The sequence below is a fragment of the Neoarius graeffei genome, chromosome 12, assembly GCF_027579695.1.
Source record: "Neoarius graeffei isolate fNeoGra1 chromosome 12, fNeoGra1.pri, whole genome shotgun sequence".
NCBI lineage: Eukaryota > Metazoa > Chordata > Actinopteri > Siluriformes > Ariidae > Neoarius > Neoarius graeffei.
Genome location: NC_083580.1, coordinates 73399526 through 73471614, shown reverse-complemented (window position 1 = coordinate 73471614; position 72089 = coordinate 73399526). Strand labels below are relative to the sequence as shown.

The 72089-nt window shown below is 41.8% G+C and overlaps 1 protein-coding gene across 2 annotated transcripts; it reads left to right on the top strand.

Annotated features, from left to right (window-relative positions):
• Positions 1 to 37657: 37657 nt before the first annotated feature.
• cnot6a (CCR4-NOT transcription complex, subunit 6a) lies at positions 37658 to 70991 on the top strand. Of its 2 annotated transcripts, none has more exons than XM_060936385.1 (12): positions 37658 to 37730; positions 39055 to 39176; positions 40571 to 40757; positions 41240 to 41325; positions 41406 to 41507; positions 41692 to 41760; positions 49632 to 49789; positions 49959 to 50113; positions 50224 to 50378; positions 51153 to 51383; positions 51466 to 51668; positions 67113 to 70991. In XM_060936385.1, the coding sequence occupies exons 2-12, from the start codon at positions 39065 to 39067 to the stop codon at positions 67323 to 67325; spliced, it is 1671 nt and encodes a 556-aa protein (XP_060792368.1). In that variant the 5' UTR covers positions 37658 to 37730; positions 39055 to 39064; the 3' UTR covers positions 67326 to 70991. The 2 variants fall into 2 exon arrangements, with proteins under 2 accessions (XP_060792368.1, XP_060792367.1); XM_060936384.1 differs by having other exon boundaries at positions 51150 to 51383.
• The last annotated feature ends 1098 nt before the right edge of the window (positions 70992 to 72089 follow it).

Below are 72089 nucleotides of genomic sequence, written 5' to 3'. Positions count from 1 at the left end.
TTTAAAATGTTTATGCTGAGTATATTATATTGGAATATATATTTCTCTGGATATGAATTAAACACAGCTACAATTTGGAAAACATTTTTAAACAAAAACACAGCCGAGAACATTTCACACTACAGACCTGGATTAAAAGTGAAGGGTTATCAAAATTGTCAATAAAACATTTCTCAGTCAAAATAAGTAAAATATAGGGAAAGTGTCATTGAATGAAATGTGTGGCACCCAGCTCTATGTTTGGCTCCCCAAGGTCAGTGCTTGTGCCTATTCCAGAACACTCTGCTGTTACTGCTGAGGTTCCTGACAAAGAGCTGCTTTCAATAATGATCAATTTTTAAACAACATGCCACAATTTTTAAATATAAAATGTTAAAATAGATACCCCCCCAACACCACCATCATGTATATTGGACAGTAGGCTAATGGGGCAAAAGAACCTGTTATTTCACAGTTTGTGACCCTGCCAACAATCAGCCAGATCAGAGGCAAGAGTATGGGCAAAATTGATGTGTTTTTTCTTTTAAAATCTGGAAATATCGTAACTGACCAGCCTCCCCTGTTTGAAAGACTACCAGCCGCCACTGGGAACAATGCATGTCTCCTTGTGTTATACAAAGTTAATTTTTTTATTGTCAGGGTGGCATGGTGGTGTAGTGGTTAGCACTGTCACCTCACACCAAGAAGGTTCTGGGTTTGAGCCCCATTGGCTGACGGGGGCATTTCTGTGCAGAGTTTGCATGTTCTCCCCGTGTCTGTGTGGGTTTCCTCCGGGTGCTCCGGTTTCCCCCACAGTCCAAAGACATGCAGGTTAGGCTAATTGGTGGCTCTAAATTGACCGTAGGTGTGAGTGTGAGTGTGAATGGTTGTTTGTCTCTGTGTATCAGCCTTGCGATAACCTGGTGACTTGTCCAGGGTGTACCCCGCCTCTCGCCCATAGTCAGCTGGGATAGGCTCCAGTTTGCCCGCTACCCTGCACAGGATAAGGGGCTACAAATAATGGATGGATGGATGGATGGATGGATGCTTTGTAGCATTGCCCAGAACATGCCTAGTAAGCTTGGAGGTATTATTTTGAAAATGGATTATCTGGGAGCAGTTTGAAAAATTTCCCATTCAAAGTCTATGGGAAAAGGATGGATAGAGTGATAAAAAAGAGAGATGGGGGTTGAATATTTAAAAAAAAATGTCCTAGCCATTGTTCTAGTCACAAGACCTAATTTTGAACAAATTTTCTATATTAAACAGTACTTGAGTTATTGATCCTGGGTGAAGAAGAAGCAGAAGAGATAACAGTGTAGTGCTTTGCAGTTCAAGCGCCATAATAACCATTCTTTACAACTGTTGAGCAGAAAAGCATCTCAAAATGCACAACACATCAAACCATGAAGAAGCCCTGATCAGGTTCCAGGCCAATCAGCCAAGAACAGCAATCTGAGTCTACAGTGGGCACAGATTCACCCAAACTTGAGAGCTGAAGATTGGAAAAAGACAAAGCGACAATTTATGGACAGTTAATATACTGTATAGACATGTAATGGTAAGAAAGAGTTTTCTCAGAGCTTAAAGCTAGACGGCCTTTCGATTTCATAAAATCTGTGAAATATAGTTCCCTCTAAAATGTGGTCATTGTGATATATGTTTATTTCTGTAATATCTCACAAAATATCAGACCATTCTGTGGCTGGGAAGTTATTTAATTTGAGGAGATTCCCGAGCAAATAATCTGCATGAAAATGCTTGCTTTGCGCAGTCAAGCAGACAGAGGAAGTCCGTGCACTAACAGTTACATCATTCTGTCGCTAAACGAACAGCTGATCACACCGAGGTGCTCTCTGACCGCCGATATTTATTAGTTTGACATTTCCTGCATTTCCTTTTCTTCATATATAACATAGCATCTTTTCTTCTCACTTTCCGCTACTGTAGTCGGTCTTTCACACATAAGCGGTTTTAAACGGGGGCCAGGGGGGGCCAGTGCCCCTGTATAATTGCTCCTGGCCCCTGTTGTGGCCCCTGTGCTGAACAAATAATAAGCTTTATTCATTTCGACATGCGCTGGCTCAAAGATCAGAACTGACATGACGGAGTGTTCTACACAGACTCCTTAAAGCGCTACACGCACACTGTTACCTGCAGCAGAAAGACCAGCAGCAGCACGAATTGTAAACTTTGGACGTGAGAGATAATAGCTGCAGCCCTGCAAGAACTAGGCTACTGCAAAGAGGCGAAGGTAAGGAAAATTATTCAATTTTGTAACGTCAGTGTTTGCACATATCCGTGTTTTACTGTTGTTGTTCACTACAATAATAAATCCGTTTTATTGCGCTTTCTTAAAAGTGCGTTTCAAAGCAATAAGTAGCCTAACTTAATATTTTTGGGAAATGGGTAAAATAACCGACAGTGTTTAACCTTCTTGTAAAACTTGAATGGCCTTGTGATATGTAGAGGCTACATTCCTCTCCGTTTACTTTTTAGTATAGGCCTACTGTAGGCTATCATCATGAGAAGGAGCAAGAAGGACATTATGTCCTTTTTTGCCCCTGTTGGCAAAAAGCAACATAAAGAGAGTAAGGAAGATGAAGATTATGAAAGAGGAGAGAGAGCCAGAGGTGGTGGTTGGAGAGGTGGAAAGTGAGGCATTTGAAAGGCAATCTGAGAGTGAGGATGAAGACATTCAGGATCAGATTGAGGGACAGAATGAGGGACAACCCAACGAGTCACTGGGACAACCAGATTCACCATGCATATCAAGTACAGCACCATCAGGTTTGTGATGTTGAACAAATGTGTGTGTGTGTGTGTGAGCGGTGTCGGCCTACAATTCATATAGCCTACCCTGAAAGTGTGAAGTCTGAATAATAATTAATAAATATAACATAAAAATAATAGATATAATAATAGGGCGGCACGGTGGTGTAGTGGTTAGCGCTGTCGCCTCACAGCAAGAAGGTCTGGGTTCGAGCCCCGTGCCCGGCGAGGGCCTTTCTGTGCGGAGTTTGCATGTTCTCCCCGTGTCCGCGTGGGTTTCCTCCGGGTGCTCCAGTTTCCCCCACAGTCCACAGACATGCAGGTTAGGTTAACTGGTGACTCTAAATTGACCGTAGGTGTGAATGTGAGTGTGAATGGTTGTCTGTGTCTATGTGTCAGCCCTGTGATGACCTGGCGACTTGTCCAGGGTGTACCCCGCCTTTCACCCGTAGTCAGCTGGGATAGGCTCCAGCTTGCCTGCGACCCTGTAGAAGGATAAAGCGGCTAGAGATAATGAGATGAGATGAGATATAATAATAAATGAATAATGATAAATAAATGAATAATGATAAATAAATGTTGTTCTCAGTCGCACTCTCATATTTACTGTATTCATCTTTCTCCAGATATTAGCAAGTGCTTGGACGACACTCCAGTGCAGCCACATCTGAAGAAAAGGTTCATTGTATGCAAAAATAGAAATCTTATTTTACAAAAAAGAGAAACATGGTTTTAAGATTTATTGAGCACAATTTATTTTATGTTTAGGCTATTGAGACAGAATGTTTATCTCATTGTATTTATGCTCAATGTATGTTGTTTTGGTTTTAAATAAACTAAACAAAACATTTTGAACACTTAAATATTGCCATGTTTTGTCCATATGTGCCCCCGTGAAAAAACACTGGCCCCACCTCGGCCCCCCTAGTAATTTTGGTCTAGAACCGCCACTGCTTTCACATTTCATTCGCACACTCACGTCCTCTATTTTTCTCTCCTGTTTAAATTTGTATCCCATAATGCCTTGTGTGAACAGGGAAAGCCCACCATGTGGTGCATGATGTAGTATCTTGAATTGGGTCATGGTGAAGCAGGAAAAAATAGCGGAGAATTTAGGTTCATGTGGCCCTAAATTCATTAATTGTTCTATTAAAAAATAATAATAAAATAAAATTGGAAGACTGTGATTCAAATTCAGTAGCTTTTGATCCACTAAGCAAAAATAACTGGGTATCGGGGAAAATTCTTTCTGTGACCTAAATTTGAAAAATTTGAAAGGCAGTCTACTTTTAAGACATATTTGTGCTGCACTACTTGTTCACCATCATCAGAATATCCATTTGAAAATCTGTACTTTTACTTTTTTTTCTATTTCTTTATTAAATAATGGAAAAGACAGATCTGAGGGATTTGAATTACAAATGAGGCCTAACATCACTGTGAATATGGAATGCATCATATTTCTGATCATTAATGCCATGAGCTCTGGCAGGATCTCCTTCAAATGGCTTTTCCCTCTCTATTTATTGCAAATCACTCTTAATAAGACTGTCTGGTAAACAACTAAATATCACTATGAATGTAAATCAGTTTGAATTATACATAAACACAAATAGGGTATTATATGAACAGGCTCCGAAAGTAATATTCATTAGGAGTTGTAATGAACACAGTAGAAGTGAGCTTATGTAATTGTGTTTTGGAGTGGTTTGAAGTGCTTGCTGCAGGAACAACCAGTGATTTCATAGCAGTTGGCTGAAGAGCTGGTGGAGATTGTTGTGCTTGTTCACTGTCCTATAGAATCCACTCAGAGCTGTTTACTTTAAAAGCAAATTCCACTCAATTCCACTAGGGTGAGGCACCTGGAAAGAGTTAAATGGGGTCTGGAGAGAGAGAGAGAGAGAGAACAAGGAAGAAGGTGCACACACAGTAGACTTTATTTATCAAGCTGGGAATTAATGAATTTGTTTGTAAATCATTCACAGGAGAATTTACACAAGAATTGTGGTGTTCAGGAAAATCCGATTAGTTTGGCAAAAAAATAAAAAATACTACAAGGTCTCAAGAATTAAGTGAAGAATTAAAAGAAGATTCCCTCATGTGAAACTCCATTAATTGGCGATGAGAGACAATGATTTTATATCCAGATTTATGATCTGAAGATTAAACCACTCATTTATTTCCATCACATACAAATTCATGCAATTGTCATTTTGATAGTAAAAAAAAAAAATTCCCCTTGGTGCCCCATAGTTGAAAAACTGCAGCAAAAGTGCCCTCTAGGGTGCCTTTACAGTAGATCAAAAGTGACAAAGTATGACTTTTACAGTGGAGAAAACATGATGAAGTGCCCTTTAGAGTGCTCTGCAGTAGATAAAAAGTGATAAAGTAGGGTTTTTACAGTGGAGAAGATGTAATGAAGTGCCCTCTAGGGTGCCTCTACATTAGATAAAAAGTGATAAAGTAGGGCTTTTACTGTGAGAAAAACATAATGAAGTGCCAATCCAGGGTGCCTTTATAGAAGATAAAAAGTGATAAAGTATGGCTTTTACAGTGCAGAAAATGTGATGAAGTGCCCTCTAGGATGCCTTTACAGGACATAAAAAGTGATAAAGTGGGGCTTTTACAGTGGCAAAAACAATACAAAGTGCCCTCTAGGATGCCTTTACAGTAGATACAAAGTGATAAAGTATGACTTTTACAGTGCAGAAAACATGATGAAGTGCCCTTTAGGGTGCTCTACATTAGATAAAAAGTAATAAAGTAGGTCTTTTACTGTGGAGAAAACATAATGAAGTGCTCTCTAAGGTGCCTCTACATTAGATAAAAAGTGATAAAGTAGGGCTTTTACTGTGGAGAAAATGTGATGAAGTGCCCTCTAGGATGCCTTTACTGGAGATAAAAAGTGATAGGGATTTTACAGTGGAGAAAACAGAATGAAGTGCTCTTTAGGATGCCTCTACAGATGATAAAAATTGATAAAGTAGTGCTTTTACAATGGAGAAAACATGATGAAGTGCCCTCTAGGATGCTTCTACATTAGATAAAAAGTGATAATCTAGGGTTTTTACAGTGGAGAAAACATGATGAAATGCCCTCTAGGGTGCCTCTACAGAAAATAAAAAGTAATAAAATCTGTCTTTTACAGAAGAGAAAACATGATGAAGTGCCCTCTAGGATGTCTTTACAGTATATAAAAAGTAATAAAGCTGGGTTTTTACAGTGGAGATGTAATGATGTGCTCTCTAAGGTGCCTCTACAGAAGATAAAAAGTGATAATATAGGGTTTTTACAGTGGTGAAAACATGATGAATTGCCCTGCAGGCTGCCACTACAGTAGCAAAAATGTGATCAAGTAGGGTTTTTACAGTGGAGAAAATGTGATGAAGTGCCCTCTAGGGTGCCTCTACAGTATATAAAAAGTAATAAAGTTGGGCTTTTGCAGCAAAGAAAACGTGATGAAGTGCCCTCTAGGATGCCTCTACAGCAGATAACAAGTGATAATGTAAGGCTTTTACAGTGGAGAAAACACGATGAAGTGTCCTCTAGGGTGTCCTTTTAGATTAAAATATGTGATGCAGTGCCCACAGGGTTCCCTTACAAGCAAGGAAACATGATGAAATGCCTTAATAGATGCCATTCCATCAGAGAAAGGAGATGCAGTACCTTGTAAGTTTCCCTACATGCAAATAAGCGAGATGAAGTGCCTTCTACATGCAGAGAAATGTGCCGTCTCAGGGCCACACTATATATAAAAGGTGTTGTTTTTATTTTTAGTTTTTTGCCCCTGCCCCTCAGGCAGCCTGTGTCCACTGTTGTTTGCATGTTGCTCAGTGACACTATTAAAATGTCTGCAGTTTTGTTTTTTTGTTTTTTGAAGCGATGCCTACATACCATATATGGCTAATTGTGGGTGTGTCTATATTTAAACGAGCAGTGAAACGCATGTGCATGGTGCCTATGAAGTATTTATTTATTTATTTATTTATTGTGCTCATTAGGGTGCATCAGTTGCCCCCTAAAAATGAAAAGTTCCTCCGATCATGAAGCATTTTTGTTTTTATGTTCCTTTTGGTAAGAAAACGCACCGGGTGAAATATTTTGACAAAATTCAAAAGTTTAATGGTGGAACCAGGAGCTCAAAGTTATGGGAAAAGCTGCTATTTTATGACTTTTATGACAAAATTTTGATCACTTTTCATGAAACATTATGGCACTTTATAGAGTATACCAAATATCTTAGATACACATTTTTAGTACATATTCTAAATATATTATCAAGCACAGTTTGAGTTTTAGCTGTTCATTGAATCACTGTTCAACTACTTTTAAACAATACAAATGTATTATGAATCACATTAATGCTTCTCAATCCCTCGCAAAGGTTCTTAACATGATCTCTGGGTCACAAGAAATCAATAAATGGAGTCCAACATTGTGATTCAAACCTTACGCGAAAACATAAAATAAGCGTTTTTTGGCAAAAAATGAACCTCATGGTGACACTTGAATATGGTCAAAAAATTTTACAGGATGTCTTTATTGGTGAAAAGGAACACCCAAACAAAAACGCATCAGATTTTATGAAAGTGAGGGCAACTGATGCACCCTAGTGCTCATTTACTGAATCCTAATTTTGTTGTTCTTTTGAGAATACTATTTTTTAAATGCATAAGAAATCATTTAAAACTAGGGCTGTCAAGCGATTAAAATATTTAATCGCGATTAATGTCGCGACTGTCATAGTTAACTCGCGATTAATCGCAATTTAATCGCACATTTTTGTCACATGAAAAACCATGTAATTCTCTTATCAGCATAAAAACGTGAATGGGCTTGCTTTGTATTACAAAGCATAACACGTCTTGACACAGCCACTGCAAAGTGAAACCTAAGCCGAACACCGGGGCTAGCAAAAGAACCATGAGTGAAGTGATCTACTGCTTGAGTTAGTCTACAACTCAGAGAGATAGGTTACACAGTGACGGTAGGCTTGACATGCTTGATTATAATATAAAGTACACTATTATATTAACTTTAAGTTGTTTGTTGATAAATATTGCATTGAATCTGATCTTTACTGTTTCAGCTCACTTAACACATTTTGTACTTTTACACTTTCTGCCTGTTGATGCGTCGTGCTGTCCAATCAGAGGCGGCCAAATTTGCATATTACAGGAAGGATTTCTGGGATAGCATTGAGTTTACAGTTCAGAGGGATCTGGCTTCTTTAGACGCTGTCTTCTTAAAACTGAATAAATATTTAAAAAGAGCCAAATGAGCCAGTCTTTTGAACGGCTCTTTTCAAAGAACGGATCACAAAGATGCGGATCCCATCAAAGAGCCATAAATCCCATCTCTACTAGTGTGCCCTGCCCGCGCTGGTTCTTGGGGGGGGGGGGGAAGGAGGGCAGAGGACTCTGGCTGTGCGGGGCGCGGCATTACAGTCTAGCTGCTATCGGTTTTCTAAGCAAAGTCTCTGTTGCAAGTTCCTGGCAGTTTCAAAAGCTTATGAAAAACCTACATCATGTCACAGAGCGTTAATCTCGCGATAAAAAAAATTATCGCCGTTAAAATTGAGTCAAGTTAACGCATTAATAACGCGACATTTTTGACAGCACTATTTAAAACATTTTCAAGAAATGCTGATATGTGACGGTCCTGTTCTTTTTGTGTGTACTGCCGTACAGAGCATCCTGACAGGCCTGAAGTGACTCATCCCTGAGATCTGTTCAAATGTGATCGATTCCCTTTTGTGTTGTGTTTTTTACCTTTTATCTTTCAGGTAATTTTTTTTTTACCACATTTAATGTATTTATTTATTCATATATTTTTCTTTTGAACTATACTGCGTATCTGTATGCTTGTATTGTAAGTCACTCTCTGGTGAATCCTTTCTCTTGAAAGGGATGTTTATGTCTTGGTTTGTGTATGAGCCTTTCAGACTATTTCTGTACGTGTGTAGGAGTTCATATGTAGCAAAATCTAAATAAAAGTGACACATACTAGTGTCTTCATTTCTTTTTAAGGGATGACTGCAATGCTGCTATTTTCTTTCAGTTTTGACCCTGATACAGAATCTGAAGCCGCCATCTACATCTTTCTCAACCTTCAACTGCGATCTGATTGCAAATTCATGTTAGTAAGAGCACAGGGTTTCAGAGACCATCAGGGGTTTGTGGTCTTACGATCTGGTGATCGATACAGGACACTAAATGCCTAAATCACTAAATGTTGATATTACAAGCTGGACACACACACACAGAGATTTGTTATTTTATGTGATTCTGATTACGTTACATGAAATAAATCTGAAATCATTTTGCCACTGATTGCTACCGAGCATGTCAACTTTCCAAAAATAACCTGCACGTTGGTCATTTTGTTATGCAAAGAGGTAAATGCAATTACAAATAGGCTCTTAGTACCAGAGAATTGCATGTGAAGGTGATAATGTGGGGGAGGAAATGTGAAACTTGGACAGAGAGGAACAACGAGAGAGAGAGAGAGAGAGAGAGAGAGTTGGGACAAGCAGCTTCTTTGTTCAGTGAACTGCGTTTCTGCTCACTTGAGGCGTGTGATGTTGGAGAAGACAGCAAGTTATTCAGCTATAAACAAATTCAAGGATGGATGGTAGGTTGAAAAGATCTTAGGCTTTACCTTGGTGAGTGGCAACAATCTAGCTGCACAAAATAAAAATAAAAAAACATGGAGCAGTTAGTTGGATAGTTTTTAAACAAAGCAAAGATTTTGCCAGTTATCAATTTCTATATTTTCTTTGATCATTCATTACTTTGGGCAGCATAGTGGTGTAGTGGTTAGCACTATTGCCTCACAGCAAGAAGGTCCAGGGTTCGAGCCCAATGGCCGATGAGGGCCTTTCTGTGTGGAATTTGCATGTTGCATGTGTCCGCGTGGGTTTCCTCTGGGTGCTCTGGTTTCCCCCGCAGTCCAAAGACATGCAGGTTAGGCTAATTGGTGGCTCTAAGGCCAAGTTTACATTAGACCGTATCTGTCTCATTTTCTTCGCGGATGCACTTTCCGTTTACATTAAACCGCCTGGAAACGCCGGGAAACGGGAATCCGCCAGCGTCCACGTATTCAATCCAGATCATGTCTGGTCCGGTGCTGTGTAAACATTGAGAATACGCGATTACGCGGATACGCTGTGCTGAGCTCTAGCTGGCGTCGTCATTGGACAACGTCACTGTGACATCCACCTTCCTGATTCGCTGGCGTTGGTCATGTGACGCGACTGCTGAAAAACGGCGCGGACTTCCGCCTTGTATCACCTTTCATTAAAGAGTATAAAAGTATGAAAATACTGCAAATACTGATGCAAATACTGCCCATTGTGTAGTTATGATTGTCTTTAGGCTTGCCATCCTTCCACTTGCAAGTAGTAAGTGATATGCGCTGGGATCACACACACAGCGGCTCAGTCCCGAATCACAGCTTGTGCACTTCACTCGCGTGCTCCGTGAGCTGCGCAAGGCCGGAGTGCGCACCCTCCAGAGGGCACTCGCTGTTCAGGGCGGAGTGATTTGGAGCGCAGGATGCCTGCGGAGCCGAGCGTATCCATGTATTGGTGTTGCTGTGTGCACGCGAATCATCTATTGGTGTTGCTGTGTGCACACTAATCGTTTTAAAAACGTTAATCTGATGATCCGCTGATACGGTCTAATGTAAACATGGGCTAAATTGTCCGTGAGTGTGAATGGTTGTATGTGTCAGCCCTGTGATGGCCTGGCGACTTGTCCAGGGTGTACCCCGCCTCTCGCCCGTAGTCAGTTGGGATACGCTCCAGCTTGCCTGCGATCCTGTAGAACAGGATAAGCGGCTACAGATAATGGATGGATGGATGGATTCATTACTTCCACCAACCATGTTGGAGAAGGTTATGTTTTTCTCCTCCATTTGTTACTTGCGAAAATCGGAGATTTTCGCAAGTATGTTGATCTGTCCACTTGTCCGTTTGTTTGTTTGTTTGTTTGTTTGTTGGTGCTCTAGCGTTGTCATTTCTTGACCAAAATGCACAGGACAACTCATTCAGGTCACACAAAGACATCATTAGTTTTTAGTGGGTCAAGGTCACCAAGGCCAAATCTTGTAAAAACGCCTACTCGGCCATAACTTCCGTTTCTTTGTGAGTTTTGCAAGTATCGTGCTCTGCACGACTTTTCATTTGTTTGTTTGTCTGTTCCCAATGTAAATCAAAAAGTAGTGAACAGATTTTGATGAAATTTGGAGGAAAGGTGAGCCATGGGCCAAGAAACAACTGATTAGATTTCGATGCAAATCCGGATATGTATGTGGATCCAGGATCCAGATATGTATGTGGATCCAGGATTTTTTTGTCTGTTCCCAACATAACTCAAAAAGTAGTGAACGGATTTGGATAAAATTCAGTGGACAGCTTTAACATTATCCTAGATTCAAGTGATTTGATTTTGATCTGGATAATATGTAGCTTGGTGGAAATATACACTCTACCGAGTGCCCTTTTACAGGGACTGATCCAAGAAAATGGGGGCGGGGGGGCGGCGTCAACCCAGTAAACTCGGGGGTCCGGGGGCCATCAGAGGCCCCCAGAAACTCTGCAGTTTTTAAATGCCTGGAGATGCATTTTGAGCTGTTAGAGACATGTTGTAAATGAAATCTCTTAAAGAAAATTACCATATCAAAAATACGCTCTAAAAGTAGGAAATTTCAAAACCATTGTATTCTCATCTCATTATCTCATCTCATCTCATTATCTCTAACCGCTTTATCCTGTTCTACAGGGTCGCAGGCAAGCTGGAGCCTATCCCAGCTGACTATGGGCGAAAGGCGGGGTACACCCTGGACAAGTCGCCAGGTCATCACAGGGCTGACACATAGACACAGACAACCATTCACACTCACATTCACACCTACGGTCAATTTAGAGTCACCAGTTAACCTAACCTGCATGTCTTTGGGCTGTGGGGGAAACCGGAGCACCCGGAGGAAACCCACGCAGACACAGGGAGAACATGCAAACTCCGCACAGAAAGGCCCTCACCGGCCATGAACCCGGACCTTCTTGCTGTGAGGCGACAGCGCTAACCACTATACCACCGTGCCGCCCACCATTGTATTAGTCACTGAAAATGATATTGTCAGAGTTGCATCATAATTACAACTGATATATGGTAATATTTATGAAAGTTGCATTGTCATATAATGCCTTACCCCATGACACAGTACAGTGTAGTACACTGACCACAAAACACCTTATATCAATAATTACTATTTTAGCAATTGCAATCTGAGCTCCTGCTCAGGACAGTCAATATACATATAAGACAGTGAATATACCCAGGTAAACTGAGGAAAAGTAAGTGCCCACATAAGACAGAGCTTAATACTGAGATAACTATAAACAAAGACTGCAAGAGTTGCGTGTCTCTAATGCAAAATCAGTAACTGCAATCTGAGCTCCTGGGTCTAATAGACTGAGAGAACTATACAATGATTGTGTGAGTTGCATGTGAACAAGTCCTCTAATAAGTCTTAGTTCCCAAGACTCAGGGGATTTCAAGCAGATTTTCTTCAAAGCCGTTGCAAAAATCAACTTCTCTCACAGATCTATCCAGCCTCTGTTGTAAAAATCAAAGTGAGGCTTGTCCCCAAAACGGCACGTGTACCATGTACATACACAGGGTATAGTGAGTACAGGGATACCCTATTAATGAATACGAGCAGTAGCCGAACAGCCGATATGTGTGTGTATGCAGTAAGCCTGCTGCAGCATTTTATCATTTCGGCTTGTGAACATGCTTTTTAACAATACCATAAGCATAAAAGGATGGCGCATACCCTTTACATGTAGTCTATCATGCAGTCCAGGAATACAGGATGTTATTATGTCAATGCCTGATGTTCCGGTGCCCTGTTAAAATCCAACAGGCCTCGCCCAGCTTGTTTTTCACTGCATTCGTGTCACGAGCGAAAAAACCTAAGCTAGGACCTACTATTAAATATAAATTTATACCATAAACTCTTCAGCTCAATCCCACAAAATGATTTATTTTGTTAATTTTTTAAAACCTTATTAATGAAATAAAAACAGCGGGCATATCTCAGTATCTGCAATACTAAAACTTTTTTTTTTGAAGGGGATGTGTGCGCCGGGTGCCCCCCCAAAAAAAAAAAAAAATCCGCACCAGTTCTAGTTCATGCCTTCATTCACAGTAACCACTTGATCCTGGTCTGGGTGGATAAAGATGGAAATTATGCATGACCGTTTTACAAGAGAGGGATCCTATTGTCTTTCCATTCCAGTGAAATGTCATTCCTTTGCATTCCCCTTCCAACAGAGTCCTACATACAGAATTCTCCACTGGATCCTTCATTTCTGGAGGAGGAAGAGGCCAGTGTGACCATAAACAGATGATTATTGGAGAATAATGTATGAAATGAACATGAATGAATATGAACATATTCTTCTAAAAATGCTCTGTTGTAGCGTATCACACAGAGACAAGCCAAATAACTCATTAAGAGCCTACATTTACGATGACAATTACGATTACAAATCCTTTGGGTTGTCGGGGCACCACAGCAGTTGCGGGCACTTTCACACCAAAGGTTGCCTTAAAAGTCCCAAAAACAGTTGAAAATGAACTTCAATGTAATGCAAAAATCCATCCTGAATTCCATAGAATACATATTGGGTAACATGTACCTCAAGTATCAAGGCTACAAGTCATTTCAAATTCAAAAATTTATTAGTTTTAACATAGCAGGAAGGTAAAATTCACAAATTTGGATTTTTTTTACATTATCATTCAGATTTAAGCCTAATTGGTGGATTGGGTCCCCTACATTCCACCTAATTATTGCAGAGATGTTAATGGAACAAAGAGACACCAAAATATCCATCAATGGTGGACATATTTTGGAAAATCTAGTTTTTGGTGAATTTTTTCAGTCTATTTTAGGAGTCACTTCACATATCAATAGAGCTAGAAATGAGAAATAGGTCCAGGAAATCAGCTAAAATGCCTTTTTAGAAAGATACACCAATCTGGTAGGTGACTAGAAAATTTCAACTTCATACTGTATCTACTTTCCGGTCACCGCACATCTCTGCAATAATTAGGTGGAATGTAGGGGACCCAATCCACCAATTAGAGATGTTAATGGAACAAAGAGACACCAAAATATCCACTTTCCGGTCACCGCGCAAATCAAATCAGGTCACAAAATCCATATTTCTGTTCAGGAGAGGACAGAATGTTTAACATCACTTTTCAAATGAAAAATTACTCAGGAAAACTATGGCAACAATTTTGAATATGTTTTCTGATTGAAAAAAGAACCTTTTGCACAGTTTCTTGGACCATTATATTATTTCTTGGACCTTTACAATAATGAAGGTTTATTTATCCTTATTATCCTAAAAGTACTTAACATATAAGTTAGCAATTTACATCCAAAACACCTGGAGCCACAAATTTCATATGTTAAACTATGCATTTGATGAGAGCAAACATTTAACATCTAGTCAGTGAGAGAGAATTAATAGTGTTGGGAGTCTTGGGCATTTGTTCAGGACATTCATTTACACATGAATGTACTAGTAGTACTAGTAGGCATGTGGAAACAAATGCATGATAAAACTATTCCAAGTTGACATTTTCTGGTAACTTGAAGTAGTATTGATCCCGCTTATTAACTGAAGGCTGTCCAAGTTTGGTTACAATACATTCTATGCCAACTGTATCTGTGTCCTTTTCATCCACAATGAAGTATGGTTTGCCCCTAGATTTCAGATAAACTACATCATACTGTCTATTTAGGAAAAACATTGCTCCCATCCCATCCCGCCCAAAGAAGGTTATACTAGTACATAGAAAACAGAAACAGAAACATTTTTCTTTAACGCTTAATTTTCTCAGAAAATTAACCAATATTGAAACCTGGGCACATTTACATCCAAATTATTTGACTTGTCTGACCGACAGGTCTTTGTTTGTACTAGTACTAGTCCCCAGATGGTAACTTTGAGGTGAAAGTTCTTTCTCAAATTGCCACCTAGTTCAATCTCAGAAGTTCCTCATCTGTCTATTCTCGCTTTCTTACACATCAGTAGAAAAACCTGTCAAGAAGGCCTAATGCTACAAAAACTTAACTTTTTATCAAATAACAATGAACAACACATAACAGTGAAACACAACAATACCAAAACTATGCCTACTTATTTTCCAGTGGCCATAATTGAACATGAAATTCCCATGAACACAGAATGTCTGATCTGAAAGTCCTGGTCGTCTACGAAATCTATTCATTTCATACACGCTATGCCTCTTTAGCATTGGACCGACATTATCAACATCAACTTTCACTTAACATGGCTAAACAAGAACCAAAATGCTAACAGTAAAACTATGAAACAACAACAATACATTGGTCCTACCAATGACTACATTCAAACAGATCATTTACACATGAATGTACTAGTAGTACTAGTAGGCATGTGGAAACAAATGCATGATAAAACTATTCCAAGTTGACATTTTCTGGTAACTTGAAGTAGTATTGATCCCGCTTATTAACTGAAGGCTGTCCAAGTTTGGTTACAATACATTCTATGCCAACTGTATCTGTGTCCTTTTCATCCACAATGAAGTATGGTTTGCCCCTAGATTTCAGATAAACTACATCATACTGTCTATTTCGGAAAAACATTGCCCCCATCCCATCCCGCCCAAAGAAGGTTATACTAGTACATAGAAAACAGAAACAGACCTAAAATACACCATCATGACCATAGACATTTAAGTATAACATGAGCACAATTAAGTATGGGACAGGACATCAAATATGGTGAAAAATGCACATTAACTTACCACGTTAAAAAATTATGTCCTCTCCTGAATAGTGGACTGTGTACAACCTTGACAGCTGCACCTGTCCTATGGTAATGACAGGCTAGCTCTAAAGACCTGGAAATGTGAACTGGGCATTCTCTCTATAATTCTAAACCAATCAAATCATTCAAAACAACAAAATGATACAATGTATCAATTTTGGTCTTCTACCTGTTTAGTGTTTACACTTAAACTGTACCAATGCACCCAATGACCTTAGAATGAACCCATAAAGCACTTTTTTGCAGGGCCAGGTTTGCTGCCTGAGTTGTTTGGTGCATGAAGTGCATTGTGTAACGCAGTACAAAATATGCCTATTATGATATTAAATAAGGCGGCACGGTGGTGTAGTGGTTAGCGCTGTCGCCTCACAGCAAGAAGGTCCTGGGTTTGAGCCCCGGGGCCGGCGAGGGCCTTTCTGTGTGGAGTTTGCATGTTCTCCCCGTGTCCGCGTGGGTTTCCTCCGGGTGCTCCGGTTTCCCCCACAGTCCAAAGACATGCAGGTTAGGTTAACTGGTGACTCTAAACTGACCGTAGGTTTGAGTGTGAATGGTTGTCTATGTGTCAGCCCTGTGATGACCTGGCGACTTGTCCAGGGTGTACCCCGCCTTTCGCCTGTAGTCAGCTGGGATAGGCTCCAGCTTGCCTGCGACCCTGTAGAAGGATAAAGCGGCTAGAGATAATGAGATGAGATGATATTAAATATCCTGTTCTGGAGAGGACATCCCCTTTAACAACATTTTTATGTATGTATCTCAACCATGCATTTGAATGCGATAGTTTCTCATTGGTTTTATATTGTTGGGCCCTAATTAATCCAGTAAGAATATTTCTCCATAAAACTGAGGTAAGTTTTACAGATTATCCTAAGTTCTGGAGAGGACAGATTTTTAACGCAGATTCTACATCAGGATTTCGAATAGCTGAAAAACTCACTACCTGCTTAATAACAGTTCAAATTGAAAATGAGGTGAAAACAGTGATGAAAAACAATTTCTTAAATGTTATTCTAGACTGATAATGCACAACACATTATCAGTTACTCATGTTGTTCAGGAAAGGACAATCACTAAATGTTTTAACACGGAATGCCATGATTCAGTTAAATCACCATAGCGGCCAAACGAATTTACCGATTTTCATGAAATTTGGAATGGACATTTCTTGACTCACCCCCTATATAAGGAAGCAGCATGCTCAGCCATGCATGGGACAGAAATTATTTAATACTCAATGCAATATTTTAAAATTTAATTTGGGACTGCAGATTCTGTCAAAAACGTGTTAAAAATGGCTAATATTTCCACAATAATGATAGGATGGAAGAACCACTGACTGTGTAGCTTCTTTCCGACCCTCAGACAAAAACAGTGAACAAAAGTGATACATTATGTCACATTTAGTTTACTTTTATGACCCTAGAAGCTAAACTTGAAAAAGGCAACCTTTGGTGTGAAAGTGCCCTTGCACATCTGGACAGCTCTCTTCATTTCTTATGGTTCTTAGCCTGGACTCGGACTTGTGTTGAGGTGACATCGATCCCAGTCCATTCTTTGATGTTATCCACCCATTTCTTCTTTTGTCTGCTTCTTCTTCTTGTTTCTTCCACTTTGCTCCAGTGGAAGGTCTTTGCCAACCCTGATGATCTTGTGATGTGGCCATACCACTGTAAACAACATTGTAAACACCCTAAGAAGCCAACTTTTGAAATGAATCATCAGCATCATGCTGGAACCATTATAACCCCTGCTATAGTTGCATAAGAGATGTATATTGATTGCAGTGACATTTAGATGACAAAAAAAAGACCACACATAATATTTTGTCAGTGCAAGAAAACTATGCAGACAATGTCTCCTCTGAGAAGTTCTGTATTTTTATATAACCAATGAAATGTATGAATGTCTAAAGAGACAAATTCGCATTGATATATATACAGATTATATATATTATAATGTAGGTATGTGGCCCATTCTATAATTGCAAGTCCATTTCAAGTGTCAACGCTGTTAGTCATCGTCAACTCTGTTATCGTTAAACTGGGCAATTCATTACCAGAATTGACGACAAAAGAGTTGACATTTTTCCACCATTTTGTGCTTTAACTCCGCATGCTAACCTCAAACTAGCTCCCGTACGGCATGCACAAAAACAGAATTGTATGGATTTTAATCATGTTATTATTATTATTTTTTAAATGAGTGAGAGATTCACTCCAATATCACAATAACAGAGTTAACGAATCATTAATCTACTGCTCAACATTTTGTTCAAATTAATGAGAGAAGAAACAGAACATACTTCACTGCCTTTCTGAAGTTTCCCGCCAGAGGAAGTGACATCACTCGGTGCAGATGTCATGCTTATTCTTCTTATTCTTATTCTTCTGTCGATTTATTGGTGGTTAACAATCGATGTGTATTCCCGCCATCTACCGGGCTGAGGTGTGATCTCAAGGGATATTAATCGTTGCAAATGCTTACATGAGAATAAATCAAAACTGAGCCTGTAGTCAGACCTTGAGCAGGTCACGTCCTGATAGAATGTTCAAAAAGATATCAATATTATGTCTCGAGCAATGTGTTATTATAACAGTACAATACACAGTGAGACACAAGGTCACAGAAGAATTCTAGCCTTCTCGCTGAAATAGTAAAATAGAATGGAGTAGAATATTAACAATATTAAGAGCTGTATGTTTGAGTTAATCTTTGCTCTTCTTGACGTCTATTGGTGCTCAGAGGGCGGGCATGCCCTATCAGCCCTCATCCCACCTCACCGGAGCTTAGAGAAACTTCGGCCAAATTGTCCCATGAACCAAACAAAATCTTCCTGCAAACCAATTACGAGGATAACCAAACAAAAATCTTTCCGTAAACCAATTACGAGGATAACCAAACAAAAATCTTCCTGTAAACCAATTATGAGGATAACCAAACAAAAATCTTCCCGTAAACCAATTACGAGGATAACTAAACAAAAATCTTCCCGTAAACCAATTACGAGCATAACCAAACAAAAATCTTCCCATAAACCAATTACGAGCATAACCAAACAAAATCTTCCCATAAACCAATTACGAGCATAACCAAATAAAATCTTCCCATAAACCAATTACGAGGATAACCAAACAAAATCTTCCCATAAACCAATTACGAGGATAACCAAACAAAAATCTTCCCGTAAACCAATTACGAGGATAACCAAACAATATCTTCCCGTAAACCAATTACGAGGATAACCAAACAAAAATCTTCCCGTAAACCAATTACGAGGATAACCAAACAATATCTTCCCATAAACCAATTACGAGGATAACCAAACAAAATCTTCCCGTAAACCAATTACGAGGAATGCTTATTATTAAAAGTCTTTGTGGATTTTATGCAGTTTTATAACAGAGTTAATAACAGAGTTAACAGGAACATTGTGATGGATAAAAAATATATTTTTTAATGGCTGAAATTTCACTTGATACAGAAAATAGACTTTCTATGCAATTGATTTGATAACAGTTAATAGAATAAGCCCCAAAAAACTGATTGTTAGGCTGAATCATTTCATGTTTATTCGAGTTGAATGTATGAATCAGGAGTCAAACACAGCCAATAATGTAGGGGGAGGGGTGGGAGTAATTTGGTTAATGTTTTATGGATAAATTGCGTCTAAAATGTACATCAAGCATTGCTGTTGGTGAAAGTTTGTCATAATTTGCGTTATTGTTCAAAACTGATTCCATAAAGATTTCTTTTGTGGAAAATAACAAAAGGTTTATCTCCGAGATGCGAAATGTACCCCAAATTCTAGAATGACCCATATATCAATAAGATTTGTATTATTTTAATCTTCAGAAATATTGTGTCCTAAAAATGCACCTGTATTTGTAAATGGTATTCAAATGAAACTGATAAAATCAAACCCATCCTCTGTTTAACCCTGTAACTCACTCCTTATAATCCACCAGCAATGGCAAATACAAAGCTCATGCGAAGATGAATCATAATTGGCAGAAAAAAGCTCAGAGCTGAGTGGTATTGTGAGTGGTATTAGCTCTAGCATTGGGAAATCAAAATTTATTATTAATCATTCACTCATTTAGATGGGCAGGCATGCACGCGGTGAAAGTTTATTTCATTTTCTGCTCCATTTTCCTCCTCTTCCATTCGCTGTCAGTCATCAACCTTCAAGGACATGAGTAACAGAATGTTCTCACCAAAACTTTCCCCACGCTACAGAGATAATTACACAGTTTAAGAGTTATAAAATATGCCAAGATTTGTATCATATAGTGAAGACTGAAAGATCTTTAATGCCATTCACGAGGCCCGACTCTGATAAGTGTCCCTCTTGCTGAACTATTTAAGTACAACTCCAAGCCCTTCTTTTGGCAGCTCAATAGCATGCATCTGTAGCATGAGCGGAAGCACCATGCTCACCAAATGACAAAGATGATGGGTTCTTGAGTTTCACAGCTATATGATGCTTAGACGAAGCGAAAATGAAGCAGATGCATTTCTGTGGAATTGAAATAGATGTCAGTGTGTGTGTGTGTGGGGGGGGGGGGGGGGGGGGTTAATTGAAAAGTGAAAATGGTAAAGATTTCTAAATAAAAACAAAAAGACCCCCGGTTGAATTTAAGCCCTTTTAGCTGATGTAGGTAATGTCTAAGACTTTTTTTTCCTATTAATACTCCACATCACCGGCGCAGTTCACTGAAAAAGCAAAGTGACTCTTTAAATGTCACATCAAATCAATGATGTGATTTACTGATTTTTGTTACAATATTAAAGCTTTATGAGGGACACATTACAGTCCTGTCCAAAAGTCTTACACGTGTAAAGAAATTCTGTAGACCAAAAATGGCTTTAAAATTCTCATCTCGTTATCTGTAGCCGCTTTATCCTGTTCTACAGGGTCGCAGGCAAGCTGGAGCCTATCCCAGCTGACTACAGGCGAAAGGCGGGGTACACCCTGGACAAGTCGCCAGGTCATCACAGGGCTGACACATAGACACAGACAACCATTCACACTCACATTCACACCTACGGTCAATTTAGAGTCACCAGTTAACCTAACCTGCATGTCTTTGGACTGTGGGGGAAACCAGAGCACCTGGAGGAAATCCACGTGGACAACATGCAAACTCCGCATAGAAAGGCCCTTGCCAGCCACGGGGCTCGAACCCAGACCTTCTTGCTGTGAGGCGACAGTGCTAACCACTACACCACCGTGCCGCCCTGGCTTTAAAATTATGAAATAAAATGTTTCAACGCTAAAAAAAATACTATAAACAGTAAGCAGTAAGCCGTAATAAATGAAACAAAGTCAATATATATACAGAACCAGCCCCAGTTCTTCTGGACACTTTGACTGTCACACTCGCGTCTTCATTTTGCACCAAAACCCAGTAGCCTTCATTACGTTATATACACTCAATATTTTTGATCTTGTATGTTGTTTTACCCTCATCCTACCGACTGGGGTCTGTGGTATATTTTTTGTCATATCTCACAGGTGCTTTTTTTTTTAATCATTCCATTTTTTATGACTTGGTCAATTAATTTGTTTCTAATGATGTCACATCATCATTTTCTATTTCTGCTTTGATTCATGCTTTTTTAAAAATACAAATGTTTTGGGGTCCCAAGGGACCCCAGTCAAAACCACCCATTTCCGCCTGTGCAGTTTTAATAAGCGGAACTATTTATTCAGTTAACGCTTGTCATGGGTTCTAATTTAAAGTATTACACAGTGTCAAGGGGGTTAGGCGCACACTGTCAGTCATTTTGAAGAAGACAGACACAGATGCAGCAGCCACAGATTTCCACGTGTTCTGTCGACAACTTGAGATACCGCTGTTCCTTAGATATGATGATGTTCAAAGTCAGAAATACAATGCATAACTTCATAATGAAATGTTATATAACTATCAAATGTAATGTTTATGTTCTGTTATAGTGTATAGAGCTTGTGGGGCCTTGTGGCAGAAATGTCACAGCCGACAATTTCTTCACATCTGTTCCCTTCGCTGAAGCCTTTCTAGATTAGATTAGATTAGATTAGATTAGATTAGATTAGATTAGATTAGATTAGATTAGATTAGATTAGATTAGATTAGATTAGATTAGATTAGATCAGGGCTTTGAACCGGTTCAAGGAACGAAAACGAAAACCGGGAACTTTTTCTATTTCACATGGAACAGAAACGAAACCAGAAACTTTATTATTTTTTATGTTCCGGAACAGAAACGCTTATTAAAAATAATGGTAACCGGTTAATACCGGTTTTTATTTTGTTCCTCAAAGTTTCCGTAGCCTACAAATAAAAAAGTCATTCTTCTCCTGCGCAAGTTTCTATGACCCGCTGGGGTTCACTTCCTGTGTGACGTTCGCTGACTGAATGGAGAGAGCGGGAGGGTGGACTACTATCACGTCTCCACATCTTAAATAAGAGGTAAATATTGCAGTCTATCGTTATTCAAAAACGTCAATTTCAAACACGATATCAATATATTTGTCCACGTTAATGAGAGGCTCGCGAACATTAAATGACGTTAACCTCTGTTAGCCTATCAATGCATAGGGCCTGACTAGCCTTTGGTAACACAGTAAACGAATTATCTTTCATTTTTGGCACTTTTTCTGTTTGTGTAGATGGGAAGACATACTGAGAATCCAAATCACCAACATTTGAAATAATAATTGTTTTGAATTATTTCTTGTCTTCTTTAATGAAGGTTGTAATAGAATTAGCCTACATTTGGCTTAAGCTGGATGAGACAGAGACATAATTTTATAGCCATTTGTTAAACAGCTGACAGGGAACGTAATTAACCGTTCCGGGAACAAAATTTTTTTTGTTCTAACCGGTTCGGGAACGTCTATTTAATGGTGGAACCCAAAACCGGAAACGTTAAAATTCCGTTTCTGTTCGGAACGAACCAATAGGAAAAAAATTCTGGTTCAAAGCCCTGGATTAGATTAGATTAGATTAGATAAAACTTTATCGATCCCTTTGGGAGGGTTCCCTCAGGGAAATTAAGATTCCAGCAGCATCGTTACAGATAAACAGAGAAAAGAAATAGAGGAAAACTTCTAAATAAATTAAAATAAATTAAGTATTTACATATACAAATATAAAGGAATAAGATATGGGGAAGAGAGGAAGGGGGGAGAGAGGGGGGAAGGAGGGAGGAGAAGGGGAGGCGGCGGCAGGAGAGATATCGCACTTTATATTGCACGTTATCCGGTATTGCTTATTGTCAGGCTAGGCTACTGCTCCTTCCCGTCCTCTGTCCTCCTGTTACCCCTCCTCCCCCCCAGAGAGGAGTTGTACAGTCTGATGGCGTGAGGGACAAAGGAGTTTTTAAGTCTGTTTGTCCTGCACTTGGGAAGGAGCATTCTGTCACTGAACAGGCTCCTCTAGTTGCTGATGACGGTGTGCAGAGGGTGACTGGCATCAATCAAATCAAACAAGCCACATATCCCAGAGGAGACGAAGGCTAACAATGACAGAGAGCTCAACAGTTCAAGTTTTGGCTTTCGTGGGCAGATGACCATAGTGTCATGTTCTGGCAAAAGGAAAAGTGGTACTGGTGCTGTTGTCCATGCAGCCTTATGTCAAGATAGAAGGTGAGAAGCAGAAACCAGAGATAATCCTACACTATAATGCAATCAAAAGTGGTGTGGATAATCTGGATCATCTCGTCAAAATGTTCACAACCAGAAGAAAGATGGCCATTTGCACTGTTTATCAACATGGTGGATGTTGCGGCCATCGCTGCCGTCATCATCTGGATGGGGAAATTCCCAGACTGAAAGTTATCAGAATGTGGTAGACGTCACCAGATCTACCTGAGACAGCTGGAGCATGCTCTGGCCATGCCACACATGAAAAGGAGAGTTGATACTGCTAAATTGCAAGCCCCAATCCGAGCAGCAATGATCCTCCTGGGGGTAAGGAAAACTCCACCTGCTAACGTGACTGTCCAACGTTCGGCTGGAAAATCTACTCAAAAAAGGTGTTATCTTTGCTCCTGAAACACAGACAGGAAGGTATCGACTTTTTGCTCCTCTTGTCATGTGCCAGCATGCCCTGAGCATAGCATGAGCCAAATTTTGTGCTATAACTGCATGTAGCACGTGTTTGGTTTTAGTTGTTTTTGCACTGAAAGACAAACTTAAAAAGTGCTGAAGATTTAATGACTTCAGGTGTAGCTGGTCCTGTATTGAAAGACAAAATAAGGCATAATAAAATTTAAAATTGTATGTTTGAATTACAGTACTGTTGCCTCACAACAAGAAGGTCCTGGGTTCGAGCCCAGCAGCCAGTGAGGGCCTTTCTGTGTGGAGTTTGCATGTTCTCCAAGTGGGTTTCCTCCGGGTGCTCCGGTTTCCCCCACAGTCCAAAGACATGCAGGTTAGGTTAACTGGTGACTCTAAATTGACCGTAGGTGTGAATGTGAGTGTGAATGGTTGTCTGTGTCTATGTGTCAGCCCTGTGATGACCTGGCGACTTGTCCAGGGTGTACCCCGCCTTTCGCCCGTAGTCAGCTGGGATAGGCTCCAGCTTGCCTGCGACCCTGTAGAACAGGATAAAGCGGCTAGAGATAATGAGATGAGAAGTTTGAAAGACTGTGGGCTGAGTTGCTTTTGTACTGAAAGACAAAACGAAATTAAAAACTGTTGAAGTTTGAATGATTGTGTATTTATTTCAATTATTTGATACTGGCGTCAAAATGACCCTGACTGGTTTCATCATATGAATAGAAGATAAATAATGTTTACTTGAAATTACTGAAAACTAAGTGATACTAGAATCACCCATCCATCCATCCATTTATCCTATGCAGGGTCGCAGGCAAGCTGGAGCCTATCCCAGCTGACTACGTGCGAGAGGCGGGGTACACCCTGGACAAGTCACCAGGTCATCGCAGGGCTGACACATACGGTAGAGACAAACAACCATTCATGCTCACGGTCACACTCACAGTCACTTTAGAGCCACCAATTAGCCTAACCTGCATGTCTTTGGACTGTGGGGGAAACCGGAGCACCCGGAGAAAACCCATGCAGACACAGGGAGAACATGCAAACTCCGCACAGAAAGGCTCCCGTCGGCCACTGGGCTCGAACCCAGAACTTTCTTCCTGCGAGGCGACAGCACTAACCACTACACCACCGTGCCACCTGATACCAGAATCATATCATCTCATCTCATTATCTCTAGCCGCTTTATCCTTCTAGCAGGGGTCTTCAATCCTATCCACAAAGGGCCAGTGTGGCTGCAGGCTTTCATTCCAACCAAGCAGGAGCTACACCTGATTTCACTTGTTTAATCATTTCACCCTCGTCTCCAGTCAACAATCAAGTGAGCCTCCAATTTGGCTGTAATGAAAGCCTGCAGCTACACCAGCCCTTTGCGGATAGGATTGAAGACCCCTGTTCTACAGGGTCACAGGCAAGCTGGAGCCTATCCCAGCTGACTACGGGCAAAAGGCAGGGTACACCCTGGACAAGTCACCAGGTCTGACACATAGACACAGACAACCATTCACACTCACGGTCAATTTAGAGTCACCAGTTAACCTAACCTGCATGTCTTTGGGGGAAACCGGAGCACCCAGAGGAAACCCACGCGGACACGGGGAGAACATGCAAACTCCACACAGAAAGGCCCTCGCCAGGCACAGGGCTCGAACCCAGGACCTTCTTGCTGTGAGGCGACAGCGCTAACCACTACACCACCGTGCCGCCATACCAAAATCAAAGGATGGTAAATAAACTTTGAAATAGTAATGTGGATTGTACTTGGGATAAAAGCTGCAAGTTGTATTAAAGAAAAGTATAGATTTTCATTATCCAAAATATGCAAATTAATTTTAACTTTGCTATAATAATAATAATAATAATGAAATGTAGAGGTCATGGTCTAATTGGAGTCGAGGAGTGTGTAGCCAGTGAGTGTAGATCCTTAGACCTGTATCTGACTAGAAGCAAAGAGGATCTGCTGAAGTATATAGCGGCCGTAAACAATCCGGTGAAGGAAAACATCAAGGGAAAGGATGAGTATAAGGAAAGGATAGTGAAAGAGAAGGTTGCCTTAAAGGAGGCTATGCCACTACATGGGCAGTTTGATAGAGACACTAAAACGTTAAAGACAGAGAGCTCATGGGATTGGCTTGTGAAGGGTGACTTGAAGCGTGAAACTGAAAGTCTGTTGGTTGCTGCCCAAGACCAGGCACTGAATACAAACTCTATCAGAAAGAATATCTACCATCAAGTTGATTCTGAGGCGGCACAGTGGTGTAGTGGTTAGCGCTGTCGCCTCACAGCAAGAAGGTCCGGGTTCGAGCCCCGTGGCCGGCGAGGGCCTTTCTGTGTGGAGTTTGCATGTTCTCCCCGTGTCCGCATGGGTTTCCTCCGGGTGCTCCGGTTTCCCCCACAGTCCAGAGACATGCAGGTTAGGTTAACTGGTGACTCTAAATTGACCGTAGGTGTGAGTGTGAATGGTTGTCTGTGTCTATGTGTCAGCCCTGTGATGACCTGGCGACTTGTCCAGGGTGTACCCCGCCTTTCGCCCGTAGTCAGCTGGGAGAGGCTCCAGCTTGCCTGCGACCCTGTAGAACAGGATAAAGCGGCTAGAGATAATGAGATGAGATGAGAAGTTGAATCTGATAAGTGTAGGTTACGTGGTGAAAAGGTTGCGAGCGGAGCGCACACTGTGAGCGCCTGCAAAATGCTGGCGCAGAAGGACTACAAGCGACACCACGATAAACTGTGCTGTCACCTCCATTGGTGTCTCAGTAGGAAATATGGGATTGAGACCGATGACAAATGGTATCGTCATAAACCAGAATCTGGAGTAGAGAATCAAGAGGTAAAGATTCTGTGGGATTTTAACATCCAAACGGACCGTATCATTGAACATAGACGTCCTGATATCATGGTGGTCGACAAAGTAAGAAGAAGGTGTTACTTGGTAGATGTAGCCATCCCTGGAGATCACAATATTGCCAAGAAGGAAATGGAGAAAATTGACAGCTGATCTGAGGGTAGACATTGCCAGGATGTGGGATATGGAGACTACAGTAGGCCCTATAGTGATAGGTGCATTGGGCTCTGTACCAAAGAACTTGAATGCCAACCTTGATAAAATAGGCATGTACCCACTCATGTACCCTCATGTACCCACTCTACAAAACTCAGTTTTGCTCGGCACTGCCAACATTCAGCAAAAAGTGCTCTCAGTGTGAGGTCAAAGTGACTTGATGGAGAGCACTATAATGTAAGAACTCTCGTATAAATTACTGTGCGTACTAAGAAATAATAATAATAATAATAATAATAATAATAATAATAATAATATTTTCTTTAGATTACATTAATTGCATCACTAATAATTATTTAAAGAACAGGGATCTATCAAAGTCTGATCTTCACAACACCTGTTTATGGAAGTGTATCATGGCACGAACAAAGGAGATTTCTGAGGACCTCAGAAAAAGCGTTGTTGATGCTCATCAGGCTGGAAAAGGTTACAAAACCATCTCTAAAGAGTTTGGACTCCACCGATCCACAGTCAGACAGATTGCGTACAAATGGAGGAAATTCAAGACCATCGTTACCCTCCCCAGGAGTGGTCGACCAACAATGATCACTCCAAGAGCAAGGCGTGTAATAGTTGGTGAAGTCACAAAGGACCCCAGAGTAACTTCTAAGCAACTGAAGGCCTCTCTCACATTGGCTAATGTTAATGTTCATGAGTCCACCATCAGGAGAACACTGAACAACAATGGTGTGCCTGGCAGGGTTGCAAGGAGAAAGCCACTGCTCTCCAAAAAGAACATTGCTGCTCGTCTGCAGTTTGCTAAAGATCATGTGGACAAGCCAGAAGGCTATTGGAAAAATATTTTGTGGATGGATGAGACCAAAATAGAACTTTTTGATTTAAATGAGAAGCGTTATGTTTGGAGAAAGGAAAACACTGCATTCCAGCATAAGAACCTTATCCCATCTGTGAAACATGGTGGTGGTAGTATCATGGTTTGGGCCTGTTTTGCTGCATCTGGGCCAGGACGGCTTGCCATCATTGATGGAACAATGAATTCTGAATTATACCAGCAAATTCTAAAGGAAAATGTCAGGAAATCCGTCCATGAACTGAATCTCAAGAGAAGGTGGGTCATGTAGCAAGACAACGACCCTAAGCACACAAGTCGTTCTACCAAAGAATGGTTAAAGAAGAATAAAGTGAATGTTTTGGAATGGCCAAGTCAAAGTCCTGACCTTAATCCAATCGAAATGTTGTGGAAGGACCTGAAGTGAGCAGTTCACGTGAGGAAACCCTCCAACATCCCAGAGTTGAAGCTGTTCTGTATGGAGGAACGGGCTAAAATTCCTCCAAGCCGGTGTGCAGGACTGATCAACAGTTACCGCAAACGTTTAGTTGCAGTTATTGCTGCACAAGGGGGTCACACCAGATACTGAAAGCAAAGGTTCACATACTTTTGCCACTCAGAGATATGTAATATTGGATCATTTTCCTCAATAAATAAATGACCAAGTATAATACTTTTGTCCCATTTGTTTAACTGGGTTCTCTTTATCTACTTTTAGTACTTGTGTGAAAATCTGATGATGTTTTAGGTCATATTTATGCAGAAATATAGAAAATTCTAAAGGGCTCACAAACTTTCAAGCACCACTGTATGTGAAATATGTTGGTAGGATGAGGGTTTAACTAGTGCTTATTTCTAAATGCAAAGTAGCACCTGGCTCTCCATTTATTCTATAATTAATGTTTCATAAGACACGGTGGCACTTCATAGCTGCTCGCAAGTGAATCTGACAGTTGGACTTGATGAAGAGTTTTTTTCTTTTCATGACAGATCTAACGTTGCATATTGTATGCCCTGAAGTTAAGGCAGCAAATTCATCAATAAATCATGTCAAACTGCAGACGTGAGTGAATAACAGCGCAGAGAAAGGTTTAATCAAATCCATCAATATTGTATATTCATGAAGTGATTCTAATTTTCCAATTTTCAGCTCGGCGTACCTTTTTTCCATGTCATTAACATGATAGACATCAGTACAACTTGAGCATAATTGAAATTTCAGTTCTCCAGTGACATTTTTGCACCAGTAAAGATGTACTTCAATTTGTTTCTTTCTGTTAATTTGGGCTAATTAAAGGTCAAATTGCAGCTGCAAGAGCCTACTGTCAAAACAGTCTTCACCTTTTGCCACTATGTCACATCCCACGCCAGCCTTTACATGTGTACCTGACAGTTTTACTCAGTTGTTAAGCTGTAGTACTTTTATATGTACAAAATGACCTACAGACATGATAAGACAAGTGATGAGCAAAAATACAGTAAATAGTTACAGCCCCGATTAAAAAAAATAATAATAATAATCAGTTTGAACATTCAAAATCTTGTCTTAATATGGTATTCAGCGGTGGCACGGTGGTGTAGTGGTTAGCACTGTCGCCTCACAGCAAGAAGGTTCTGGGTTCGAGCCCAGCGGCTAACGAGAGCTTTTCTGTGTGGAGTTTGCATGTTCTCCCCGTGTCTGCTGGGTTTCCTCCCACAGTCCAAAGATATGCAGATCAGGTTAATTGGTGGCTCTAAATTGACTGCAAGTGTGAATGGTTGTTTGTGGAAAGCCCTGCGATGAGCTGGCGACTTGTCCAGGGTGTACCCTGCCTCTTGCCCATGGTCAGCTGGGATAGGCTCCAGCTTGCCCTGTGACCCCACAAGGGATAAGCGGTTACAGATAAAACAAACATATGGTATTCAGTTGAATATAGGTTGAAAAGGATTTGCAAATCGTTGCATTCTTTTTAATGAATCAAAATAAATGACAAAACACTGCAGCTGAAATTGTTACCACAATTTTGAAGCAAACAGTTATACAGGATATTTTTTGTTTGTTTTGTAGTTTCACTAGAACTAAGAAGCCCGAATCTGTTCCAGCATGACAATGCGCCTGTGCACAAAGCATCTCCATTAATTAACGTTTTACCAATATTAGACTGGAAGAACTTGAGTGGCCTGCACACCTTTGGGATGAGCTGGAATGCCGATTGCCTTCTTTTCCAACATCCGTACCTAACTTCACTGGAATTTTGTGGTTAAATGGACAAATCCTCACGTAGCATAAAGCCTTTCCAGACGAATTGAAGCAAAAGAGGGAACATACCCTGGAATGAGATCTCATCTCATCTCTCATCTCATTATCTCTAGCCGCTTTATCCTTCTACAGGGTCGCAGGCAAGCTGGAGCCTATCCCAGCTGACTATGGGCGAAAGGCGGGGTACACCCTGGACAAGTCGCCAGGTCATCACAGGGCTGACACATAGACACAGACAACCATTCACACTCACATTCACACCTACGGTTAATTTAGAGTCACCAGTTAACCTAACCTGCATGTCTTTGGACTGTGGGGGAAACCGGAGCACCCGGAGGAAACCCACGCGGACAACATGCAAACTCTGCACAGAAAGGCCCTCGCCGGCCACAGGGCTCAAACCCGGACCTTCTTGCTGTGAGGCGACAGCACTAACCACTACACCACCGTGCCGCCCCCCCCGGAATGAGATGTTCAACAAATACATACCGTATGATCGTGATGGCTGGGTGTCCACATACTTTTGGACATATAGCGTGTCGTAATAAACATAGATCCTTTTTTTTTGTATTTTGAAAATACATTTTGTAAAGAGGAGAAATCACAGTATGTTTGTCACAGATTAGCTTAGCACTCTCTTAGTATGTGAGTTTGCTAGTTTGTTGACTTGGTGGTGACTGAGTTTATAGCTAAAAAAGTGAGATTAATCATCCATCCATTATCTGTAGCCGCTTATCCTGTTCTACAGGGTCGTAGGCAAGCTGGAGCCTATCCCAACTGACTATGGGCGAGAGGCGGGGTACACCCTGGACAAGTTATCGCAGGGCTGACACATAGAGACAAATAACCATTCACACCTACAGTCAATTTAGGCCACCAGTTAATCTAACCTGCATGTCTTTGGACTGTGGGGGAAACCGGAGCACCCGGAGGAAACCCACACAGACACGGGGAGAACATGCAAACTCCACACAGAAAGGCCCTCGTCGGCCGCTGGGCTCAAACCCAGAACCTTCTTGCTGTGAGGCGACAGTGCTAATCACGACACCACCGTGCCGCCCGAGATTAATCACTAAAATTAAAATGACTATGAGTAAAAACATGAATTCAGTTTACAATATCAAGTTTGCTACATGCCTTAAACTAGTCTTGGCTTTTGTTTATGACAAGTACAGCATTAAGTTTAATTGTTTTAATTCTGTTTAATTCATGTGTTGTTATCACTTGGCCACTTGGGAGGCAGTTTACGGTCAAGAAGACATCGACTGCCCTCTAGTGTGCAATTAACGCATTGCAACATTTACTCAAGTAGTCAATGAGGATTTATAAATGTTAGGAATACAGAGTAACATGCTTGTGTCCTACGTTTAATAACAGCTACCTTTACTGTCAGAAATAGGGGTACAATAGGAGTCCATTTCTGTCCCCCAAGGTACAATCTACACTAATGTACCCCCAAGGGCTCATTATTGGACCTCAAGGTAACTATGTGGACCCTTTCAGGGCCAAAAAGGTACACATGTTCTCAAGCAGTATATGAAGGGTACAAATAAGTACCTTAGAGGGTCCTACCTCAATGACAAGCCGTGCTACCCCTAAAGGTGCAATAATATGCTTTATTTTCAGAGAGTGTTGATTCAAGTACTATCCATCCATCCATCCATCCATAGCTGCTTATCCTGTTCTACAGGTTGCAGGCAAGCTGGAGCCTATCACTGCTGAATATGGGTGAGAGGCGGGGTACACCCTGGACAAGTCACCAGGTCATCACAGGGCTGACACATAGACAACCATTCACACTTACATTCACACCTACGGTCAATTTAGAGTCACCAGTTAACCTAACCTGCATGTCTTTGGACTGTGGGGGAAACCGGAGCACCCGGAGGAAACCCACGCGGACACGGGGAGAACATGCAAACTCCACACAGAAAGGTCCTCGCCGGCTGCTGGGCTCGAACCCAGGACCTTCTTGCTGTGAGACGACAGTGCTAACCACTACACCACCGTGCCGCCCATAAAATGTACTATATTTTATATTTTATAATCCTATACTGAGTTCTATACATGGATACAAGTTCATTATGTGAAGTATGTAATATAATGGATTTAAAAAAAAACTATTCTGTGTTCACAACCCAAAATCTCTGCCTCTAAATGACATGCATTCATCTCATCTCATTATCTCTAGCCGCTTTATCCTTCTACAGGGTCGCAGGCAAGCTGGAGCCTATCCCAGCTGACTATGGGCGAAAGGCAGGGTACACCCTGGACAAGTCGCCAGGTCATCACAGGGCTGACACATAGACACAGACAACCATTCACACTCACATTCACACCTACGGTCAATTTAGAGTCACCAGTTAACCTAACCTGCATGTCTTTGGACTGTGAGGGAAACTGGAGCACCTGGAGGAAACCCACACGGACAACATGCAAACTCCACGCAGAAAGGTCCTCGCCGGCTGCTGGGCTCGAACCCGGACCTTCTTGCTGTGAGATGACAGTGCTAACCACTACACCACCGTACCACCCATAAAATGTACTATCTCATCTCATTATCTGTAGCCGCTTTATCCTGTTCTACAGGGTCGCAGGCAAGCTGGAGCCTATCCCAGCTGATTACGGGCGAAAGGCGGGGTACACCCTGGACAAGTCGCCAGGTCATCACAGGGCTGACACATAGACACAGACAACCATTCACACTCACATTCACACCTACGGTCAATTTAGAGTCACCAGTTAACCTAACCTGCATGTCTTTGGACTGTGGGGGAAACCGGAGCACCCGGAGGAAACCCACGCAGAGAACATGCAAACTCTGCACAGAAAGGCCCTCGCCGGCCACAGGGCTCGAACCCGGACCTTCTTGCTATGAGGCGACAGCGCTAACCACTACACCATCGTGCCGCCCCTATTCAGAATAATATTACAGAGAAACTTGAAAAAAAAGGAATGCATTGTGCACTGTATTTTCTTGATTAAGGAATAAATAAGTTATATTTTAACCAGGTAATTTATACATTTCTGTAAATGTATAAAACCGGGTGCTCCGGTTTCCCCCATAGTCCAAAGACATGCAGGTTAGGTTAACTGGCTACTCTAAATTGTCCATGTGTGTGAATAGTTGAGAGGAGAAAACCTCTATAATAATCCAGTAGAAGGCAACAGGAAACCACTCCTGTAACTCTTCCTTAGAAACTTTGATGGCTGGAGTAGTCAGAGCAGCCACACCACGTCACTGCAGTGATATGCCACACAGAGAGAGGTGTAAATGAGTGTGTGAACCTTTCTTTCTTTCTTTCTTTCTTTCTTTCTTTCTTTGTGTGTGGTGCCCTGTCATGGATTGACATCCCATCCAGGATATTCCCGGGACACGCTCTGGATCCTCCTCTACCCTGAACCAGGATGAAGTGGATACCGAAAAAGACTGAGTGAGTATTTCTCTTAAACCGTAGGTGCTAAAAAAGGCAACTTGCTTGAAAATCTTGAAGATGTTTCACCTCTCATCCAAAAGGCTTCTTCAGTTCATATACTGAAGAAGCCTTTCAGATGAGAGGTAAAACATCTTCAAGGATTTCAAGCAAGTCCGGTTGCCTTTTTTTAAGCACTTACGGTTTACTATGACCTGGATGACTGAGAACCTTCACAGACATCCATCCATCCATTATCTGTAGCCACTTATCCCGTACAGGGTCGTGAGCAAGCTGGAGCCTATCCCAGCTGACTGTGGGCGAGAGGCAGGGTACACCCTGGACAAGTCACCAGGTCATTGCAGGGCTGACACATAGACACAAACAACCATTCACATTCACACCTATGGTCAATTTAGAGCCCCCAATTAGCGTAGGCTGCATGTCTTTTGGACGGTGAGAGAAACCGGAGCACCCGGAGGAAACCCATGCAGACATGGGGAGAACATGCAAACTCCACACAGAAAGGTCCTCGCCAGCCACTGGGCTTGAACCCAGAACCTTCTTGCTGTGAGGCGACAGTGCTAACCACTACGCCACCCCCTTCACAGACGTATTTCTCTTAAATTAATCCTAGAATCCATCCATCCATTATCTGTAGCCGCTTATCCTGTTCTACAGGGTCGCAGGCAAGCTGGAGCCTATCCCAGCTAGCTATGGGCAAGAGGCGGGGTACACCCTGGACAAGTCACCAGGTCATTGCAGGGCTGACACACAAACAAACAACCATTCACACTCACATTCACGCCTACGGTCAGTTTAGAGCCACCAATTAACCTAACCTGCAGGTCTTTGGATGGTGAGAGAAACTGGAGCACCCGGAGGAAACCCACGCAGACATGGGGAGAACATGCAAACTCCGCACAGAAAGGCCCTCGCCAGCCACTGGGCTTGAACCCAGTATTTCTTTTAAATTAATCCTAGAAGTTTGAATACTTTTGCCACTCATCCATAGCCGCTGATCCTGTTCTACAGAGTTGCAGGCAAGCTGGAGCCTATCGCAGGGCTGACACAGAGACAAACAACCATTCACACTCACTGTCAATTTAGAGCCACCAGTTAACCTAACCTGCATGTCTTTGGACTGTGAGGGAAACCGGAGCACCCAAAGGAGAACCTGGGGAGAACATGCAAACTCCACACAGAAAGGCCTTCGCCGGCCACTGGGCTCGAACCCAGAACCTTCTTGCTGTGAGGCGACAGTGCTAACCACTACAGACGTCTCATCTCATCTCATCTCATTATCTCTAGCTGCTTTATCCTGTTCTACAGGGTCGCAGGCAAGCTGGAGCCTATCCCAGCTGACTATGGGTGAAAGTCAGGTCATCACAGGGCTGACACATAGACACAGACAACCATTCACACTCACATTCACACCTACGGTCAATTTAGAGTCACCAGTTAACCTAACCTGCATGTCTTTGGACTGTGGGGGAAACCGGAGAACCCGGAGGAAACCCACGCGGACACGGGGAGAACATGCAAACTCCGCACAAAAAGGACCCTTGCCAGCCACTGGGCTCGAACCCAGAACCTTCTTGCTATGAGGTGACAGTGCTAACCACTACAGATGTATTTCTTTTAAATTAATCCTAGAAGTTTGCATACAACCCCGATTCCAAAAAAGTTGGGACAAGGTACAAATTGTAAATAAAAACAGAATGCAATAATTTGCAAATCTCAAAAACTGATATTGTATTCACAATAGAACATAGACAACATATCAAATGTCGAAAGTGAGACATTTTGAAATTTCATGCCAAATATTGGCTCATTTGAAATTTAAAATGAGTACAATATCAGTTTTTGAGATTTGCAAATTATTGCATTCCTTTTTTATTTACAATTTGTTCGACAGCAACACATCTCAAAAAAGTTGGGACAGGGGCAATAAGAGGCTGGAAAAGTTAAAGGTACAAAAAAGGAACAGCTGGAGGACCAAATTGCAACTCATTAGGTCAACTGGCAATAGGTCTGACTGGGTATAAAAATAGGTCATGACTGGGTATAAAAAGAGCATCTTGGAGTGGCAGTGGTTCTCAGAAGTAAAGATGGGAAGAGGATCACCAATCCCCCTAATTCTGCACCGACAAATAGTGGAGCAATATCAGAAAGGAGTTCGACAGTGTAAAACTGCAAAGAGTTTGAACATATCATCATCTACAGTGCATAATATCATCAAAAGATTCAGAGAATCTGGAAGAATCTCTGTGCGTAAGGGTCAAGGCCGGAAAACCATACTGGGTGCCCGTGATCTTCGGGCCCTTAGACGGCACTGCATCACATACAGGCATGCTTCTGTATTGGAAATCACAAAATGGGCTCAGGAATATTTCCAGAGAACATTATCTGTGAACACAATTCACCGTGCCATCCGCCGTTGCCAGCTAAAACTCTATAGTTCAAAGAAGAAGCCGTATCTAAACATGATCCAGAAGCGCACACGTCTTCTCTGGGCCAAGGCTCATTTAAAATGGACTGTGGCAAAGTGGAAAACTGTTCTGTGGTCAGACGAATCAAAATGTGAAGTTCTTTATGGAAATCAGGGACGCCGTGTCATTCGGACTAAAGAGGAGAAGGACGACCCAAGTTGTTATCAGCGCTCAGTTCAGAAGCCTGCATCTCTGATGGTATGGGGTTGCATTAGTGTGTGTGGCATGGGCAGCTTACACATCTGGAAAGACACCATCAATGCTGAAAGGTATATCCATGGGGGTGTTGTGGCTCAGGTGGATAAGGCGCCATACCATAAATCTGGGGACCCAGGTTTGAATCCGACCCGACGTCATTTCCTGATCCCTCCCTGTCTCTCTCTCCTGCTCATTTCCTGTCTCTACACTGTCCTATCCAATAAAAAGGTGAAAAAAGCCCCCCCCCCAAAAAAAAAAAAAAATTGCTGCAGCATTACTGCTGCTAGACAGAACATTCGTGCCGGTTAATGTTTATTTTATTGTTGCATGGCAACACGTTCTGTTGTCTGGAATAATGTGGCTAAATAAACACCCATGCCACAGGGCCAGTAACCAGGAAAGTTTGTGATTCCTGTCAATTCATCCAAATAGTAAATGCAGACATTTCTCCGCTAATGATTCCCACGCTGCTCAGTCGCAAACGTCGTGAGTGGCGAAAACCGGGACATATCCGTGTCCCGACAGACTTTTGTCGGGACTCGGGACACACAACCCCAAATCGGGACTGTCCCGGTAAAACCGGGACGTCTGGTCACCCTACATAAAACGGAAGATTTGATAAGTAAAGAGAAAAGGGGATGTCTCACAGTGGTAAACATGGCCTTGTCCCAACTTTTTTGGAATCGGGGTTGTACTTTTGCCACTCACTCATATAATTTTCCTTAATAAATGGGCCTGCTTGGTCCATCCTGGTGCCGTGTCTGGTCGGAGTTTTATCGCACCGCTCCTGTGAAGGACGGCCCCATGAGGACAGTTGAGGGTTATACCTGTTAAAACTGTTAATATTATAGTCAGGCTGTCTCATTCTCATCTCATTATCTCTAGCCGCTTTATCCTTCTACAGGGTCGCAGGCAAGCTGGAGCCTATCCCAGCTGACTACGGGCGAAAGGCGGGGTACACCCTGGACAAGTCGCCAGGTCATCACAGGGCTGACACATACAACCATTCACACTCAATTTAGAGTCACCAGTTAACCTAACCTGCATGTCTTTGGGGGAAACCAGAGCACCCGGAGGAAACCCACACGGACAGAACATGCAAACTCCACACAGAAGGGCCCTCGCCAGCCACGGGGCTCGAACCCAGACCTTCTTGCTGTGAGGTGACAGCGCTAACCACTACACCAGTCAGGCTGTCTGTTGTTGCCCAAATGAGGATGGGTTCCCTTTTGAGTCTGGTTCCTCTCGAGGTTTCTTCCTCATGTCGTCTGAGGGAGTTTTTCCTCGCCACCGTCGCCACAGGCTTGCTCATTGGGGATAGATTAGGGATAAAATTAGCTCATGTTTTAAGTCGTTCAAATTCTGTAAAGTTGCTTTGCGACAATGTTTATTGTTAAAAGCGCGATACAAATAAACTTGATTTGATTAACAATTTTTTATTTTGTCTCATTTGTTTAACCGGGTTCTCTTTATCGACTTTTAGGACTTGTGTGAAGATCAGGTGATGTTTTAACTCCAGAAATACAGCAGACCCTACAGGGTTCACAAACTTTCAAGCACCCACCGCTGTACTGTACGGTACATATCAACATCCGCAAATTGACCCAAATTTTCCTGCTTCGTCTCTGGCGTAAACACCGTGGAGGCGTGGCGTGAATTAAGCAGCCAATCACAGCGCGCCTCTCAGAATCAGCCAATGACAAGGCGTGTTGTTATCTCAGGCCAAAACTCTCACGGCCGCCATGATTCTTGTTTGCTTTCAGTGAGAAACAGCGGATACAAAGTGGAGCAGAAACAAAGGAAACGCGCAGTCGGCTTCGTCAACTGGTATGGTCTTACAGGTAAACCTGGCCCTTCCTGAGCACAACATTCACTTCAGTTTAGCAAGAGAACACCGTTTAGGCTGGACTGTCTTCTTTATACTTCGCGTTTAAGTCCATTTTATTGTTTGTTTTTAGTTTGCACAGATAAAGTCGCGCGTTAGCTAGCAGGCTAAGTCGCGAGCTCTCTGGCGAACTAACCAAATCTTCACCATGTCACAGCTAGTTAAAAATAATCCCTGTAGCCTGTGTATTTTCGTTTATTTTTTAAAAAATATACACACCTACAGTCGGCTGTGTTTTTATAAAATACACGTTTGTCTCTGGGAAAACAAATTACTTATAAATACAGAAAGAGGTGTCATTTTATTATCATTTAAATCTAGTTCAGTAGGTTAGATTTACAAGCCTAGCTAGGAAGATTTAAGCTACTAACTAGTCACCTGGTTAATATCGTAAATAAGTCTGAGCAGTTGTGTGTTTCATGTACTTGTTTTGTTCATTTATTACCTGAAATTAAACCTTGAATTGAAGTCACTAGTTATTTTAGTAACTAGTCAAGCGTTTTGTCAATTTAACCAGTTAGCCTAAACCAGTCTGCACTACGTTACATGTTCACTCCAACTGTTAGGTGTCTATTATTAGAAAACACTCCTCCATGTGGACATGCATACGGTACATTAACTAACTTGCATGAGTACTGGTTTAACTAGTTAGCTAACACGTTGGTGCTACGTAGGTAGTTGCTGACCACGAGGTCTTGGTGTTTTCTAGCTTCTCTTGGCAGCTGATCTTCAACTGCTAAAGGAATCAGAAATCATCAGTGATTCCTAGCAAGTTTGCTGACTTTCTCTTTCTTTTGGTCATTTGTAGATTTAAAACCGATCCGGCTGTCTTCAGGTCATCACACACCAGAAGCTGGTCGTTCCCGGCGAATTCGTTAAACTGGTTTTGTCAAAGTTCTTCTATCAGATGAAGAGTAGGAATAGCTCCTATGAACATTTATGAATAATGGAAAATGAGCCCCGGTTATTGATCCTCTAAAGTGCTACCATGTGTTCTGTGTATCCTGATATCCATTCAGGCTCCTGTGTGCCTCACTCGGCTCTCCGAGCTTTTTTTTTTCCCCTCACACACTTTAATACCTCACCAAAAGCTTAGATTGTGTGTATCCAATTTGTTTCTAGGACGCTTGCGTAAGAGCCCTGTGTGTGATGTATACATTGCCAAGATCGGTTGTACGGCTTGTGTTAGAGATTACATCATGTCATTGCACTTTGGACTGCGTTCTCCTACATCCTGTAATCTAGCAATGGAAATAACTTTTTTTTCTTCTTCTTTTCAGTATTACAGGGATGCCCAAGGAAAAATATGATCCGCCAGACCCAAGGCGGATGTACACTATAATGTCAAGCGAGGAGGCAGCTAGTGGGAAGAAGTCGTACTGGGCGGAACTGGAGATCAGTGGTAATTTCGAGACGCTTCTATCCTTTTTTTTTTATATATACATCATCTCTAACGTGTTTTCATTCACCAACTGCATGACCAAAAGTATTCGGACACCTAACCAACACACTGATATGTTGGCCTTCTCCAAACGGTTGCTTCCCTTTGCTGGAATTAAGAGGCCCGAAGCTGTTCCTGCGTGACCAAGTGAGCTCCATGAAGAAATGTTTTGCCAAGGGTGGAGTGGATGGAAGAACTCGAGTGGCCTGCACAGAGCCCTGATTTCAACCCTGCTGAGCATCTTTGGTTTTCCAGTTCATCCCGAATGCACTCCGGACTTCCTCGGATGACACCTCGCTGATACCATAGTGACTGAATGTGCAAATCACTACAGCCACAGTCGAAAATCATAATAGGAGATGTTATTGTCATGGGGGAAAAAGTGGACTACATCTGGAATGGGATATTCAACAGGCACATACAGGCGTCAGTGTTTTCCCCAGAAAAAAATTAAAGCCTTAAATTCTGGCATGAATACACAGACAATTGAGTGCCAACAGCGCGAAAGCAAGCGCCAAAGGCGCGAAGTGAAACTAGGGGGGTCCGGGGACATGCCCCTCCCTGGAAAATTTTTTGAAAATGGATGCTCTCAGGTGCATTTTCAAGGTCTCGGAGAGGTTTTAGTCAACCAATCTTCGATCGAAGCCATAATGATAATAGACTAGGTCAAACTTGTGGTTAAAATCAGTCGGCTTTGTCCATCTGGTGGAGGACATCGGCAGCCAATGAGATCGCTTATAATGAATCGGAAAATTCCGGGATGTCTGACGTTTTCTTTCGATAATTTTATTGAACGGTTTGAACACGTGATCTTGACATAGCCAACAGATTACAGTTTGTGTACATCATACCATGCGGACATATTACTTTGACAGAATCAACACAAACACTGGATAAAAAGAGCGCTTGTTTAACACAAATATCAATTAATATGTAAATGGATCTGTTATTTGCTCTCCTATGTATCTAGTTACTTGTGGGTAGGAAATTTAACGCATCGGTATAAATCTAAGCGTATCGGATTTTAACTAAAGCGACTAAGCGTATCGGCAGGCAGAGCAAGCGTATCGGGTCCAGTACGCTAAAACGCTTTGGGGAAAACCATGGGTGTGATGGCCAGGTGTCCGCATACTTTTAGACATGCAGTGTTTTAGACTTGCTTGACTTCCAGCTTCCTTCACAAGCACCTGATGATTAGTAGTAGTATTTTTAGTCGTATTCATTTGACTTGCTTATGAGACATGGACTTGTTTCATTTTGGATGGAGGAATCCTTCCAAACCTATTACGGTAACCCGAAACGAAACTCCTCATTAAGACATGAAACTTTATCCTCGCTGTCTGTTTTGCCTTTAGGCAAAGTGAGGAGCCTGAGCACAGCGTTGTGGTCTCTTACCCATCTGACTGCTTTACACATCAGTGACAACTCCCTCTCGCGCATCCCTCCAGACATTGCCAAACTACACAACCTGGTGTACTTGGACCTCTCTTCCAATAAGATCAGGAGCTTGCCTGCCGAGCTAGGCAACATGGTATCTCTCAGGTCAGTGACTATAACGTTCTGTAACGTCAAGAAACTCATCTTGTGTTTGGATTTTTGCAGAATGCTTTCTTTCCAGGAGCAATGATTAGCGTCAGTGTTTTAGCCAAGAACTATGATGATGACCGCTCTCAGTGTTCACTAATATGTAGCTGCCACAGGGCTTTACTTGAACGGAGCAATTCCTTTAATGTCACTGGATATAATATATACACACACCCTCATCTATATTCTACTGTGATTATTGCCGCACTGTGTGCATATAGATCATTTTTCCATGGAGAGCTAAAAAGCCAGTTTGTTCAGTTGAATGGTTGAGGTCTACTGTTAAAGCTTTTGCATATGGTATAGCTATTATGCAAATGTTATTGTTTTGGAGCGCATGAGGATGTGCAAATATCACTTCTCTCGTCCATCTTGTAAATCACTGAGGAGGATGTTTTGTAATCTGTTCTCTGAATTTTTATTTATTTATTTTTCCGTAGGGAACTGCTTTTAAATAACAACCAGTTGCGAGTCCTGCCTTTCGAGCTCGGAAAGTTGTTTCAGTTACAAACCTTGGGTTTAAAAGGTGAGTCTGAATGCACGAACACATTTTGAGAACTATGTTCAGAATGATATTTTGAGTCAAATGCAAATTTGTCCTTCCAGGAAACCCACTTGCACAAGACATCATGAACCTCTACCAGGAACCCGATGGTACGCGCCGGCTCCTGAGCTACCTGCTGGACAATCTGGCAGGCACCAAGCGCGGTACGTCACACCCTGCAAATGCCTCAAGTGGACCTTTATTCCGCGGAAAAAGACTGACTGACTGACTGATTTTATAACTTTATTTATTTTTTTTAATTTAAATTATATGAAAATGAGAGGTGAAGTCTTGTTTTGTATCCAGTGTATGTGCGTATGCGTTTCAATTGGCCGTCTTCTGCTGTAGTGTCCACAGAACAGCCCCCTCCTCGCTCGTGGGTGCATCTGAAAGAACCTGACAGGACACGACCAGCAGGTGAGAACCTTTCATGCTTGAACATTCTCCTGGTTATGTGAGTATCTGTGACCAGAAGTTAATATCTGTCGTATCTTTTGCACACCAGAAGAACTATTTTGTAGGAACAAAGGAGTTTAAAACATGAACCAGGTTTGAGTTTAATTGTACGAACATTGCTGATTGGTCAGACGCAAGCTTTGTATGATGGCTAACTCTATATAGTTTAGCCAGCAAGTGCATACTAAAGTCCGGCTCAGCCTCTACCGTATTGTTTTTGCATTCCTGTCGTATTTGTTGTTGGTCTGTATTCAGTATTATTATATAGCATGAGCTACTTCCGGTAAAATCATGCGCTCTGATTGGTTCCTTGGCAGGCAGAATTTTCCCGGAATGCCCGTGGGTGATTACGGACTTTCTTTCCAAGGCACCAGCTTTCAGTGCTGCAAAAAAAGATGAATTTGAAACAAAAAAAAAAGTCCGAAAGACACAAACGTACGGAAGCTGCGAGAGGCCCTTCATATAATCTTTTTTAAAAAATTTTTTATTCACCTTGTTATCCCGAGATAACGACATAATTAATTCAGGATCTCGAGAAAACAAAACCATTATTTCGAGATCTCGAGAAAACAAAACAATTATTTCATGATCTCAGCTGGATCACTGTATCTCCGTCGGTAGAGACGAAGCCGGGCCAGTCTTCTGCGGAGGTGCCGCGGACTAATTTTGAAATTATCCCTTATTAAAAGACTTAATGCAATCTCTCCCTGTGTCAACCCCTGATCAAAATATCGCCTTATTAGGTGATCGATTATTCCAGACATTCTAATGACCAAAGTTGCGTCTATACAGAATGAGAAACAGCCCCAAAGTCAGCATATCACAAGTCTCTTGGCGCTCCTGAATGAACCATTTCTCAGCTGTTTACTCGAGATCATAAAATAACAGTTTTGTTTTTTCTCGAGATCTCGAATTAGTTGTGTTTTCTCGAGATCCTGAATTAATTATGTCGTTATCTTGGGATAACAAGGTGAATAAAAAAAAAGGATTATATGAACGGTCTCTCTCAGCTTCCGTACAAACGGGAGTCACGGAGTTATTCAAAAAATGAGCACCAAAGAGCATTCAGAAACCACTAATGCCGCTTTTCCACTACAAACGCGGCTGTGCCGTGCTGAGTCGAGCTGAGCGGGGCTGTTGGAGTTGCATTTCGACTACAACCGCGCTGAACCGTGCTGGCTGGAAGTGGGTGGACACATTGGGTGGAGTTAGCGAAAGTGGGTGGACGTCAGGTGATGTCGTTAAGCAGCGCAAACAGTGACATCAGTGATCTTTTAAGCGGTAGTCTCACGACCCGAATAGTAAACAATAAACATGGAGGACATGGAGTCGTTAGTGTTGCTGGTCTTGGTGCTGTGGCTTGTTGTCACCGACAACGCGGACAGATACTGGCAAGAGCGTATAGATGAGGCGAGGCGCATAGGGCTTCATAATTCTCGTAATTCGTAATTATTCTCCTTCCGGGTTTGCGGTGTTTACAGATCCCAGCGCGCTCGCGGGGCGTGTGTGGGCATGTGAGGACACTCCTCCTCACCAATCAGTGCACAGGGGAGTGTCTGCTCACGCCCCCAACCTCACTCGGCACGGCTTGGCTCGCTTCAGCCCCACTCCAAAACGGTGCGAGTTTTAGGGGCTAAGCAGGGCTGAAACGAGCTGAGTCGTGCTGGTTTTTGGTAGTCGAAACGCGAGCCGTGTCGGGCTGAAGTGAGCTGAAAAAGGGTAGTGGAAAAGGGCCATAACAGTCAGTTTTTTGAAACCTCTAGCTGTTTATCCTGCATGCGTGACTCAACTACGTTACAAATATGACGTGACTGAAAGCAGCGTCACGCCTCGTTATAATGACTGTCTATTTTAATCTTAGAAATTATAATAAATATATAATAAACTCCTTTATTAACCTCGCTCGCTCAGTCTTTACGGGAGGTCTGGTATTTTCCCGTAAAGACCTCGCGCTCATTTAATAAGCGGTTAGTAATATTCCCTGCAGTATGATGGAAACTCATAGAAGGAATCGGAAAGTTCTCAACTAGAAGAGTACCACGCCACGATTGATTTTGATTCAAACTTTGATTTTTGAGCTCTTGAATCATTTAATAAATGACTCGGTTGCTCTGAACTGAGTCGGAGAATTCTAACCAGGATTTTAAATGCAACTAACACCACCAGGACGGATCTGATTCTCGGATCAAAGTGCAGTGTGTTATGTTCAGCTCTTGGACACAACAGTAATGCAATACTTTGGGTAGTTAGGGATGAGATTCATAGATGTAAAACAATAATCGGTTACTAAGCTTTGCATGTTTGTTCATCATTCAACCGCTGCTGAGATTTTATTTTTTTTTGTCTGAAGTATTTATGCACTGATGTCTTGGTGATAATCTGCAGTCAGTGTTCATTGAGAGCTTCTTGTCCTGAAGTAAATGCATGGGTGCAAGTTTTCCGGCATGTGCTGGAAGCTCCGTTTTTTTTCCGGTTCTGAAAAAGTCATTTTTCCAAATCGTGTAAATCCATTAAGATTTCTTGGGGGGGTGGCTGTCTCACTCTCATAGGGCCAATGATTTTCCGCAATCACGGAAAACGGACGGAAATTGCGGAATTTTTATAGTGAAGCATTGCTCGCGTGTCAAAGTGTAACTGCCGCAGAAGGCTTCTGCGTAACTGCTGCTAACGCCCAAGCAGACATGCCTTTCCGGTCAAGGTAGCTTTGTTGGTGATTGTGATTGGCTTGTGGCACACTTAGCCAGCCAATGAGCTGCTTGTTTACAGATTCACAACCAGAATGGCGACCGCGAAAAAGAAACGAATGCTCTGGTGGCCAAGGACGCCATACGGTTGCCAGTGGCGAGTGTGGACGTTGAGCGCTCCTTTTCCATGTATAAACATCTTCTAAATGACAGAAGATTCAGTCTCACAGAGACCAACACTAAACTTATGATGCTCTATCATAATGGCGAGATCGAGCAGCGTTTCTAGGTACTCTGAGAGCACGCAATGATCGATCTGCAAGGAATATTCAGGACTGTCATTACAATCAAAGTTAAACTATTCTAGTCTGTCTGAGAGTGTGTTCTGTGTTTTGTTAGGAAACGTTGTTTCATGAGTTTGTGGTGGACTAAAGATGGATATAGAGTAATATTTTTAAACAGTCAGTTATGAGTATTGTCATTACAGGCTCAGTAAGTATTACTGAATATTAATTTCAGTACTCTCTATTATATTGAGATTATATATGCTATTATATTGCATATATATATTTATATATGAGATGGGTTTTTAGTTAACGGTGATCCTAGTTTCTTGATTTATCTGTTATCAGTATGTCAAGTCGGGCTGTAACGATACACCCAACTCACGATTCGATTCGTATCGCAATTTTTGACCCACGATTCGATACGCCCACGATTTTTTTAAAAAATGTTTTTTTAAAGTAGTAAATTTGACTTATTAACATTTACTTACTTACATTAACTATTTAATAACAAATAATTCAGACCACTGCAGAGAATGAGTAATATGTATGCAAAAATGAGCAAATGTATATCCAAAGATTGTTTTATTTCTCAAAATAATACTGTTGAGCCGGAAGCTCTGGTTTTCTTCGGTTCTGAAAAAGTCATTTTTCCAAATCGTGTAAATCCGTTAAGATTTTTTTTTTGGGGGGGTGGCTCTCTCACTCTCATAGGGCCAATGATTTTCTGTGATCGCGGAAAACAGATGGAAATTACGGAATTTTTATGGTGAAACATTGCTCGCGTGTCAAAATGTAACTGCCGCAGAAGGCTTCCGCCCAAGCAGACATGCCTTCAGTGTTGCCAGATATTGCTAACGTTTTCCACCCCAAAATATGTTCAAAACCAGCCAAAAAGCACCTAAACCTGCCCAATCTGGCAACACTGCATGCCTTTCCGGTCAAGTGATTGTGATTGGCTTGTGGCACACCTAGCCAGCCAATGAGCTGCTTGTTTACAGATTCGCTCCCCGCGTCGCAACCAGAATGGCGACCGCTTAAAAGAAATGAATGCTCTGCCAGTGGCGAGTGTGGATGTTGCGTGACTCGCAGAAGATTGTCACAGGTCGGCGAAAAAACGACTTACTAATAGATATAAAAAAAAAAGTAATTTAAGTAAGTTTAAAATGTAATTTAAATAAAAAGTAAAGTGTTCATAAATTGAAGTTTGGAAGCGCCTCTGTTTTTGGGCTGAGGAGAAGTTTGAAAGGGTGTACCGCGATTCTGCCTTCTTGTATCGCGATACGGATCGTGGCTCTGCGTATCGCGATTTCGATACACATATCGTTACAGCCCTAATGTCAATTAAAATATTTTGAGTTGTCTCAATCTGTGATCCCACTTTAATTTTTTTATTAATGCAATTTATCAGCTTCCTGTCAGTGTAATTGTTTTATTATTATATTTTTTTCATGAATGACTTCATCATGCAAAGGACCATTCGTGTCTAGAGATGCAATATTTTGAAACCCAAGTAAAATTATGCCAGCCAGAATTACTAAATTGGAGCCAAACAGAACAATTTTGAACTGAAATTGTGAAACGGAATTTTTCATTGTCCAAAACGGAAAAAGCCAGATTTTGAAACGGAAAATCATTGGCTCTACTCTCAGCGTGTTACCGCGGTACAGTCTCTGCACGAGACGAATCTTTTCATCTCGTCTTCGCCACAAACCTCATTCAATTTATACGCCGCTCACCGACGAGCGGTCCTGACTATCCCGTTGTTTCACAGTGTTATACCGTACATGTGTGATATCATGTTTCACGCACGTAGCACATTGTTCGACCAGATCAACACAGCTATTCCAGTGTATATATTGTAAAAAAGGTATCACAGCAAAAGCATATTAAAAATGGTTGTTTCACCATTTTAAATTATTAGTTGCTAGATGTTTTGAAATATCAAGCCTTGTACTTTAAATATTATTTCAGATGAATTGATGAAATGTATTAAACATTTGATGTGAATATGCAAATCATATAACTAATATTATAAATGTTTGCATGAGAGACAACCATTTTAACTTTTTTCCGAGCCCTAAGGGGGGCTCACCTCCCTTTGTAACCCCCCCTGCATGGCTGTGCCATGCACGTCTGACCTTGTCAGACTTTTCAGGTTTTTGAAAATTTTATACTTGCACCCATGTAAATGCATTAAAACCCCCTTCGTGTATAATAGATCGTGCCTGGAAGTGTGTTTTTCAGTGCTTTATCAGATTTACTGTACAGGACCACCTTCTGTAGAAATAAGAAGAGAATTAATTGCAAATTAACATCACACTCCCATTTAGACGGACTATGTCGGAATGGCGCTGCTAAATATAATCTTTTTCCACACGTTGCGCGCACACAACTTCCACTGCAATAAATGGAGCAGTCTTTTTTTTTGGTTATTATTTAGGGCCCGTTTACACGAGGACGCTGTCGGGTAAAAACGACTAAATATTTTATCGGAAGTGCCTTTCGTCTACACGGGGACGGCGTTTTCGAGGCTGAAAAACGGAAAAAATTGAAAACGCCTTCCAGAGTGGATAAGTTAAAAACAGCCCCCGTTGCATATCCGTCTAAACTACCCAATACGCGAAACTTTCTGCTCGGATCTGCTCACGTCGGGTACGCGTTTATGTCATAGTAGGAGCATGTGTGGCAGCGGGGGTGTGGTCAAGTGCCGGTCTGTGACAGGAGGGTGGAGTCAGGGAAGGTAAGTGGCAGAATCACTACACCTGATGTCAATTAACCTGTTTGTGTGTCTTCCCAGTGACCGCGCCCTATTTAAAGAGGGAGAGCAGAGAAGCTCATCCCCAAGCTAGACGCCAGTTGCGTGTGTGTCTGTTGGTTTAAAAATATTGTTAGACTGAAAAGTGTGGCAATAAAGCCTATAGAGATCTTGCATGTGACGTCACAGCCGATCCAGATTGTGACAGATGCCATCTTGTAGGTCAAACGCCATATTCCGCCTTCTACTTCTGCTTTTACTTCTACCTTTTCTTCTGGAAAACCCTACTATATACAATTCTACTACAACGGCTGCGGCTACAAGCTCTCCCTACCTGTGCACGGTTATGTTTTTTGTGTGTATTTTTGCGTGTTGTTCGTCTGTACCGGACTTCAATATCCACTACAACCGTATGGACTTACTGGACATTGGTTTCCAGCAGAAAATGACGGTTTGTAGCGATTTCCATTGCATGCACAACATTCCGGATGAGAAAAAAAAAACATTCCGGACGAGATGGCGAGACCAGCGGGGTCTCCGTGGATTGTTATCGGAAGCAAAGCGAAGGAGGCGGCGCCGGGAGCCGAAGCAAAAGCGAGGCTGTAGAGCCGGCCTGTTGACTAAGCTCAGAAAACAGCTACTTAAATCTCCACTGCCAAGCCTCTACCTCTCCAACGCCAGATCCATGTAAACAAGACGGACAATTTGGAATTACAACTGGAATTACCTTATTCTATTCTATAATCGGCTGGTCAGTGCTATACTCAATACTTACTTACCCATCCAGTGAGGATCATTTTCTTGTTTACAAGATGCCACATCTGAGTCGCTGACAAATCCTGAATTTCTGTAAAGATAACTGTCCAGAGATTTATAAGCACGCAGTGCTTCACCACTGAACAGCGAGGGAAAGTTGATGAGGTAATCATACACGTCCGGGTATTCCGCTGGCAGTTCAAAATCCGGTCGTGAAAACTCCGTCCGGAAAGCCATAAGGGTCACAAATCTGTAGATCGTTTATTTTAGACATATATCTAGTTATCTGTTCATTAGAAAAATGAGCCGTGTAGTCCGTCGGTTGAAATTGATCCATTCTGCACACGAGTGCAGCAGTATTCAGCGGTGTTTTTGACCGACATGATGGCGGTTGTGTACTTTCTGGTTACGTGACTGCAAGATCTCTATTTGTAAACCTGATCTCTGTCCTGCCGTCCTCTGTGCTCCACACTCCTGTAGAACGGCTACAGCATGTCTGATTACATCGATCCAACGGACCTTCAAGCTGCTCTGGCAACCTTACGAGTAGCCATAGGCAGAGTAGTCAAAGTTTTTGCGGTGCAGATCAGACAAGACGGAAGACGTCGCACATGCGTGCAGGCATAGCGGAGGTCTTTCACAGCACCACTAAGCCGCCTGGCATGCACATCCAATTGAATTCCACACATTTATGCGTCACCGTATAGACGCAGATTTCCTCCTTGAAAACGGTCGTGTAGACGCGGGAAAAAGTGAGAACGAAAACGGACTTTTGCGTTTTTGTTTCAGACCGTCCCCGTGTAAAGTGGGCCTTAGTGTTTCTTGGATCAATACACAAATCAGTTCTTTAAACTAAAATAGGCTTTGCAGTTCCAAATCAGTCAAACGATAATTCTTTCACCTAAATCCTACGAGCTGTTAAAATTCTGCTGTTGGCTCATTTCCAGGTGTTTCAATGGTGCAGTCCTAAAAACAAGACATGCCAGCCTGTGTGGTGTGGGTTTTCTTTTTTTTTTTGGGCGTCATATTTGTTAGGACTGCATGCTGTTTTGTCTTCATACACGAGAACGATGTTCACCTCAAACTGATTTTCGATACACAGTGACTCACAGCGTACAAGTTTTTAAATATTTTCAAAACCTTTTTCCTCACTAACAAGTGTTCAAAATAATTTCTAAATGTCAGAATTTGGTTCTACACTGTTGTTCACTGCGAAACGTTTTGCAGTTTTTAGCGTAAACGTGGCTTTTCTCAGAACTTGTAGATGCCATTGAGCTTAAAATCATCTTGGTGGGAATAGTTAGGCTTGGAACATACAGTGATGCTATGACTGTTTTGTCCCTGTTGCAGCGTTGTTCTCTGTGATGTGCTACAATGTACTGTGCGATAAGTACGCCACACGCCAGCTCTACGGTTACTGCCCTTCCTGGGCTCTGAACTGGGAGTACAGGAAAAAGTCCATCATGCAAGAGATCCTCAGCTGCAGTGCAGATATCATCAGCCTGCAGGTCTGGCACACATGACATTCGTTTATACTGAGCTCATTAGGTTGTGGAAGAAGAATGTACCGATTGTAGGACTTCTGTTATGGGTCTTGGGGATTTTTTTGTTTTTGTTTTTCGCTCTGTATTGAAATGCTTCAGGAGTAGACATGCTTAGATTATGATTTTGTGGCAGGAAGTGGAGACGGAGCAGTACTACAACTTTTTCCTAGTGGAGCTCAAAGAGCACGGATATGAGGGTTTCTTCAGCCCCAAGTCTCGAGCAAGGACCATGTCCGAGTCTGACCGCAAACACGTGGACGGCTGTGCCATCTTCTATAAGACCGAGAAGTGAGTGGGCAGACGTCTCGTTTAAAAATAGCAGCCGGCGAGTAAGGCTGTTAAAATAACTGACGGCTGGCCCGTACACCTGACCCTTCATGTGTGCGTCTTGGAAACAGGTTCAGCCTCGTGCAGAAACACACAGTGGAGTTTAACCAGCTGGCCATGGCTAACTCGGAGGGCTCTGAGGTCATGTTGAACAGGGTGATGACCAAGGATAACATTGGGGTTGCTGTGCTCCTGGAGCTTCGCAAAGAGATGATTGAGCAATCTGGTTTGTATCTGATATCTTGATCCTTTTTATGGTGCGTTCATGTGCTATGGGAATTATGGTAAATACCAAACGCCGACATGGAAAGCACACATGAACGCCCCCTCTTGTGGTATTTTCCACTGGGCAACTCGTAGAAAATTTTGATACACGAGTTGCCGAGATGAGATGAACTTTAACCTTTTCAACATGGCGGCGAGCGGTACAAGACTAGCTTATGAACCAAGAAAGAAGTGGTTTTCACCTACGGAAAGCTGACTCTCACCTTTTAAACGAGTCATGTTATGTATATTATATGTATATTATAGCCTAATACAAAATATTCCGTGGCTGTCCAAAGAACGCCAACAATGATCTAGATACTGGCTACTCTCATTGTGGCTACAGCCAAATTTCCAAAAGCTGCGTGGCATTCAATGTGTTAAGAAAATCTCTACTTGTCATGATGAGGAAATATTCAGCATTATTTACCTTTTGACTTTTGATAACTCGTATTCCTGCTGCAGCTGATGAACAAGGCAATCTATAATTGTTTTAGCCAAATAACAGGCCTGATTCTGAATCTGGTCCACCATCTTTAATTTGTCAACAACAACAAAAGCATGTGAACGCAACACACTGGTAAATACCACTTCCCAACTGGAAAATATCATCTTCCCATAGCACATGAACGCAGCATTAATCCATGTCCCTTTGCCTGCCTGCTGTTTACGCCTAATGAGTAACAGTACTCATTACGTGTCTAGTTTGATTATCTGCATTTCTGCTGTGTAGCAGGAAAGCACTTGCCTAGTATGGAGAAGCAGCTGCTGTTGATGGCTAACGCTCACATGCACTGGGACCCGGAGTACTCGGACGTAAAGCTCGTCCAGACCATGATGTTCCTGTCAGAAGTGAAGAACATCGTGGATAAGGCCACACGCAGCCTCAAGCTCTCCTCTGTGTCGGGGGAGACCAACGCCATCCCTCTTGTCCTGTGTGCTGACCTCAACTCGCTGCCTGACTCGGGTCAGATGCTTGTGTGTACGTGTTCTTTCATCACTTCATGTTTAAAATGCATGTGTTTATTCAAACTGTACTTCTTGTGTAGGTGTGGTGGAGTACCTGAGCACAGGGGGTGTGGACAGCACTCATAAGGACTTCAAGGAGCTGCGCTATATCGACTGCCTGACCAACTTTAACTGTAACGGCAAGAACGGCACATCCAGCAGCAGGATCACGCACGGCTTCAAGCTAAAGAGTGCCTACGAGAACGGCCTGATGCCTTATACCAACTACACCTTCGACTTCAAGGTCTCGTTATGTCAGATGCACACTTGACTTTGCCCTTTACTTCTACGTATAATATAATTGCATCCAGGGTGTTCGGGATGTCATAGGGTGGTGGTGTTGTTTCTGTATCTAAAAGTGATGTTGGATTTATGGGACAGCATGTCGTTCAGGGCTTTCCCGAGGGGGGGGAAAAAAAAAAGATATATATATATATATATATATATATATATATATATATATCTCAGAGCAGTGCTACTGATGCGGTGCCCAGCCCAGAGGGCCCTGAAGGCTGCTCGGTTGGTCTGGGGGCACGTGCACTAGGGTGCATCAGTTGCCCCCTAAAAATGAAAAGTTCCTCCGATCATGATGCATTTTTGTTTTTATGTTCCTTTTGGTAAGAAAACGCACTGGGTGAAATATTTTTGACAAAATTCAAAAGTTTAATGGTGGCACCAGGAGCTCAAAGTTATGGAAAAAGCTGCTATTTTATAACTTTTATGACACAATTTCGATCACTTTTCATGAGACATTATGGCACCTTATAGAGTATACCAAATATCTTAGATACACATTTTTAGTACATATTCTAAATATATTATCAAGCACAGTTTGAGTTTTAGCTGTTCATTGAATCATTGTTCAACTACTTTTAAACAATAGAAGTGTATTATGAATCACATTAATGCTTCTCAATCCCTTGCAAAGGTTCTTAACATGATCTCTGGGTCACAAGAAATCAATAAACGGAGTCCAACAGTGTGATTCAAACCTTACGCGAAAACATAAAATAAGCGTTTTTTGGGCAAAAAATGAACCTCGTGGTGCCACCATTAGACTTTTGAATATGGTCAAAATTGTACAGGATGTCTTTATTGGTGAAAAGGAACACCCGAACAAAAACGCATCAGATTTTATGAAAGTGAGGGCAACTGATGCACCCTAATGTGCACCTGGAAAATTTTTAAATTAGAGACTTCAAATAGTGCAATCTGGTGGCATCTAGTGCTGGTTTAGGCACAATTCAACATTATTAAATTTAATGTTTTTTACCTTGTCAAATATGCAAGGAGCAAAGTTTAAACCTTTCTTTTTTTCCTTTACTTTATAAGCACATAGTTTAAAAACAAAACAAAACACACACAATACAAGTAAAGGTACAAAGTACGTGCTAGGGGAGGGGAGGAAACCTAAACGGCTTATAATTGGTCCGCCCCATCTTTTTATATACAACCCTGATTCCAAAAAAGTTGGGACAAAGTACAAATTGTAAATAAAAACGGAATGCAATGATGTGGAAGTTTCAAAATTCCATATTTTATTCAGAATAGAACATAGATGACACATCAAATGTTTAAACTGAGAAAATGTACCATATCATTTAAAGAGAAAAATTAGGTGATTTTTAAATTTCTTGACAACAACACATCTCAAAGTTGGGACAAGGCCATGTTTACCACTGAGACATCCCCTTTTCTCTTTACAACAGTCTGTAAACGTCTGGGGACTGAGGAGACAAGTTGCTCAAGTTTAGGGATAGGAATGTTAACCCATTCTTGTCTAATGTAGGATTAGTTGCTCAACTGTCTTGGGTCTTTTTTTGTCGTATCTTGCGTTTTATGATGCGCCAAATGTTTTCTATGGGTGAAAGATCTGGACTGCAGGCTGGCCAGTTCAGTACCCGGACCCTTCTTCTACGCAGCCATGATGCTGTAATTGATGCAGTATGTGGTTTGGCATTGTCATGTTGGAAAATGCAAGGTCTTCCCTGAAAGAGATGTCGTCTGGATGGGAGCATATGCTGCTCTAGAACCTGGATATACCTTTTAGCATTGATGGTGTCTTTCCAGATGTGTAAGCTGCCCATGCCACACGCACTAATGCAACCCCATACCATCAGAGATGCAGGCTTCTGAACTGAGCGCTGATAACTCGGGTCGTCCTTCTCCTCTTTAGTCCGAATGACATGGTGTCCCTGATTTCCATAAAGAACTTCACATTTTGGTTCGTCTGACCACAGAACAGTTTTCTACTTTGCCACAGTTCATTTTAAATGAGCCTTGGCCCAGAGAAGACGTCTGCGCTTCTGGATCATGTTTAGATACGGCTTCTTCTTTGAACTATAGAGTTTTAGCTGGCAACGGCGGATGGCACGGTGAACTGTGTTCACAGATAATGTTCTCTGGAAATATTCCTGAGGCCATTTTGTGATTTCCAATACAGAAGCATGCCTGTATGTGATGCAGTGCCGTCTAAGGGCCCGAAGATCACGGGCACCCAGTATGGTTTTCCGGCCTTGACCCTTAGGCACAGAGATTCTTCCAGATTCTCTGAATCTTTTGATGATATTATGCACTGTAGATGATGATATGTTCAAACTCTTTGCAATTTTACACTGTCGAACTCCTTTCTGATATTGCTCCACTATTTGTCGGTGCAGAATTAGGGGGATTGGTGATCCTCTTCCCATCTTTACTTCTGAGAGCCGCTGCCACTCCAAGATGCTCTTTTTATACCCAGTCATGTTAATGACCTATTGCCAATTGACCTAATGAGTTGCAATTTGGTCCTCCAGCTCTTCCTTTTTTGTACCTTTAACTTTTCCAGCCTCTTATTGCCCCTGTCCCAACGTTTTTGAGATGTGTTGCTGTCATGAAATTTCAAAATGTCTCACTTTCGACATTTGATATGTTGTCTATGTTCTATTGTGAATACAATATCAGTTTTTGAGATTTGTAAATTATTGCATTCCGTTTTTATTTACAATTTGTACTTTGTCCCAACTTTTTTGGAATCGGGGTTGTATATGCGCCACACACATCACAATATTATAAACAAGTGGTAAAGTAAAAGAGTAAACATGTACAAACTAAACATAATATCTGAGTAAATAATTTAGTTAATTGGTACTTGGACAATACAGCAAGTAGGCTGTGTTTTTTGTTAAGGTCACACCAATTTAATTAGTTGGTTCTTCAGTCTTCATTTTTTTTCCTTTAAAAAATTTAATTTAAGAGTTGGTGAACCTAGGCACCAAGAAAACTGGCTGTGAGATTGAGGCAGAATTGCAAAATGCATGAAATATAATGTAGACATGCAACTTAGATGCCAGGAAATGGCATCTGAGGGGTTACTTATTTCAAAATTTTCTGGCGCAAGGGGTAGGGATGTTAACCGATGACCATTTGACTGAATCCACGTCAACCGGTTAATTTTTTTTTGGTTGTTGGTTTAAAAAAAAAAATCGTTTTGAAACTGACGATTTTGGAGCGGAGAACCTGGAATTCTGTGTTGTAAACGCTTGGGGCATGCCATGCGGTGTAAGGACGACAGCTGACAAATCAAACACCCATTCAGTCATGTCCCGCCCTCCCGCCCCAGTTGAAGACAGCTGCCACTCGGCGAAAGAAAAGTCTCAAAAAGTATCAGGCTAGACTTTTTAGCTTACAAATTACTATTCTGTTTTTTTTTAATTATTATTAGAAGGCACATGGAGTTTAGTCCTGCCTTGGCCGGTGCATTCTGAAAGTATGTTTCGGTCTGTAGCCAACAATGCATGTTATTGCAGATCATATCTCTCCACACAAACTAAAGGCGCAGATGCCGACTTTTGGAGGGAAGGGGAGAGAATGAAATGACAGCGGTGTCTGGAGGGGGAGTGACACACGCAGCTTTTGAGCAATTCCAGCGTTATGGACGTGACACTTGAACTCAAAATGGCAACAAATGACCCAGTGCATGTTTTATTGTCTCCCAGTATTTAAACAGGTGTTGCATATTTTAAGGCTGTACCATACTGGAGAAGTGATAGAACAAGAACAATTCCCATAGTACATCTAGGGCATGCCAGAAAACGCCAATAAAAGATGCGTTATGGACGTGACAGAAAAAGTATCACTTTTCTTGGGTGACTGTACATTTTTATCAAACTGTGAAATTGTAAACCTAATGTCGAAATGGAGATATCCATTTGATAGAGGGGTCCAAGGTGAATATTAAAAAATCTTTGTTTAAAATATTTTGTATTTCATGCAGAGTTTCGGAAGGAAAAGTCAGCGTTATGGATGTGACGAAATTCCGTTATGGATGTGACGCGTCTGAAATAGACAATGCATATGTTTAGAAAATCAGCAATTTAACCACCATAACCCTTTGAAAAACTCTCTAAATATCAGCTAAAACTATCAAAGTTCTTAAATAATATTTAGGATGGCTATTGTTTTGCTGTTTTGTGGATTTTAGCATACATTTCTCTGGCTTGTGGCAATAATATAGAATTGTACATGATCAAAGTTGATTTTAGCTTGGGTTTTACATTATAAGAAAGAAAGACTGACAGTGACATATTAGGTTGGTTACAAATTGGTTCAACTTATTCACATCTGTAAAATACAGGCCTAGGTGAGATCTCTGGGAGTGGTTTTGATGTATTACATGTTGCTTTATTTTTCCATGGTGAGGTTGACATTTACATGGAATTGCCCTTTATGTCTGTGAGCCAAGTCGGTGACTGCTTCAGAGCAACTTCAAGACCATGCAGTAATGGCGTGTTGATATTGGTAACGGCGTTATAACCAGGTTTTTTTCTAGAAAAATTTAGTATGAAGGCGCTCACCATGGCGAGGGAGCGAAGCGGGGGGGGAGATGGTGCTGGTTGTCTCCCCCCCCCGCCTTGCAAAGCCTTTGAAAAATGCTCCAATGGGACATTCTGAGGCTATCTGAGAGGGAAATTGTAACAAATTGTCTGTCAACATTGAAAAAGAAAGAAGTTATCTTCTTCTGCCCCGGACAGTCTTTGGCTTTCTTCCGTTTCGTGCCGCGGGATGACATCTTTAAATGCTCAAGTGTCAACAAAAACAACTCGCGAACTACTTCTGTCAAAAGCTCCCGCGCCGGTGGGTGAAAGGTCATTCAGTCTCGAGAAATCTCGCTCTACAAGTCAGCTGACCTTGTATGTAACCCATGTCAAATCTCGCAAGAGCAGCCGCGACAACTAAACAACATGGCGCCTCAGTCTGGAAAACGCCAATTCGGATTGTTTTTGCACTGTCTGGCGGTGTATCTACTATGATTGGAATATTTTTGGAGCAATTATAACGTATTTGATGATCAGACACATTGTCGCGTGGTGTTGCTGGGATGTTTTCATGGAGTCGGTAAGGGGGCGCACGCCGAGAGTAAGAGGGCGCAGCGCCCCTGTTCCCCCGTTTAGACGAAAGCCTGATAACGATTGTAGCTAATTAATTAGATTACCCGGCGTTATAACAGCCTTTATTTTAATGCCGTTATTCCAATCACTGGATGTTTTGTACTTCTTCTAGCACTTGACTTTATTTTCAGCGCCATCATGGCCAACTGAAACTGTTTCTAAGCTGGAGCCATTTGTCCTCCGCTCCAATACAAACCCCTCGACATCAGTGCCGCGTTTGACTAAATGTTTCGTGCTGTAGAAAAGGTAATGTGAGTGGAGGGCAGCGACTGGGACTGAATGTGCGGATGCTCGCGGTTAGATTTAGAATAGATTCTAATAATTCCAATTCTAGAATTTTAAACTCCTAGGTTAACCGGCTAATGAGGCTCGGTGGTTGGTCAAGATTTTTTTTTTTTTTTTTTTAGTTTTCGCCATCCCGAGTGAGGGCATGAGAGGGCAGTCATACGCGTATGTCTCACGCTCGCTACATAACAGTCGGCAGCCCTGCTCAAGAGGAATGCTACCCAGAAAAAATGAACAAGGGAATAAACCCAGTAGGCCTACAGTAAATTTGTGTCCTGCATTGTCCTTGTCAGCTCTGGCTGCACGTCTTTTATCAGGCAAACCAGTAAACAGATTGAATTACAGTCAATTGAACATCTACAATGCACAGAAAAAAAGATTTGACCAGGAGTAGGCTACTTCTGATGGCTAAATACTTCGAATGATTTTTTTTTTGTTTGCCCCTCACATCAATCAATGAAAATATATAAATCAAACCCACCTCCACAGAGTCGTTGTCCAAGTTGGCACATCGCAGGGTAACAAGCTCACGGCATCTTGAGTACAACTGTGGCAAGTTTTCCCCCTCTTGAATTTCGACACACTTGTCAGATTTTACGCTTCTGTTCGCTGAATATCCTCACAAATGCAGGCTTTGCAGGATTCCCCTCCACAGGCATGCTTCTTCCAGAAGTCTTTATCTAAAGTGAAAGGGGCGATTTGATTGGTTTTCGACGTCACGTGACCTCAACCTGCAGTCTGTTTTTCTGTTGGTGGGAGTTTTTTATATATATATATATATATATATATATATATATATATATATATATATATATATATATATATATAAATTTTTTTTTTTTTTTTCTTTTTTCATTTTGCATTTTTCTTCAAGCGGCGATTCCGAGAAGCAACTAATGGAATTGGTCTGGCCTAAGACACATTTTAAAGCCAACAAATGATGTGGTGGCTCTGATTGCGGAATCAAGACTTCCATACATTAACGCGTTTATATTGTACACTGGATTGGGCTAAAGATGTTCTAAAGAGAGGAACACGAAGTTGACTCCTTTGGCGGGTAGAGTAATTGTGAACCAGCGAGTTAGGTAATTTAAACCTACCTTTCGATTTCATAAAATTGGTGAAATTTAGTTCCTTCTGAAATGTGGTCATTGTGATACATGTTTATTTCTGTAATCTCATCTCATCTCATTATCTCTAGCCGCTTTATCCTGTTCTACAGGGTCGCAGGCAAGCTGGAGCCTATCCCAGCTGACTACGGGCGAAAGGCGGGGTACACCCTGGACAAGTCGCCAGGTCATCACAGGGCTGACACATAGACACAGACAACCATTCACATTCACACCTACGGTCAATTTAGAGTCACCAGTTAACCTAACCTGCATGTCTTTGGACTGTGGGGGAAACCGGAGCACCCGGAGGAAACCCACGCGGACACGGGGAGAACATGCAAACTCCACACAGAAAGGCCCTCGCCGGCCCCGGGGCTCGAACCCAGGACCTTCTTGCTGTGAGGCGACAGCGCTAACCACTACACCACCGTGCCGCCTTATTTCTGTAATATCTCACAAAATATCAGGCTATTCCCTTTGAGCGTGCACTGACGGTTCCATCGTTCTGTCGCTAAACGAACGGCCGATCAAACCAAGGTGCTCGCTGACCGCCGATATTTATTAGTTTGATATTTCCTGCGTTTCCTTTCCTTCGTTTAGAACATAACGTCTTTTCTTCTCGCTTTCTTTCCGTTACTGTAGTCGGTCTTTCACGTTTCATTCGCACACTCACGTCCTCCATTTTTCTCTCCTGTTTCAAATTTGTATCCCACGATGCCTTGCGCGAACAGGGAACGCTCACATCATGGATGATGTAGTATCTTGCGTCATGGTGGAGAATTTAGGGCCACATGGCCCTAAATTCATTCATTAATTGTTCTATTTAAAAAAAAAAAAAACTAATAAAATTGGAAGGCTGTGATTTCAAATTCAGTAGCTTTCGGTCCACTAAACTAAAATAACTGGATGTCGGGAAAATTCTTTTTATGATCTCTGCTTGAAAATCTGAAAGGCAGTCTATGTTTAAAGGGCAAAATTTGATTTGAATTGAAAACACTTCATAGCACTAGGCTTCGTTTTCCAATTCCAGGATGCCAGGAACAGAATCGAGGTCCAATCATGTAACAGCGCCATTTAGTGACCAGCACCTAGAACGTGGTTTTATGTGTGGTTGAATGGTAGTCAGTCAGTGTTCTCCACTACCTGAAGTTATAGCTCGGCGGTAGTATTGAGCGGCCGTCGCCGGTAGGGGTGGGTGTTGCCAAGGACCTTACGATACGATACTGCGATATATTGCGATATTCTACATAGTTCACTGAAAAATGTAAACGCATTATGCATCTTAAAATCCGAGTTGTATGTACATCAGATGATAGTGATAATTCATAGGACAAACTGAGTCAAAACAATGTAATTCTAATTATCCATGCCATTTTATTGTAACTATACAAGCGCAAGTTACAACATATTTGCAGGAACAACACACTGTCTGGAACACATTGAAAAGTGCAGTGTGCATCTTAGTCTCCCTGAGCACAATTATGAAACAAAGTGCAGTGTGGGTCAGCGTCCACACACTGAAACTGAATTGAAACCTCAGTGAATCATGTTTCTTCTGAACTTTGAGTAAATACTCAAAATAAAATGCAGTGTCTCACACACACTAAAATTGAAAATGCAAAATAAAGTGCAGCTTCTTGCCTTTGGTCTTAAATGACAAAATTAAGTTCACAGTTACAGTAAGTCACACATCACTGAAGTAGACGGGAGGACTTTGGCGCTGTCCAGTGTAGTTTGCTTCGGGTCGGGTTTCGGTGGCTCCGGCTGAGCTAATATGTCGGGGTGGTGTCGTGCTAAGTAAGTTCGCAAGTTTGTTGTGTTACCTGAATAACTAATTGGAGCGAAACAGGTTTTGCAAAGGGCGTACTCTTTGTCCAGCTCACTTTTTTTTTTTTCCCTCCTTTCCTTTGGAATCCAAAGTGCCTCCAAACATCTGCCTTAAAGTTCGGCAGCGTCTCTAGGTTTACATTAACAGCCATGCTTGCTTGTTTTTTTTTTTTTCATCACTGCAACCACCGGGGAAAAAAAGAGAAGACGAAGAGTGCCTTACAGTGAGGAAGAGTGCCTTGCAGTGAGGTAGCGGCACAGTGACACCTTGCAGAGCGGAGGTGCGGAAGTCGTACTGGATTTACAACCCGTCTGAAACATGATTTATTATTTGAAAAAATATCGATGTTCAAATTTTGAGTATCGATATTGAATCGGAAGACAAAGTATCGCGATATATCGCCGTATCGATAATTTTGCCCACCCCTAGTCGCCGGGGGGGGGGGGGGGGGGGGGGTTCGCGAGGGATGGCGAAAACTAAAAAAAAAATCTTGACCGACCACCGAGCCTCATTAGCCGGTTAACCTATGAGTTTAAAATTCTAGAATTGGAATTATTAGAATCTATTCTAAATCTAACCGCGAGCATCCGCACATTCAGTCCCAGTCGCTGCCCTCCACTCACATTACCTTTTCTACAGCGCGAAACATTTAGTCAAACGCGGCACTGATGTCGAGGGGTTTGTATTGGAGCGGAGGACAGATGGCTCCAGCTTAGAGACGGTTTCAGTTGGCCATGATGGCGTTGAAAAAGTCAAGTGCTAGAAGAAGTACATAACACTCAGTGATGGGAATAACGGCGTTAAAATAAAGGCTGTTATAACACCGGGTAATCTAATTAATTAGCTACAATCGTTATAACGCCGTTACCAATATCAACACGCCATTACTGCATGGTATTGAAGTTGCTCTGAAGCCGTCACCGACTTGGCTCACAGACATGAAAGCTGCGTGTGTCACTCCCCCTCCAGACACCGCTGTCATTTCATTCTCTCCCCTTCCCTCCAAAAGTCGGCATCTGCGCCTTTAGTTTGTGTGGAGAGATATGATCTGCAATAACATGCATTGTTGGCTACAGACCGAAACATACTTTCAGAATGCACCGGCCAAGGCAGGCTGTGTTGATATTGCATACTTCGAAGTGAGACACAGAGACCTCATACTGCAATTGTTTTCCAGCTACTGATATTACGGTTACATGGCTGCTAATTGTGCACAGCCATTGGGAATGGGATAGCTGGAGCTGAGCTGATTAGCCGCTAAGCTAATATAGCAGCTGTCTGATGCTAAGTAACATCAGTGAGTGATCAGGTTTTAGTTCAGATCTTGTGTATTATTATTACGTTGACATTAAAGGAAAAGGCAACTTTTGTACAAAACCAGGTGTGTAATAGGAGAAAAACATGTACGTAATCAATTCCGTTAATTATTTCCATTATATATCGAACATGAAAAAATATTTTTAACTTTGAAATCATGAATTGACACAGAGGAGTCGGAGTTGGAGGAGTCAGATTTATGTTCATGGACCCGGTAAGCTGGTAAATAATTTTTTTTTTTTTTTCTTTACCAAATTCTAACAGAAAACGAGAGCGCCCGAAAGGGAAAACCGAGCCGAGCCGCTTCACGCATGCGCAGTAGGCTTGGTAGGACAAATCCAAATAGGAGTCATTCAGGATTCAGCCATGTTTTTGCTCCGTGTTTTTACTCGACCAAAGTTATACAGTATTATGAGCTTTAAGTTGCATAAATAAAACCATTTGGTAAAACTTTGAAGAAGCGATTGTACTGGTTTTTTTACCTTATTACCATGAAGCACTGAAGAGTTCTTTTCAGTGGTGGGCCGCATGACGTCACGCAGTAGATCAATATGGCGGAACGCATCTTCGCTGAGCTCAGCGCAAGCCCATATTATTAAAAGTTAAAAGATACTGTTATGCGGTCTGTTCTTTCTCTATGAATTCCATGATCGATTACTTTTTATATTTATCTATCTATTTGTGGTGATTTTGTACAAAAGTTGCCTTTGCCTTTAATATTCACCAGGCTAATCAACCGTAGACTTCATTCATGCGCCGTATTCTTGTTTCTTTGATGGTCAAGAATTTCCTTGATGTTACGTACCTGGTTAACATCGTAGTAAAATGTAATCCAACACTGAGACTTTTCTTTCGCCGAGTGGCAGCTGTCTTCAACTGGGGCGGGAGGGCGGGACATGACTGAATGGGTGTTTTTCTGATTTGTCAGCTGTCGTCCTTACACCGCATGGCATGCCCCAAGCGTTTACAACACAGAATTCCAGGTTCTCCGCTCCAAAATCGGCAGCTTCAAAACGATTTTTTTTTTTTTTTAAACCAACAACCAAAAAAAAATTAACCGGTTGATGTTGATTCAGTCAAATGGTCATCGGTTAACATCCCTACCCCTCGCGCCAGAAAATTTTGAAATAAGAAACCCCTCAGATGCCATTTCCTGGCATCTAAGTTGCATGTTATTTATTTCGCAAGTAGCTGCTTTTGTGCAAAATCTGACACTGGGAGCCGACTTTACATTTATTTTGTCACTCCGTTACTGAAATGTTTATTGAATAGAATATCTTTGTTTTTAGTTAAATTCTACACAAAATTACCTTTCATTTGATGTGCAGTATGCGTCTTTTCTTTCCATCGTACTCCTCTCGGAGGTCTGAGGCAATCGGAGCCACTTAACTGACACGCACTCCTCTGTCGCCGCACTACACATGCGTAGTGACAAGTGAGCGAGCAAGCGTTAAGGGCCTCTGTTGAACCTATTGTAAAGTAAAGCGCATCAACGATCTGTGATCAGAGAATTACTTTGGTGTTTGCATTGGCGTGGTTTTTTTACTTTTCTTTGAAGTTAACTTTTTTTTTTTTTTGACTGGGCGGCCAAAAATTAAGGCTCGGCGGCGCATTTATGAGTCGGCGGTAATAGCTCTTCTAGCCGTTATGACTCGGCGGGCCGCCGAGTCATTAACGATAGTGAAGAACACTGTCCGTGCACGCAGCGAAACCCTTTTTCACTTCTGGGTTGAGTACCAGGATAGTCTAGATCTATATATTATAATATCTTACTATTTTTGTAGTTATTACTCATTTTCCAAGGCGAAAAGGAGATATTTAGGTGCGGAAAGTACTCTGCTTATGTTCAGTTTTGTTTTTTTGGTGTGAAAGTGACCACACGGTGTTGACGTCGCACAGCGAAATGGAGCGCCGCGTATCCGCACTTTGGGGAAAGCCCTATAGTTTATTTAATCGATCCTATAGACCCCTTCGCATGTTTGTAAACAAACCGACCGTTGCCAGGATGCGCACGCAGCCTGGACTCAAACAATGGCGCTGCCCATAGACCGGCATTAAGAGCTGTCAGATTATGCCAAACAATTGTCGTTACAAGATCGAGAATGCTACATAAATAAGTTAACTCTAACAAGTGGACATCGCCTACCGGACCCGTATTTAATTAAAGAGTGGACGGACATCGCCTACCGGATCCGTATTTAATTAGAGTGGACGGACGATGTTAGTAAGTTCCCTGGTATACAGTTGTGTTCAAAATAATAGCAGTGTGTTTTTTAAAAACGTGAGTAAAGCTCAAAATCCTTATAATAGTTTTTATTTCCATGCATTGGGAACACTGCACATTATATTCTACATCAAAACATGAAGAAAAATGTATGAATATTTTAATTACTTTACAGAAAATGAAGAAAAATGAACATTGGGCTGTTCAAAAAAAATAGCAGTGTCTGCATTTTTCATTACAAACTCCAAATATTTACTGTATAAACTGAAAAAATCTTAAGGATTTAGTATTCCTGTGACTCACTAAACTAATATTTAGTTGTACAGTATAACCACGGTTTCTGAGAACTTCTGGCACCTGTGAGCAGGTATTCCAGCCCAGGATGATTTGACAACATTCCACAATTCCTCTGCATTTCTTGGTTTTGCCTCAGAAACAGCATTTTTGATGTCACCCCACAAGTTTTCTATCGGATTAAGGTCCGGGGATTGGGCTGGCCACTCCATAACTTTCATTTTGTTGGTTTTGAACCCTGATGCTGCTCGCTTACTGGTGTGTTTGGGGTCGTTGTCTTGTTGAAACACCCATTTCAAGGGCATTTCCTCTTCAGCATAAGGCAACATGACCTCAAGTATTTTGATATATGCAAACTGATCCATGATCCCTGGTATGCGATAAATGGGCCCAACATCATAGTAAGAGAAACATTCCCATATCCTGATGCTTGCACCACCATGCTTCACTGTCTTCAGAGTGTACTGTGGCTTGAATTCAGTGTTTGGGGGTCGTCTGAAAAACTGTCTGCGGCCCTTGGACCCAAAAAGAACAATTTTACTTTCATCAGTCCACAAAATGTTTTTCCATTTCTCTTTAGGCCAGTCGATGTGTTCTTTGGCAAATTGTATCCTCTTCAGCACGTCTTTTTTTTAACAGTGGAACTTTGCGGGAGCTTCTTGCCGATAGATTAGCTTCACACAGGCATCTTCTAATTGCCACAGTACTCACGGGTAACTTCAGACCGTCTTTGATCGCCCTGGAGCTGATCATTGGCTGAGTCTTTGCCATTCTGGCTATTCTTCGATCCATTCGAATGGTAGTCTTCTGTTTTCTTCCACGTCTCTCTGGCTTTGCTGTCCATTTTAAAGCACTGGAGATCATTTTAGCCGAGCAGCCCATCATTTTCTGCACTTCTTTACAGTATACGTTTTACCTCTCCAATCAACGTTTTAATCAAAGCACGCTGTTCTTCTGAACAATGTCTGGAACGACCCATGTTTCTCAGGTTTTCAGAGAGAAATGGATGTACAACATGTGCTGCTTCATCCTTAAATTAGGGCCACCTGACTGACATCTGTTTTTTCACAGAATGAATGACCTCACTAATTAAACTCCACACTGCTATTATTTTGAACACGTCCCTTTCACTTAATTATTCGATTACACAGACTCGGGAGCATGCATATCATGAATGTTGGGTCTGTTGGTTTTCTATGACTCTACTACACCTACTGGTAAATTATTTGCCATGTAGTAATATAATTTCCGCCAAAAACAGTGATTGATCTGGTTAGTCGTGTTGGACTGCTATTATTTTGAACACAAGTGTACAATGGCCAGATATATACTCGTACCTTATTGACAAGACTTCAGTGTACACCCACGAAAAACTTCGTGCCTACAAGTCTTTAGACGCACATGATTGTTATGTGCGGGCATGTACAGAACATGTTTTACACTGAAATTGATAAACTTCTGTGCTCTGAAGTCAAAAATCTTACCAAGTCAGCGTCAAGGTCAGAAGGTTGCTATGTATGAAGCCTGGGTGGTATACAACAAGCTGGAAGGCTACATTTTGACAGCCAATTGCACATGTATGGCAGGGTAAGTAATCTCCTACAAACAAAATTGCATGCAAAGCTAACATGCTAACAATATTCATTACATTGTGCAACTATGACCCAGCTAATCAGACAAACGTTACCAAAGTATTTTGCTCCATCAATAAACGAAGACTAGAAAGAATAAGAAAGAGAGAGATTTAATAAATAGCCTGATCTTACCTGTGATGAAGTGGGCGCTGCAAACCCGCGCATTTTTGATGGTGCTTTCATCCCAGTCTACACGTTTGATGGCTTGTAGCCATAGACGTCGGCAATTATTATTTTTTTTTTTGGAATGGGTGAGATCCTGCTGGAATTCTGTACATTTTAACCCCATCACTGCTACGATTCTGACACCCGACAACACAACAACTAGGCATTTCTTCCAAATATTTCTTCTCGTCTCTACCGTCGCCAAAAGTCAGTCTGACCGTCGCCGAGTCTTTTTTGAGTCCAGGCTGCGCGCGCAATTTCCTCTTGCGTATGAATGACGTTTACTGCGAAGGGGTCTATAGCTTGTTCTTTTGGAGGGATGATAACCAGAATTTTATAGTTATTGACCAAATTTTGATATTTTCTCCTATCAGGTTTTGAAAGCTTTTCCTGAACTGAAATGTTTCCTCTTTGCATTTATTAGAATAAAAGAACAGGTGTTTTAAACTGTCTCTACCTCCAGAAGTAAATGTCGAAAATCACATTAGAAGACTCCAAAGCCTGTGTCTACGTTTATTAGCTACTCTATTTGTTGAAAAATGTTACTGCCAAAGTTTATCACACATTTGTCATAGCCTGGGAAATCCCATGCTGCTTTGCACAATCGTTCCGATCTGAAAAGACAGCATGGAAACTATGGTCTAAAGGCTCGCCTGAGTTAGGGAGCCAATCAGAGAGTGGGGTGACGCGTACTACTCGACAAACGGAAGCTTGTAGTTTATTTGGGACTGTTTACGGATCACATTTAACATGGCGGCGAGCGATACGAACCAAACTTTCGATCAAGCTTTGTCTTGCACAAACGGCAGTAATCGTTCGGTGCCATTGTTTTCCTATTTTTGTTTTGCCTTCTCTTTCTCTTTCCTTCTCTTCTTCATCGCTCTAACTACGTCACCGGGTACAACTGCCATGATTGGCCATGGGCTACGTATACGCCAAATGATAGACATTCGCAACGTCCAATAAACGGCCGTTGACAATCGTAAACCACACCTCCCCTACGAGAAATTCAATAGGCGGATTCCAGACCATATTTCACTTGTGATATGGTCTGGTGTTAACCAGACTACATTTGTCAGTCAGTATCTGCTCACAATCTGAATAGATTAGACTTGTCAGTTTTGTGTTTTGCATTGACGTGTAAGTATCTGAAAAATGGATTGAATTGTGAATAAAGCGTTCTTGGCGAGAAATCATTTGTTTTGATGAAGTAGAGATGTCGGAGTATGTTGTCAGAAGTGGATTTTTGGTTCTTTTCCAGCATTGTCAGGGTGGGTATCGTGTCCCCCCTCCCCGATACACTTTTAAATCAAGTCCGATGTTGCTTTGATATTTTTGTTCTGAAGTACTTTCTCACACCAACCTCTGACTTCACTGTTTTTTTTTTCTGTTCTTTGCAGGGCGTGATCGATTACATCTTCTACTCTCAGCCTCTGCTGAACGTGCTGGGTGTCCTCGGCCCACTGGACCCCCATTGGCTCCACGAGAACAATATCACTGGCTGCCCGCACCCTCACATCCCCTCCGATCACTTCTCCTTGTTTGCACAACTTGAGCTGCTCCTGCCCTTTGCATCTTTGGTCAACGGTCTCCACGTGCCTGGCTGCAGGTAGTTCTCCGAGCTCCGAGGCAGCTTCCGGCCCGCCTCACACCTCACCCTCTGCAGGGAGAGAGAGAGAGGGAGGGAGGGATGGAAAGAGGCAAAGCCTGTTGTGTACAAATCTCAGTCCAGTAGGAGGAGTTGGGGTATGGCTAAACTTTTATTACTGATGGATTTTAACTGACGCAGACGTTTGTCAGTCTTATCTGTACCAGTACCACCCCGTTTTCTTTCTTTCTTTCTTTTTTGGTTCTTTTTCTGGGCACAAGTACAATGTTTTCTCTACTTTTTTTTCCACACTGTATCCCAAACCCAGATGGTTCTGAGTATACCTTGTATATTTTACCTGAAGACAATGGTCGACGCTTTTATATATATTTAAAAAAAAAAAATTATAAATGGCAATACCTTTTCAGACGCAAGCAGGGAGTCCAGACCAAGCAAGTTCATCAGATTTTCTATTTTGGTCCATGCTAATTTTTTTTCTGAGGCCAGTTCAGAGCGAGCAGCTAAATCTGATAGGAATCGTTGATCACACCAGCTTTTAGAGCAACGATCACTTCGACATTCACATCCTACCATAAACGCCCTTGTTAGCGAAAGGGCTTTTTAAACGTGTGCAGAGAACGAGAGCAGGTCACTCTCTCTCACTTGTGCATTCACCATGGTGCTGAGGCATCTTCTAGCGCAGCAGCTGAGCGCGGTGTATTCCAGTTTGATTTGATTCACCAGCCTCAGAGACTCGACTCGACACGCCACCGGACCGCGTCCATCTCGGTGCAATCGGTTTAACTAAGAGCTGCAGTTTAACGAAGTCAGCCCCACCCAGTGTTTTAATCCCATTTAGTGTAGAGTTTTTCAAAGCCCAAAGCCTTGATGCGGACAGCATCAGCAGTGTCCGAGGTGAGAGAGTAGCAGGAGAAGGGAACGGCGCCGTGTTTTGGCGTGGACAGGTTGAATTTGGAACGCACTCCAGCCACCCCCTCAGTCTGACCAGTGCATTGCGTTATCTATCTAACAAATTGCTTGATCATTTTCTTTTAATTGCACATGATTGTATTGTAACGACAGAGTCCTAACCTTTTTAGTGTACATACGACAGATTCAGATTTGAGCACGCAAATGATTGTATTGTAAATGAAAGCGAAGTTTCTATCCGTTTTCTGATGTATTGAACATGCAAAATGACCAGCATGGGGGCTATACAAGAGCAAGAAACCAATTTTTTTTTTCTTCTTCTCCTCCTCCTTTTGGCTGTATAAATTTGCACTTGTCCAAAAAAAAAAAAAAAATTTCTCCTGTCCTTCCTTCGTTTCATGTTCCTTGTAACATTGTGCCTCACTGCTCCTTTCCTGCAAGCACACTGCCACTTCTTCTTCTTCTTCTTCTTCTTCTCCTTCATCATCTTCTCTCCTGGATAACCTTGAACATTTCCTGAGCAACAGGTCTCTTCCCCCCCCCCAATAATGATATAGCTGTTTGACTCTCTTCACTTCTTCTTCTTCTCCCTTTTTTTTTTTCCCCTTCTCTCCCCGCCCAAAACATGTTGTGCAATGTCTGATTGATTAAGCCCCCGTTCACATTTACTGCCACTTCTTCCTCCTGCTCAACTCAGGCGAATTATTATTATTTTTTTTTTTCTTATTTTCAGGTTGTGTGGGTTTTTTTTTTTTCCTCCTTCCCCCCCTCCTCGCCCTCTAAAACCGTGTCCAGTTTGATCTTGAGCTTCCCTCACAGCCGTCTGCTCTCTTGTGTTGTGCCATCTGATGCATTTTGCTGCAAAGCCAAGTGTAAAGCTCTTCATCTACTACTGTAAAACAAATACGGCAGCAACGTCGTTCACGCTGCGTCTGCTCTCGGCCAGAGTTCCGCGTACGTCGCGTGGTCCAGTCTTGTTGGTTTTCTAACCATCAACCCATGATTAATGTAACTGATATGTGCTCACAAGGCCAATCTATCTTCCTTTTTTTTTTTTTTTTGATAAATGTTTTTCCTCCTCGTTAAGTTCATGTTTTAAAAACAATGGATTGACAAGCACTTATTGTGTATCACTAGTGCAGCTACCCATTTCCCCACCCCCTTTTTTCTTTTCTTTTTTTTTTAAACAAACAAAAAAAAAAAAGACACTTTTGTCCCATGAGGCAGAAGTCGGTTTTAATGACTTTGACTGAGCAGTGCTTACGGCATTATAAGATGGACCACCGGTCTCACTGCCAGTGTCTGTTTTAATTTCTTCCTCCTTCTCAATCTTTCACCCATCCTTCTTTGGGTTTTTTTTTTTCTTTCCTCCTTTTAATCAAAAGCATCTTGTCTGGTTATTATATCAGATTGCTCATGGTGTTGTAGCTAAAAAGAGAGATTTTGAGTTTTTTTTTTTTTTGTAAAGTGTGAATAAATTGTGTATCTCATTTCCTTTCTTTGACATGAATTGTGTTGTATGTATCATGATTTTTTTTTGTCTTTGTTTTAAATTTTTTTTTTTTTTGTAATACTCAAAACCAAATTTTTTTGTAAAGATGTTGGCACACTGAATATTATAGATTTGTATGGTTGCTAACTTTCACTTCAAGATACTTTTAAGGAAAAAAAAATACTTCAGTGAAATCTAGAGAAAAGTCACAGAGAAATAAAGAGCTGTCATTTGTCACCAAATGCGATATCTTAAAGCTTTATGTGACCTTTCGTCTGGTTTTGGGAAGAATATATATAATATATATTCGATTAGTTTCGGGGAAGCGTAGATGCAGCACTGCCCTCGTTTCCTGTTGTCTTTCCTGGTTTCTTCGTCTTTTGGTAGTTTCACAAGTTCTCACCGGAGGAAAGGTGTTAAAGGTTCGAATGTAGGAGGCAGTGCAGACGTGTCTGTCCTCCTCATTCGACACTGACACACACAACACACAACACTCTCTCTCTCTCTCTCTCTCTCTCTCTCTCTCTCTCTCTCTCTCTCTCTCCTGGTTGTCCTCCTTTTGTTCTGTACTTTTTTCTTCAGCTCATGAAAAGCCAGTCACTTCTGAGACAAGTGAGAGATTTTTCCTTATTTATTTATTTTCCTTTTCTTTTCTCTCCGTCTCCTCAATCTGACTCGGCATCATGCCGCCATGTCACCATCCTCAAATCATGGCAATAATATTTTCCCTGAATGCACTTGTTTCAAACCTTTTCAACCCTTTTGCCTTCTCTGAAATGTCTGGCTTTTACCATTCCTTTTCCCATTGGCTTTTTCTTTCTTGCTCTCGTCAGTAGGGTTCGTCATGCAATGGTAGGGATTGGGTTTGGAGTTGATTTGAGCTGGAAGTCAAAAAGTATTTAGGAAATGTCACTATATGATGCACTGGACCAACTCTTGTTTACCATTTATGGAATACCAGCAAAACACTTGCACAATGTTTTAAAAAGAATGTTAAATATATAAATATATATATGAAGAAATAATATAGATATGAAAAAATAATGGCAGCTGTTTTTATTCTAATATTAGGAAGTGTTTTAAAAGAGGAAAAAAAAAAAAGCCCTAATGGTAAACAAGGCGTTTTGGATTTTATTTTATTTTTCTTCCTGTTCTCTTGGTTCTTCTCTTCTGAGTAGTGGTGTGTTTATAACAGGGTCAGCTTGTTTCCTCGACACCTCTGTATTTTTTTCCTACCCATCGTCAAATAAATTCTACATCTGTTTCAAACTTGAGTGGGTTTTTTTTTTCCTCTAATTTCATTTATTTTAGGAAAGTGTGACTGGTTGCTTATCGTATTGACTATTCATATTAATTGGTACTTTTTTTTTTTGGTTGTTTGTTCAGAGAAATTAGTGCCCTGTAGTGTTCAAGGAAAAATACTAACGAGGGAATATTTTTGCCTGTTGATATGGGACTTGTCCAGCAGATGGCGTTCTTGCTTCACTTTCTGGCTGAACATGTGGCTGAAGGTAATGTAATGTTAAAAAAAAAAATCAACCAAAGGAAATGCGCATGTGCCATTTTATGATCCTGATATACAGGTTGGTAGTTTGGCTGCACTGTATCCGAAATACTCCAGAAAATCATGCCTCAATAAGTTTTATATGCTTCAAATACAGCTCGCCATAGTCCTCGATCTCATCTCATCTCATTATCTGTAGCCGCTTTATCCTGTTCTATAGGGTCACAGGCGAGCTGGAGCCTATCCCAGCTGACTACGGGCGAAAGGCGGGGTACACCCTGGACAAGTCGCCAGGTCATCGCAGGGCTGACACATAGACACAGACAATCATTCACACTCACATTCACACCTACGCTCAATTTAGAGTCACCAGTTAACCTAACCTGCATGTCTTTGGACTGTGGGGGAAACCGGAGCACCCGGAGGAAACCCATGCGGACACGGGGAGAACATGCAAACTCCGCACAGAAAGGCCCTCGCCGGCCACGGGGCTCGAACCCGGACCTTCTTGCTGTGAGGCGACAGCGCTAACCACTACACCACCATGCCGCCGTCCTCGATTTCTTGATATAAAATAGATCTAACGGTCTTGACAGTTTTCAACAAAACTTTTCTACTGCAAGGTGGAGGGGAAAACATACACAGCTTATGAATGACCAAATCTTGAGCTTTTATTTGAGGAGGTTATAGCATATTACGGGCGGCACGGAGGTGTAGTGGTTAGCGCTGTCGCCTCACAGCAAGAAGGTCCTGGGTTTGAGCCCCGTGGCCGGCGAGGGCCTTTCTGTGCGGAGTTTGCATGTTCTCCCCGTGTCCGCGTGGGTTTCCTCCGGGTGCTCCGGTTTCCCCCACAGTCCAAAGAC

Bases quoted from the DNA above. Each gene is read 5' to 3' on its own strand.
- cnot6a (XM_060936384.1), top strand. From the start codon at position 39,065: ATGCCCAAGGAAAAATATGATCCGCCAGACCCAAGGCGGATGTACACT. The intron at 49,790-49,958 runs GTCTGGCACACA...ATTTTGTGGCAG, and splicing joins CAGATATCATCAGCCTGCAG to GAAGTGGAGACGGAGCAGTA. The intron at 51,384-51,465 runs GTCAGATGCTTG...CTTCTTGTGTAG, and splicing joins CAACTCGCTGCCTGACTCGG to GTGTGGTGGAGTACCTGAGC.